This window comes from Spea bombifrons, chromosome 2 (assembly GCF_027358695.1).
Source record: "Spea bombifrons isolate aSpeBom1 chromosome 2, aSpeBom1.2.pri, whole genome shotgun sequence".
Taxonomy (NCBI): Eukaryota; Metazoa; Chordata; class Amphibia; order Anura; family Pelobatidae; genus Spea; species Spea bombifrons.
Genome location: NC_071088.1, coordinates 58,277,969 through 58,350,057, shown reverse-complemented (window position 1 = coordinate 58,350,057; position 72,089 = coordinate 58,277,969). Strand labels below are relative to the sequence as shown.

The window sequence follows — 72,089 nt, the reverse complement described above, 5'->3', positions numbered from 1 at the left end:
TCCATTTAAAGATCTCGCTCCCGCGACCCAGAGGATTCGGGTGTTGACCCAGAGAAGCGGTGCTTCACCCAGATATCTCTGTGTCAAACCTACTGGGACTGCAGCAGAAGCGTTTTAAAAATGTATTAATTGGGTAAACTGTGACGAGAACTACCCTGGGCTGGAAATAGGGGGATCCAGGTTTATGGTTGGGATTTGTGGGTGCCACAGTAAACCCCTGAGACTGAGGACATGTGGGGGTTGGTTTGAGTTTGAGGGGGCTGTGGCAGATTCATGGGGAAGCTTTCTCAGCTTTCCAGTCCCCTCTTATATCTAAGTCACCCTGTGCATATTGGGGCACAGGGTGACTTGAAAACCCAGTTTGGCCTACCTAACCCAAACTTCTACAAACCCAGCCGCTATGAGGCTCCATGCGCCTGACCAGGACAAACCTAGGAACTTGGTGGAACTACCGAGCGTATAGGAACTTTGCCACAACCCACTGGAACTTTAAAGAGATGTTGCTCGTGGCCCCATCAGCTGATTAGGACAATATTTGGACAGGAGACAGTGGGGACAGGATAGACCTTAAGGAGTACCCAGGATAACATGTTTGATGCTCCCCAGACAGGATATCTACAAGGGGTCCCAGGGTTAGGCTAATTGGATTACAAAAAGTCTATTGCATACTATCCTGAGCTAATGGGAGGACCAGATGGGGAACAGTGTTATGTTTATGTTTTCTGTGAATAAATATCTGCGTGCTCTTAATAAAAGAGTGTGTTTTTTCCATTTACACTGTCTTGGCTAGTGACTAGGGGAATTGAGCAATGATAATTGCTCCTGCTTCACTCTATTCGTCAGTGGATTATACTGTTTCTGGCTGGTTGCGTTCCTGAGTGTCGAGCTGTGCTAAGGAAGCACGGTTTAGCGGTAGTATCCGTCACATAAACCATTTGAGAACCACTACACCTTGCCCTCTGGTGGTGTAGTGTGTTTTCTTGCTACCTTGCTCCTGTGTTTGACCCTGCCTATCCTGAACTCCAGATTCCTGACCTTGGCTTGTTTTACAGCTTTCCCTGCTGAAGACCTGTTAAGCTCTACCTCTGTGGATCCTTAGAGTTAGTCGTTGGTCTTGGAAGATAAAAAAGTTGCACAGCCACTCAAATACAAAAGGCTTAATGGAGAACCTGAGCCCCCTCACTGTTGAGAGTGTCTAAGCCCCTGTCTTCTAAGCTTGGGGCTCCTTTCTAGGTGATTCAGGGCTGAAGAATTTCCGCGGTGAGTACTCATTCAGTGACGCAGTCTTGACAGGCCCCTTGTAGCCTTCCTCTTCGGTAACATACACACTGGCACTTATTTTACACATACTGTACATATACAGTCATTCTACAAACATGGGTAAACTAACACACACTCAAACACACATTTACACACTTATGTTAACAGACACATTTACACACATACACTGATGCTAATGCACATGCACACTTACACACTCATGTTAACACATTTACACATACACACGCGTTAATGCACATACCGTCACATACACACTCATGTTAATGCACTAACTTATAAATACAAACTCATGCAAACACACAATTATATATACACACTCATGCTACCACACAGACTTACATATACATACACTTCCTAATGGATACACACATACACACTCATTCTAATACACACAGGCTTACATATACAGACTCCTGCTAACACAGACTCTCTTAATAACACACACATACAGCCATGCTTACACTCCATCTAACACACACATACACAGTTATGTTAACACAAGCAGATTCACAGTTACATACATGCATCCATACATACTCACTCCCTTTCTAACTCCCTTATCAACTCTCATTCTCTCCCACCCACCCTACCTGCCTCACTCACTCCCTCACCCATTCTCTCACCCTCTTCTCATGTTACCTTCCTCCTCACCCCTTACCTTTCCGGAGGCCTTTCATCAAGGGAGTCACCTCACCCAGGCACTTTCCCACTCACGCACTGGGGCCAGTCCAAGTTGGAGCAGCACTTTTTTTTCACCATTTTGGAGCAGCCTGTCCACCTCTGCTCTCCAAGCCCCTGCTGGAGGTATGTGCCAGTATGGTACACGGCTGGTCTGTCTGCCAGTGTCTGCTCAGTGCCCTACTGCTGCTACTGCAGCTATATCACCTTCCTTACTCTGCGGGATCAATTTATACCTATTGTATAATTTCTGGAAAAATATCAGTCACATACCACGTGGCTTGGTGTGTCTGACTGTCTGCTAGTGCCTGCCTACTTCCATGCTGCTGCTGCTCAATCATCTCCCTTACTCTGAGGGCAAGGCTGGATTAAGACGTTTTGGACCCTGGAGCAAATATGCAGTAAGAAGAGTCTTCTGAGGTTCTCAAACTTTTATAAGTTTAAAAGGAAACTCCAGTCATGATATGCACTTTAATGCTTATGATAGCTGAGTGGTTCCTGTAAGTTTTTGTGGTGTAAGGGGGTAGAGTGGGTTGTCTAGCTATGCTACCTTGTCTGCCCCTCCAACCCAATTTTCTTCTATTCATATGCATCTGCCCCCCTCCAGCTTTTTGCAGTGCTGGAAATGTGTTCAGCTGCCTTCATTCTTGGTAGCATACTTTCTATAAGGTGGTGGGAACAGATTTTGGTCCATATAGACATGATGGCATCACGCAGTTGCTGCAGAGTTTTCGGCTGCAAATTCTCCTGGTGGAACAGGAGATGCCAATCTCCTGTTCCACCAGATCCTGAAGGTGCTCTATTGGATTGAGAACTGGTGACTGTGGAGGCCATTGGAGTACAGTGAACTCATTGTCATGGTCCAGAAACCAGTTTGAGATGATGTGAGCTTTGTGGCATGGTGCATTATCCTAATGGAAGTAGCCATCAGAAGATGTGTGCACTGTGGTCATAAAGGCATGGACATGGTCAGCAACAATACTCAGGCTGTCGCGTTTAAACGATGCTCAATTGGTACTAAGGGGCCCAAAGTGTGCCAAGAAAATTTTCCCCCACACCATTACACCACCACCACCACCAGCCTAAACCTTTGATACAAGGCAGGATGGATCCATGCTTTCATGTTGTTTACATCAAAGTCTGACCCTGCCATCTGAACGTTCTTGCATTCTTCCATTGTCCAATTTTGGTGAGCCTGTGCGAATTGTAGCTTCAGTTTCCTGTTCTTAGCTGACAGGAGTGGCACCTGGTGTGGTCCTCTGTTGCTGTAGCCTATCTGCTTCAAGGTTAGTGTTGTGTGTTCAGAGATGATATTCTGCATTCCTTTGTTGTAAGGAGTGGTTATTTGATTTACTGTTGCCTTTTTGTCATCTTGAACCAGTCTGCCCATTCTCCTCTGACCTCTGATATCAACAAGGCATTTTCAGCCACACAACTGCCGCTCACTGGATATTTTCTTGGACCATTCTCTGTGTCTGTGTAGTGTCTGTGTATAAATAGTCTAGTCAATGAGCTCTCACATAAAGACCTGCATAACAAGTTAATGGAACTTTATAAAGATGGAAAAGGATATAAAAAGATATCCAAATCCTTGAAAAGAAGTGGAAAATTTGTGGATCTCTTGATACCAAGCCAAGGTCAGGTAGACAAAGAAAGATTTCAGCCACAACTCCAAGAGTCATTGTTCAGAAAACAAAGAAAATCCGACGGGGAACCTTAGGAGCATACCTAGGAACTTCTTCCCCTAGGGCTTTCCCGCTGACGTCGGTGGGAGTTCCCCCCATTTAAAAGGAAAATGGGCGGGGAGGGGGGGCATGTCAAGACCCGAGAAGAACCATAGAAGTGGTGCTTCACCTGGAGATCTCCGAATCATACCTGGAGAGTTCCCAGGTATGCTTAGGAGAAATACAGGCTGCTCTGGAAAAATACGATGTGGTTGTTTCAAGGAGCACAATATGACGATACTTGAACAAAAATGAGCTTCATGGTTACAATATGCCCGACAACACCTTGACACACTTCACAGCTTCTGGCACACTGTAGTTTGACAAGACCAAAATAAAGCTTTACGGTCACAACCATCAGCGCTATGTTTGGAGAGGGGTCAACAAGGCTTGTAGCGAAAAGAATACCATCCCCACTGTGAAGCATGGTGGTGGCTCACTGTTTTTTGGGGGGTGAACTCCAAAGGCACAGGGGATCTTGTGAAAATTGATGGCAAGCTGAATTTTCAGAAAATACTGGCATATCATTCTTCTGCATGAAACCTGCGACACTCTTGGACTTTCCAGCATGACAATGGCCCTAAGCACAAGGCCAAGTTGACCCCCTGGTGGTAACAGCAGAAAAAAGGTGACGGTTCTGTAGTGGCCATCACAGTCTCCTGACTTTAAAATCATCAAGCCACTCTGGGGAGATCTCAAACGTGCAGTTCATGCAAGACGACCAAAGACTTTGCATGACCTGGAGGCATTTTGCCATTACAAATACCACCTGGAAGAATTTGAGGCCTCATAGACAACATACTTAAGGGGGGAATACACAGTATTAAGAACTAAGGGTATGCAGACTTTTGAACAGGGATCATTTCATTTTTTTCTTTGTTGCTATGTTTTGTTTTATGATTGTGCCATTCTGTGATAATCTATGGTTGAATATGAATCCCAAAAGAAATATGTGTTTATATTTTCTTTAAAAACGGTGCTCCAAGGGTATGCAAACTTCTGATCACAACTATATATATATATATATATATATATATATATATTAGTGATCAGAAGTTTGCATACCCTTGGAATACCGTATTTGCTCGATTATAAGACGAGGTTTTTTTCAGAGCAAATGCTCTGAAAAATACCCCTCGTCTTCTAATCGGGGTCGTCTTCTAATCAGACCTCAAATAGAGGTCTGATTAGGAGACTAAGATCCAGATCCCCCGCACCGCTGCAGGGGACCTGGATCCTCCTGTCTCACCCCCCCCCCATCATACACACACTTACCGGTGCTTCCTGCTGTGTTGCCGGGGCAGCGGGTTGACGTCTACGCGATCCGCGTAGACAACGTCCGCTGCAGCCGGAAGAAGGTGTGGCTAGCAGCGGGGGTTGTCTGCGTCCGTCGCGTAGACCTTCCCCGACTGTCAGAGATCAGAGTTCCCCGCACCGGTGCGGGGAACTCTGATCTCTGACAGCCGGGGAAAGTATACGTGACGGACGCATACAAACCCCCGCTGCCAACTCCACCTCCTTTCGGCTGCAGCGGAAGGCGACGTCAACCCGCTGCCCCGGCTGGAAGCACCGGTAAGAGAGGGCTGAGAGGGGAGAGAGGGGTGAGAGAGGGGGAAGGGGGGTGAGAGAGGGGGGGTGAGAGAGGGGGGGAGAGAGTGTGTGTGTGTGTGTGTGTGTTAGTTAAATGGGGGTATAGGGTGTGTGTGTGTTAAATGGGGGCATAGGGCATTTCTGGAGTGGCGTTAAGGGGGCATTTAATAGAGCACTCTGTCTCCTGAAATGCCTTATACCTCCCTATATGCCACTCTGCCCCATAATATGCCTTTTAACCCCCTAAATGCCAGAGTGGCATATAGGGGTATAAGGCATTTCTGGAGGCAGAGTGCTCTATACAATGCCTTTTAACTCCCTTAATGCCACTCTGCCTCCTGAAATGCCTTATACCTCCCTATATGCCACTCTGCCCCATAATATGCATTTTAACCCCCTAAATGCCAGAATGGGATATAGAGGTATAAGGCATTTCTGGAGGCAGAGTGGCACATAGGGGGTCAAAAGGCATACCATGGGGCACAGTGGCATATAGAGGGTTAAAAGGCATATCATGGGCCACAGTGCCATATTGGAGTGGCAAGCCTGGGGGCAGATGTGCGTAACTGGGGGACAGGTTGGAAAATACAAGAAATAAAAACAAAAAAATATTTTTCTCAATCATAGCTTTTATTAAAAAAAATAGTTTACATGAATTAACATTTACTGGTAAAACTTTTTCCCTTTGGGGTCGTCTTATATTCAGGCTTTTTCTTTTTTTCCTAAGTTAATATTCAGATTTTGGGGGGTCGTCTTATAATCAGGGTCGTCTTATAATCGAGCAAATACGGTATATACCGTATTTTCTGTTGTATAAGACAACTTTTGAACCCGAGAAAATGTTCTCAAAAGTCGGGGGTCGTCTTATACACCGGGTATACTTACTTACTGAGCCGGACTTGAGAATCACGAATCTCTAGGGGAGGGGCAGGAGGAGAAACCGCCTCCCCTGGGCCGGTCTTCAGGGCCGCGCCGAGGTAGGTGCAAGATCGTGATCTCCCCAACGCAGACGTTCACCGTCAGCGGGGTTTACGTGCATCGCCGCTGCCGGTGAACGTCTGCGTTGGGGAGATCACAAACTTCTGATCACTAATATATATATCCCATGGGGGGAGTCCTGGCAACGGAGATTGTTAAAGCACATTGTGGTAAGCTTTAACAATCCTCCTTACCAGTGCAGAACGGTATACAACTTCCAGTGCCGGAAGTTGTATACAGTTCTGCGTAGAATAGATGTCCCCTGCCGGCCCCGCAAGACACCCGGGAGTCTGCACTGGTAAGTCTAGGGGAGGGGGGCACATCTCGGGGGGGACAAAGAGTGGCAGCATATCTCGGGGGGGACACACACAGAGTGGCAGCATATCTCAGGGGGACACACACAGAGTGGCAGCATATCTTGGGGGGGCACACACAGAGTGGCAGGGTATGTGGTGAGGGCAGTGTATAAATGTGTATGTATGGACAGGCGTATGTTAAGGGCAGTGTATGTGTATATGTGTGTTTGTAAGCTGGTGTGTACGTATGTTAGGGTGAGCTGACCCACCCAATCCAAGCAGGCTTTGTATAGAACAACCAGCCAATCACCGGTAAGGTACAGTGCTTGCCGTGATTGGCTGGTTGTTGAATACTGGGTAGAGGGGTAGTCTTATACGGCGAGTATAGCCCAAACTCTATATTTTAACTGCAAAAGTTGGGGGTCGTCTTATACGCCCAGTCATCTTATATGCCGGAAAATACGGTATATATATATATTCCAGAGAACATGTCCATAATACATTCTGGTGAGGTAATTTAAATAGGCGGGAACACAGGGCTGCAGTACCCAGTACTATAGTGGTCAAAAGCATTAACAACATGCTGTAAGTATTATTTTGAAGGCATGACTTAAATGTAGATCTCTGTAAGCTGAGTTTGTGTAAAATGAGGAGTGTCTGTACTTTTAAAAGTGATAGCTGTTAGCCAGATGCCCAAACCATGTGTCTGTATTCCTAAAGGAGATCCAGTTCTGCAACAAGACACAGCATTGTTCCAGCACTTGTACTGTATGTGCCAGTCTGCAGCCTATTCTGATATTCCTATGGTGATCCATCCAGCACAAAGTGTTGCCAAATTAACCTAATTAATTAATAAAGTATTTAAGCTATTCAGAAAATAGTGAATATGATAAGCAGCTACTTTCACCAGAACAAAAGAATATAAAGAGCATTAATGGAGTATATGGGGCCTCCCTGACAACTCCCCCACTTCCCTTTGATGTGTCCCTCTTGGGACAAGAATGTGCCCCCTCCCCCACTGGTGTAGAAGGACTCAGACATTTCCTGCTGCTCCCTGTAATGGGGCTCTGTGAGCATCATATGGGCAGAGAAACAAAGGTCCTTTCTTCACCTCACCCCCTCCTTCTCACACACACAGCCATTGTTCATTGTTTTCCTGCTGGGCCTTTTGTTAATTGTTTGCTGGACACATACCCAGACATTCACTGATTCACTGAAATATTCTTCTAGACTCAGAGGAAAAAAAACTCATTCATTTTACGTGTTCATATAAATATAGGTAACTAATCTTTGTATCTACCACAGTATGCATATATATATATATATATACTAAATATTTGCAATAAAAAAATATCTTTTGTAAACACTTAAATATTTTTTACCGCTCTATTATGGACATGAATTGTTATTTACTTTGATTATTGTTTGTCCATAAATGCAGGGGTTGGGCCTGACATTGACAAAGTTTATTATTAAAGCGCGCATTTTGCCAGGTTTGTTGTGTGGTGTGTGTTGTGATGAATGGTGGCTAGAGATACACACGTACACACAGCAGGGGGCGGGCAGGAAACTGCTATTACATCCCAGGAGAGACACTCACACCCACAGGATCGGAGATCCAGAGAGGGAATAGGACGGACTTAGCGAAGGGAAACCGGGAAGAAGAAAAGAGACATACACGGGTTAGCCGAGGGAGGTACTTGTCCTTACAGAGACCTCTTACGACAGAACACAATTGGCGAGAGAGAGTCTCCCAGTGACTACGGATTTGTGGTCAAAGAGTGTCCCACTGACCAAAGGAAGAGTCCATGCTGGAGACATCCTGGTCCTAAAGAGCAGTGAGTATGGCTATACACCTAGCAGCAGGCTGGCAGTATGAATGCATTTTAAATTGGCTTTTTTTTCTATTTCTCTGGCGAGTAAACACGACTTGCTCCCCTTTCGCTTTATTATACACCGATTGGATGCACACAGCACGTGTTGGGAGTTCATCAATAACCAGCACTTATATATTGATATTAATGTTTGGAAATTATTGATGCTCTCATAGCCTTTGACATGTAGCCTTCCTAAGCTGAGCTAGCTCTAATTTCTGCGGGATCTAATTAACTCGATGTGGGTATCTGTGTGCTTATGTATCACTGTGTGCTCACTACTTGGGGAAAATAAATGGAAGGTGGGATCATGTTTATTTCATTCAGTACCTTTCCATAGGTTCTGTAAGGGAACCGAAACATTGAAGCACCTTACTTCATGTTCACATTAAGTTGTGACTCATTGCTTCATACTAACATACATAAACATGTGTATTCATAGAGCTATACATGTACTTCATAAACATACAATAGCCAACTTAAAAGGAAACCTGTCGCCATCACAGCTTTTAGCAGCAGTAAATGTATTTATGGGCAGTACATAGTTTGCGCTTCTTTGTCAGTATAATTGTTTTGAAGATGTTCAGTTTAAAAGTTCACATGCCTGTTTCTTTTTAAAGGGGTATTACTTATCATGTGTGAAAAACACAACAATGGTTTAATGGTTTTAGGATTTTGGAAAAGAGACACTGGTAGAAAGGCACCAGTGTTACTTTTTTTTTATTGTTTGTTTTGTTATTGTGTGTGCCTGGTTGTTGTGATGTATAAATGATGTACATAACCTCATTAGTGAGGTTTTGTATTAAAAGTGATTCTGGTGCCAATGAGCAAGAACAGGGCCATCTCTTGTCGTGTTGATAGAAGTTTTAAGAATTTTCGCCAGAATCTCTGTATAAATTACCACCAAAGTGGAACCACTCACAGATGCCACCCTTATTCCAGGGTTTGTTGTCTGCACCTCTGAACCCTAAAGGGGAACAGTTGGTGTCACAGCCTTTACCATCAAATACTGCAAAGGACTGATTAAGGTCTTTGCATCAGGAAAAATGAAGGATCAAATGCTACCTATAGCATATTTAGTGTAAAGGCCTCATGGAGACTGAGATCCATGGCTCAGAATGGCAGGGCTAGTATTACCTAATTTATTTTGTGTCCTGAAAGGGGAACTGTGACTAACGCCCAACTCCCACCAAATGTTTTCTTAGTAGTATCAGATTAAATACAAATAATGGAAGTCTAAGGAGGAACATACTTCATTGTCATTGTTGTGAAGACTCAGCTTAGCATGGTGATTGAGATGGGAAAGTCAAATCCCATACAATGATAACCTACAAGATCTGTACATAAAGGAAGTTTATTGGAGAAAAATACATTGCTATACTGCTATAATGCTCAAAGAAAAATGCTTCCTTTTCCACAGAATACTTACATATACTTATTATATACATAATGTGGGTTTTTATTACACATACCCTCACACATTGACACACACATGAAAAAAAATCTAGAAAATTTTAGCACTGAAAAATTTTGATAAAATAAAACCATTTTTCATTATTACTGACGGCCTCCATAATTTTTGTTTGCTGCACTCCTATACATACATTCACCCGTTTTGTGTGTAATTATCTGCCTCTGTGTGTATGTGTGTGTGTATATATATATATATATATATATATATCTCTAGCATCTGGTAGATTTTATAACATGTCCATATAGCTTCCTGCATCTCTGTGAAGGTATATGTAAATCTGTATCATCGTGCTGGTATATGAGCCGTATTCATTGATAGAGGGGTTATTTAGATTTTTACACTAAAAATAATAATATAAATGATGAATGTTACCTAACTAGAGACACTTAAAAAACTGACAGTAAGTAGGTCAGTAGGGTTGTTTCCCCGTCAGTAAATGTTTAAGTTAAATGACATGTAGCAGTTTCCCAACACTCATATGACTTGCGTGTATATTTCTGTGTGTAATTCTGGGTGGTGTTATTTTTGTTACATTGGTATGTTTGCTCTGATTGACATACTCTGATAATAGTTGCTGGATGGTAATTGCGTATAGCGCAACAATTGAGCTTACTTTAAGGCACATTCCAACATTAATAAAAAATCTACCAGGTAAACCGGGTCTCATAATGGAATGAAAACTGGTCTGATAATGGTCGTAAAAGTATCCATGCCAGGGCACCAGCATGAATAAACAGTCATACAGCATAGTAGTGAAAGAAAAAATAATGATCTACCAGTTCTTATGTGTAGCAGTACATGGCAAAAGCATTGTTGTTGAATAAATGAATATTATGTGTGCAATTTTTATAGTGATTTTGACTTGATATCTGCAAGTATTTTACATTGAGCTGATAATCAACGTGTTTTAATTTTTGTAATTAAAAACACTCCTATTCATATTTTTAAATATATTTTAGACTATTTATGATTGGTATAGGGATGTAACTCTATGTTTATTTTTTGTAAACAAAAGTTTATTAAGAATAATTAATTATTTGTAACACAACAATGGAAGAAAGGAATAAGGGGAGAAATTGATGGGTGGTAGGTAGTCAAAAATAGAATTGACATAATAGTGTATACAAAAATATTATCATAACAATCATAAGGAGCATCTAGATGGCAGTCAACATAGGAAGGTACGTAGGAAGCTGTGAAACGCAAAAAGCATAAGCCTCGGAATTTTCCAACCCATACCTATGGTCAAGAGAGAAATTTGAATAAAATCGGGGGGGGGGGCAGCGCTCTAGGAGGCATCCAAGCAGTATGTTATTTTTATGCTAATAATATAGAAATTTCATCATTCTCTTTTCTGTCTACTAAAAGACCAGTCTGGTGAAAAGCTACACTGAGAAGCCACAAGGGGAAAAGGCATAGTATGAACTAACTTGCACTGCACCAGTAAGTCTGGCACGGGATAAGTTGGGATTTGTCCCGTGTATACATAGGACAAGTGGGCATGAAGGCAACTCTGCGTTGAAGTTAGTGTGTATGACAACATTATCTTGTTGCCTCGCTATTTAGCCCAGAGGAATATTCTCTACTCTCCTAGGTTTCATGTTTAATAAAGGTTGCAGATTTTATGGGTCTGGTTGGATAACAATGCGGCCCACCACTAATATCTCTGCCAAAGTGACCCGCCTATGCATTATATCCTCTCATCAGTTGGTTGTGCCCAGGCCTGTAGTAGAAATTGTAATATCTATATCATATTTAATGTAAATAGGTAAACTTAGCATGTAGCCATCCAAATAGATATTATTATTATTATTATTATTATTATTTTCTCCAAGAATACATTTAAATACTTAATTATTTGAGTCCGGGGAAATAATAAAAGCATCTCTTTTTTGCCAATATAAAATGTTTTTCATCCAGATATATATAATATATTTGAAGTAGATAGAAGGTCTAAATGGTGTTCTGACCATTTTATGTTATTGTAAACAGATTGAAGGAGGACAAGGTTTGCTTTACAGAACAAAGAAAATGAACATGCAAAAAAAAAGTCCTTTGATCATCTAGAGGACTGCAGGCTCTGATCTAATTATAGACCCAGTTGCTTGACTCTGTCATGGCTGCTACTTTGACAGATAAAATAATTATAGAAGAACAGTTAGTTGTTCTCCTTGTTAAAGGAGTCATCTTACAGTTATTATGAGCTCTCTCTGACTCTATAATAATCATCATAATGGCCTTTGGTGTGTTATACTAAGCACAGTGTCATAAGAAACCTCTGTTGCACCCTGTGTTCAATTATTCTCTGTGATGGCCAAAGAATACAGGGCAAACCTATGGGAACATTGTAGAGGGAGTAGTAATCCCACAAACCTTTAGGCCTTCTTAAAAGAAAAAAAAGGAGCTATCGTTTTTATAATTTGTCTCGCATTATTCCCCCGTTCAGATTTCAGGGGAATTACACAAGGACATTAATGCAAAAACAAACATTAATAAACGTTCCTTTTAATGTATTCTTTTTTTTAAAACAAATACATTTAAAAACAAGCAACCAAGTGTCTTTCCATAATTGCATTTTTATACTCCTTTTACTTAATTATATTTACAGGTGGACCAACACCTTATGCTGAGTCTTAATCACATTAAACGTAAAATGTGCAGTAAATCTTTGCTGAAATAACTTTTACCAACCAGTACGCCTCTTGCACCTTGTCGATTCATCACAGCTGTCCAGTGTACTGAAACAAACATTAGCTTTAAATTACCTTACCCTTCAGATGTTTTAAAGACCAAAAAGTGTGTCCATCTTGGTCTCTGGAAATACACCTGGTTACTCTCATATTCAAAGAGGCAATGACGTTATTAGCTGAGATCTTTACTAGTTTCTGGATTAAAACCAAAGCCTCACGCGTGGATGACTATCAAAAGAGCAATCTCATGTGTTTAGTTATAAAGCAACCTAGTTTCCGTGGGTCATAGTACGGGTAGTCTATGAATAAGCACAAGCAGTAGTGTGATGACACACCGTGTTCAAAGTGTTTGTGCATAGCCTTAATCCATTATCAACATCTTACTCGTGTCTCTTAGAGATGTTCCAAAGAACTGTCCACGCAGCAGAAGTGAATGCCTTGCCTAGTAAATAGGGGGAACTATCCCTTGTTTGTTAAGTTAATTGTTGGGGGGGTTTTTAGCGTTTGTTTTTTTTTTTTTTAGGTTTGAGTAAGCCGTAGTGATGTTTTTTTGAGGCGTGCTTGTATTTGTGTATGATTACCTTTTCGATTTATAACAGATGATGTTATATAACCAGTCCCGGAGACAGCACTTTTTGTTAACCCCTGTGTTTTGCTCTGTCTTGTTCCATTAATTTATATATTTCTGAATACTATCTTCTATCTGCTCATCAGCTATAAAGTCAGTAAGTCTATTCCATTTGTTTTAAATTTGACATGGCATAAAAGATCTATTTCCTGTATGTGTGTATATGTATGTATGTGTATATATATGTGTGTGTATGTATGTATGTATGTATATATATATATATATTAGTGCAGATTTTCAAATTTGAACATACATATTACAATCCCATTGAATGTAGCTATTCCATGCAAACACTATTAATTTAATTTTAGACTTTTAAATAATTTGCATGATTTATTAACGTGAAATATGCAATGCCATATGTTTCTTATCCCGGCACTAAGTAAAAGTACTGCACTCCCAACTTAAGAGGTCTTTATATAAATAAGGTTTACTGTTAGTGATCAGTTACGATTTCCATTTTGTAAGTCGGGACTCAGTTTGTGCAAAAACATTTATATATGGTTTTAAAAGTACAAAAAGCAAAATGTCATGTTGCATAAAGGCAAGTATCGATGGGTTATTGCCCTAGAAAATGATAAAGACCTTTTGTAGTCTTGTATGTTCTTAAACCTAAGAGGAAAGGATAAAATGACAGGTCTGCTAAGGTTTAATTGCATAATATACTAAAGAGTACAATTAATGTTTTGTCTAAGCACAACAGCACCTCTTAAATCAATTCACTATTGTCAAAAATGAAACAATAAGAAATAGTGTCTAGCAACAAAAAGTAAACGTTTATAAGCAATGTTTTACAAGATCGTTGCTAAATATATGTAGTTTTATAAAAATAGTCATAATTAAAAATACAAATTTGCTTTGTGGTTTCTCTTAATATAAACTTTTTGGCATGTGTATGTTAATTATCTTTAATAAAAATTTTACAGCAGCTTATTGTGCCATTTTACTGGCATGCTGGTAAAAGTTAACAGGGTCAATGTTAACACCGTAGAAGTAATGCAGTAGCAAATGCTTTTTTGTTCCTGAAAAGACAAAGCTAATTCATCATAAAAACAGATATTTCTAGAGCGCTGTAGCCAAGCGAAATATTGCTTATTTTCATTATTTTGCTAATAATTATTTGGTGTTAGTTTTAGGAAACCGGCAGATTATCATTTTTTATCTTTTCTCAAAGTGGAGTGTGTCACTTTTCAGCTTCAAAATGTTGTAGTGATCTCATGATTAAATAATTCCCACTTCAAAGACAGTGGTTACAAATAAGGTACTGTACTCAGTTTTGCATAGCTTCAAACTAATTACGGTATTTTAATGGTTTGACTAGAAAACGACTATATATGTCGAAGAAAAAAAAAAAAAAGATAGCATCACTAAAAACTTAGAGACCCTTCACAAGCATACTCGCCACCATATGTGTACACAGATCAGGAAGGGATAACAGAGCATGCAAAACTCCTGTGTGATCTTGAATCATGCTTCTCAAAACTCTGATAATAGCAAAATATGTTAACACAGTTGATGTTTGTATGAGATAAGGGCGCTTCTGATGTGGCTTACTGGAAACAGACAAAAAAGGCAGTGCCAGATTAAAAAGTACATTGCTGGCACTAAAGTCACAGGCGTAGAATACATTTACTTCTACACGGATATGCAGGTAATATGCCCTTATAAAAGTGTTACCTCAACTGAGCGAAAGCTTGCAGAACCAGAGGACTATAAGTGCTAGAAACACATATTGGAGTTTCAGTAGAAGTGGTAAACACAAGATTGGTATGTTTAGTTCTGTTTTTGCCATATAATAAGATACTTTGGTAAAAGTGTGTGGTGCTGTGTTCAAAAACCAGAGAGTCAAAGGCTTAGATGCAAGAAGATTTTACTTGGCTGAGAGGATGGTAGATAAGAAGAACAGTCTTCCTGCCGAAGTTGTAAAGGTTAATACAGCAAGGGAATTTAAACATGTATGGGAGAGTAATATAGCTATCCAGAATCTGAGACCAGAGCAAAGGGCGATTAAGGGTTAAGTCTTTACATCAGGAATCTGATCAGACTAGATGGGCCAATTGGTTTTTATCTGCTGTCAAATTTTGTTTCCGCCACAATATACAGAGTTTTTGTCCTTGGATATCTATTCTAGAGTCATAGTCTGATACTAGAGGGTAGGAAGCTTAGACTTAATGTAAGGAAGTTTTACTAAACTTGGAGGGTAGATAAGTGGAATAGTGTCCCAGCAGAAGCAATACATGTTAATACAGTGAGGGCATTTAAATATGGATGTGATAGCTATAAGGCTATTCTCAATATAAGACAACACTAAGGACCAAATACAGTTTGACGTTTTCACAGCAGAAAAACACTGGCAGACAAAATGGGCTGAACTGTTCTTATCTTCTGTCAAATGCTGTGTTTCTATTGTTCGTTAGTGGGTAGGGCAATAAAGGCATAAGGAAAAACTGTCTGTGGGTTACTTTGTTTTATATTGGAAAATAAATTTCAAACTCCCAAATTTTAAAAAATATATAAAATGCTGTCTTGTTTAAAAATATGCTGCATAGGGATTTTCCAATATCAAGGTTACAAATCTAATTGTAATTGTTGTGTAAATGCCATTTTTCTATGGCACATAAAGATTTATCATTTAGTCTAGGATCAATCATTTCCTTCCTCCTGGACTTTTATCCAGATGTCTTCTGTAACCTCTGTATTTGAACACCTCTATTAACATGCTTGTCTTTGTGACCTTTCTGACCTTGTTGCCTTTGATGCCTGTCTTTCTTTATTCACATACCTATATCTGTTTGCAGTGTCTAATTGAATGGATTCATTGGATACAGAGGAGGAGCTGGGATGCTGCCCTGGGAATTTGCAAGAGGGAAGGTAATTCATATCTTCTCCCTCAGAAATATGGCTCCCCATCACTTTTGTGGCCAGCTGACTTTGAGCTATACATTTGGCTTGCCCATTATTCCCCTATCTTGGCCATTCCTCAGGGACATGCATTTCTTGTGTGGCATCCATATTTTTCATTCTGCACCCTCCATGCATATAGCATATATACCTTAAGGTATAAGGTATATACCTTAATGTTTGCTACATGGCCCCTTTAAATTTTTGTGCTGCCCTCTTGCTATGCTTTTTTGCCTTCCTCCATCCTATAGCTGTTTTGCGTTAAGGAGATATGTTCAGTTGAACACATCTCTCTGCGCGAGATGTACTTAGTACCTGTCACCTCCATTGCCTATTCAGGACCCTGATCACATGAGCCGCAAGCATTCCCACTGATTTCAATGGGAGCTGTTTCCTGCCACTTATTGGGTACTTCAAGAAGCCAATCAGTGGCAAGAAATGTCGGACCACAAATGAGGACGGAACTTCTAAGCCAGGTCTTATTTTTTCTTTTGAAGAATGTGCGTATTAAAGTGTTCACAGAGTACTTTAATATGCACTCTTCTTTAAAGGGGAGGGGCAGACTTAAGAAAATTGTGTTGGAACTCAAGCCGAGGAAAAAGCGGTTGATATTCAAAAAGTATGACCTTGAGGAAAAAAACGTTAGTTGCTAAGTTTTATTTATATTTAGCTCATCTATAGTTCGAATACTTCCCGTCTGATGATACAAGTTGAAATGGATTTTAGTACCTTAGGGGAAACTGTCAGTAGGGCAACTTTTAGCATAAACAAATTAATTCATTAAAACCACATCTCATTTTTTGATGTACCTGTGTGATTGTTTTGTAAATAGTTTAAAAAATTTCATGCCATGGATTCAGATTACCAGCAGTCCATGCAAATTCAGAGAACGCTAACTTTAAGATACCTTATTCAAATACAAATAAAGATGCGTTTTAATATATATTGCATATTTAATATCCGCATTGTTGCATGAGTTTATTCAGTGTAAAGAACCGATCCTTTTAAGTGCCATAGAGGTATTCCATATACTACAATGCAATGCGTGTTCTTATGTCACAAAGTCACAGCATTTACATCTATACAAAGCAGACGGGGCCTTTATTCTAGATATAATATTGATTAAAAAGTAATGTGCATGTGATTCCCAATGTTTGTGTTTTTTCCTTTTCTTCATGTATGCTTAATATAATTGTAACTTTATCTGTGCTAAAGAAAACTTAGTTTTAGGGCAGTGACAGATTGTGAGGAGCACGCATGTGTATATACTCTGCATATTTATTCTTATGAACATAAATTCTGCCCAGACGTACATGTATATTTTGCTATGTATTCTCTCTGTGTGTATCTGTCAACATCAGAATATACCAAACACATAAATAACGTGACAAAAGTAGCAGATCACTAGCAACAAACATGCTTTATTTTGCTCTTTCTGACCCCCGACAATGTTTTTTTTCTGGGCTATCAATGAATACGGGGTGCCTTGTGAAATGCTCTTATTATGAAGGGTGCTCATTAGTGTCCCCGGCACCCACCCACTTCATTCCCTGGTGACCGGCAGCTGAGTATCAGGAATGTGGGAGAGGCAGAATGAGGGTGGGGGCAGTCATTGTACTCTAACAATGCCAGGTTCAGATAAAGGCAGAGTCCCCACAGCAACCTGCAGGGCAAGAACAGGCCTGATTAGTGGAGGTGGAGGGGGGATGGAGAGAACAGAGTAAATAGAAAAAGATTATGAAATAGCAAAAGCAGTGTATGGAAGGATGATGAATGATGCACTAGGAAAATAGATGTGCTTGTTTGTGTGAGTAGTCCATTATTCTTTTTGCATGTGACATGTAGGTACGTGTGTCTTTGTGAGGGTAATTACTATGCCAAAGGTGTGTGTATGTTTTTAGTATGTGTTGTACGTATGCGACAAAGATAGGTTTGTGAGAGCTTGCAGGTTCCTGAAGCAGCGGAACATTTTCACAATGCCCTATTGTGTCCTTGTCACACTTCCTTTGTTGTTTTGTCCGCTCATTGTTCTGCTTCCTCTTATCCCTGCTGTGTGGCCTCTCCCTGCCATGCCTTCTCTGGGAGGGATCTGCGTTCCCAGTGCTTTGTGCTAAAAGGACTGTAACCTGTCAAATTCTCTGCCAAGATTAGAGCGGCAGTAAAGTGCCATGTTCTGCAGCCCCTGGACAGCAGAAATCCACGAATAACAGAGATCTATCTAATAATTCATCTTCCGAAGGCCACTGGTTTCTGATTTACTGATTTTCATGCACTTTTTTGTTTTTTCTCCCCCTTTTCAAATGACTATTTTTTCTTCATATTTCTCTACGTGTTTTGTTTGTTTTTATACCATTTGATGCTGGTGTTACTTATTTTGTTTTACTTCCTTGCTTACTTTTCTGCCTATTCAATAGAAAGAGAGACTTGGGCACTTAGTGAAGTGATTCACTCCCTCTGTTTCAACATGGGAAGTTCAAAAAATGGGTTTAGCGAGTGCAGTTAACATAAGAATGCAGTGTATGTTTTGTTTTTGTGGAGCTGTGTAAACAGACATTTTTCTTACATCGTCTCATTAACACCTCTTATTCCTTGCTGCAAATGTTGATGTAGGTAAACATTATTAGATAATGTTACATTGAAAATTAAAATAATTAATGTGTATCAATGCTATATCTGTAAAATCACATTTAATATTTTTACTTATTTTAGTACTTTATGTTTAGCCTAATTAGTGTTATGTATTGCTGTAGTGATAGTTGATAAGTTATCCACCCTATGAAGGGAAGATGACCTCAAAGGTCAGCTGACATTTCCAGTCCAAGTATAGATCTTTACCAGACAACATAGAAGTCTCCACAGTTAAATAAAATGTAGTTTTGAAGCTAAGATGACTAAACTTTACTTGGTTTAGATCAAGTCCCATGAATACACAGTGTCAGCCACCTTCCACATTCAGATAACTCAATGTACACCCTCTTTACCTTGTAATTTATGCACCTATTACCGCAATCACAGCCTATATTAATAGAATCATTGTGATTAGGATTTTCAAATGCTGTCTGAGTGAACGAGAAGCTTACTTCTTTATAGCTGAGATGATTGTTCTTGAACGTCTGGCTCCGTATATCTGGCAGTGCACCAAACATTATTTAAATTCTGTCTTACAGAATGTCTGTGAAGGCCCCAGTATCTCCGGTCAAAGGCTCTGGTGGGACATTTACCAAACTGGAAGAAAATTACAGGGAGGAAGTTGCACAGATAATGGCTAGCCAAGCAGCAATTAAACAGGACTTTGATTCGTCACCCCAGGTGATTAGGAGTTATGACTTTATTCACAAAGCGGGCCCACCAGTAATGCGCATTATTATAAGTAAGGTCCCAAGCCCATTGTATTTATTTTACTGAAACACAACCTTCCAGTGTAACTCCGGATACCTGCCGGTGTTATGAACAACTGAGACAGAGTTTTATCTGAAGATCTTATGTTACACCACAATTTAGATGGGGCGATTGTAATACTGTTTGCTAGAAATAATCTGAACAAGTTTGGACCGCACAGGTTCCCTAAAATATAAATGTGTTTACATTCTACTTCCCACAATGCTACTTGGAGGTTGAATCCAAGTAGTTAATCTGTATTTTCTAGCACCTTTTTATAAATAAGATTTACTGTCCCTTTAAGCTGTATTTTTGTGATTATTTTTTGTAAATCTGTTAGTAATAGCAGACATCTATGCTGATTAAAGATTTAAAGGAGCAGTCTAGTCTCAAAATATTTTATTTCCAATATGCAATTTAACTGAAACTAATGTGCACGTTTTAGGCTCAATTGCTAGCCTTTTGATTGCAACATGTATAACTAAGATAAAGTTGTTTTTTAATATAGTGAATATTTTTTCTGGGTTGGTTGGATACCCCATTTAATTGGTTCAGAGGGAGTTTTACAATTACCCTTTCAATAGCTGTTGTTGTTTTTCTCAGGTTTATTCTAATCAGATTGAATGTAATGGTGGCCTTCCAGGGTCTGGTAACCAGGAGGAGACTCTAGAACTAAGCAAGGCAATGAAAGAGGGTAAGACAGTCTCAATCCCATTTTGATATGCACAAGGATTCTATCTTTAGTAATGATGTAAGACCACAGTTTTATGTGTTAAAACGGCATTAAGTATAAAGGAGGGATTGGGTAAGGATTTATGAGAGAAAACTGGGCAGATGAGATGTGTAATAAGGTATGTTCACTAAACCTGACAGAGTTTATCCATACCACAGACCCCAGTGATCTCAATTTAAGGCCATTTCTGCTTCTACTACTAGTTAAACCTGCAGGACTGCATTATTTTCGTTGGGTTGATACCTGTGGAAGTCTACACACCAAGAAACATCGCTGCTGCCATGGATGTCCCAAGACTTGTTCGGAACCCCAGTAAAAAACAAAACTCGTGTGTTCCGTAATATACTTCACAAAAGGTTTTAGGAGAAGGGCAGAGTGGGGGGTAGAAATATAGGGTATGGCTGCACGGAAAACAATGTCCCAGTTCCACAACTTAAATGTAGCACAAAGAGGCAGCTGCACAATTCTATGTTTAGCTTTCAAACAATTTGGATTTTCCAGACATGCATTCACATTTTAAATAGCAAGGAGCAATAATAGATACATAAGCCTCTTGAGTGCTTGAAAGGAATCGTGTGGGTTATAATAGCAAGTTTATATTGCAATCTTTATAATAAAAGCAAAGTGTGTTTACCTAAGGGTAAATGGTTTAGGGCTAATTAGGGAAAAACCGTACTCCCAAGATGGGGCCTGAGGGATAAAGTAATAGCAAACCTATAATTTTGTCTGTTTAAATTTCGATTCAATAATTCATTAAGTATTCATTTAAGCTTTCCAATACATCATTTTGACATTGTTCTCTTTAATGTGAAGTATTATAATCATGATAAATGTTTATTGTGATAAAAGTCACCAAACAGTTGTCTCACTATTGGAATTTTAAATTTGTAATCACAAATAAGTACACAAACTTAATTTATAGTTCCCAAACACCTATCCTGGGAACGGCACATTTATATCTGAAATTCCAATTTGTCAGGAGCAAATTTTATTGATTTATTGATTGCATGGGTTTTATTGATTGCATGGGTGCTTAATTATGATTAAGTATCTATGTGTAAAATACGTTGTGTGGAGTTATGGAGCTGCTGTAAATGATGTCCAACTATGTTGTTGTAAGAATGTGTTGCTACCGTGTTATCCTTAAGTGGTTTCTCCTAGGAATTGTGGTATGCTGTATATAGCTTTGCTAGTTCGTTTTTTTCCTTGTAATTACCTTGATTATCTAGTTGATTATGTTTCATTTTCTTCACCCTTTGCAGCAATACCTGCCCTGGAGAAATTGTTAACAAGTGACTGGAAAGATAAGTTGTTGGGAAGTTATGCTACAGATACCAAAGACGTGAAAGGTGAGTGAGCTTGTGGCAATATTTGCATAAATGTGCTCACAAGATTTGCCCCAAAATGAAAATGGTGACCATAAAGAACCGCATATATCATAGCTTGTGTCTATATCCTACCTCCTTTTTCTACACAAAATACATTAGATTCATAATGTGTTTCATAAAATGCTTAGATCTCAGAAGACAGAAGTGAGGAAGCAGTGTAGAGAAAGCAGTCCTTTATATCATAACTTCCTTAATTAAAGTGGAATGTGAGAAGGACCATGCCAATTTGTTTAATGTTTGCCATCAGGCAAATAGGATGTTTTGTCTTGAGAAGACTCCAATAAATAAAAAAATAAATTGGTAGGCCTGAACTTTCCCTGCAGTGTTTATTTCATCTTATAACTCCTTAAGCCACATCTATCACTGCTCATGCACGATAGACGAGGTATAAATTATGATGTAAAAATGTTAAATCTTTTCATCTTTAGTGTCAACACTACAGTGTAACACCTATATTGCTTTTTTGCCTAAGTATAAATGTGAACTTTGTCAAAGCATTGCATGTCTTACTAGTACTATAGGTGCTATAATCCAGTAACCATTGTTATGAGAAATGTAACCAGAGCTGTGTCTTTAGGTACTCAGGAGAGTCTAGCAGAAAAGGAGTTGCAATTGTTGCTCATGATTCGCCAACTGGCTACACTGAGGGACCAGCTGCTGAGTGCACACTCGGAGCACAGGAATGTGGCAGCCATGTTGTTTGAGAAGCAGCAGCAGCAGATGGAACTGGCAAGACAACAACAAGAGCAGGTGAGGGGAAATAAGTGTGTTGCAAAGTTCACACTAAAGCGGGTACCCCACAATACCAAGCTCAGCAAATTTGTGTCTAGGAGCCAGTTTGATATTTCGTTAAGAACACAATTAGAAAATAAAGAAGGCATGGCTGGGCCCTGCCATAATGGAACCTGAACTCAAATATCCAGTTAAATGCATTGTTATTGTTTTATCTTAATTTCATTCTTTCTACAGATTGCTAAACAGCAGCAGCAACTGATTCAGCAGCAACACAAAATCAACGTGTTACAGCAGCAAATCCAGGTACTGACATGCCCTTTATTTTACTGTTATCTCCACTTTGTCTTGGCCCTTCCTTTTGTATCCTTATAAGTCATTTCTTCATGTCTCTTTCCAATTCTTTTGCAGCAAGTCAATATGCCCTACGTTATGATCCCAGCATTTTCTGCTGCCCAGGCTGTCTCATCAGACTCGCAGATGACCCTGCCTATTCAACCTATTCCTTGCAAGCCAGGTGAGGACACTGATTTGTTCTGTGCATATAGCAGAAATACTTGATGGCAAAAAATATGTGCTTTTTAATTTAATACATGTGCTGTCATGTTTTTATGGTTGCAACACTGTTTAGTTTTAGGATTGTATAGTGCTTTGTTACTCAGGTGTCTTTACCCTTCTGATTACAGTGGAATATCCCATGCAGATTCTTCACAACTCGCCCACGGGTAGAGGTCCAGCATCTGGCAAACAGCAGGTAGACTACTATGAGACAGCGACTGGGGAAGATGTTGCATTACCAACCTAACATATCCAAAACTGACACTTTAACATTGTTCCCCCTTTATTCTAGGAGCCATCCCAGCCTCTCAACTTAACAGCCAAAACAAAAGGCTCTGACACATCTCCCACCTCTCATTCCTCCTCAGAATTCAGACTGTCTCCTGGGGGCAGTCAGGGAGGGGGCAGTAGAGATGCTGTACCCAACCAACAAAGAGCAAACCTACCACTGGGTATGTATTTAACACAACATATTTACCACAGTCTCCAGTGATCATGATGTGGCATGCATTTTCTCTCCTTTTCCTGGATTGCGATTGCATGTGATCTTTTTTTGATATTTCTGTTGCCACATACACTGCTGAATTATACATTTGTTTTTATAAAACAATAGCAAAAACCCAATACTTTGTGTATTCTGCAGAGTGTTTTTGGTGTGGGAAAAACATTCTGCATGTGCCTTTAGCACCACACCTTTTTGTATCAGTGTCCCAATGGCATGGACAGGTCACACCTGTATTCAGTCATGAACACAGCTGCTGTAGGGAGGGTGAATTGACAGCCCAAAAAAACAAGCTTGCCTTTACATGTTGACGTGCAGAATCCAAAGTGAAACTACAAACACAACTTGTTTAGTTAAATTAAGGGACTCAGTGGAACAAGCCATTTTGATGTTACTTTATTCCCTTACCTAGGTTTCCTTGGTGAAGGAGATGCCATCACTAAAGCAATCCAAGAAGCTCGGCAACTTCTCAATGGGCAGAACGTAGCACCAGAACATCATGAGAATAACTACAGGAAGGTATGGTAGAATGAAAAACTGACTGTTGTAATGCGAGTAGCTAAGGATGGGCTTGTGAGCCAGCTACAGATGGCACAGCCAGGGCACAGTTTAAAGGGTTTCTGTGAATGGTGTTGCTGTGCAATGTTTCCTAGGTATTCCATTGACTTTGGGCCCTCAAACAAATACAATACATACACAGAGGGAACAGAAATTACTGCTTCTTCAGGAAAGATCTCTATAACTTGCTGTCTCACACAACAGAACTTTTGTTATGCTGTAAATCATCTCATATCCTGTAATCTGCTCAGTGCACCCATGTGAGGTCTTTTATTTACTATCAATATATTGGTTTCTTAAGGAAATTCTAGACTCTTTGTCAGAAAAGGAACTGCAAGATGAGACTTCTTTGCAACACACAGATGAATCTTTGCTTCAGTGCAACATGGATATTGATGGTAAGGACTATAATGCGGAAACATTAATGATTTTAACGCAGCAATAAATGTCCAAACATAATGGTAAGTAACCGTTATTAGCAGAGCAGCTTGCATTCATTCCCTTCACCACAGGTCTAGTGGAGTATATAATTTAGAGATTCATCTATAGCAATTATAAGGTGTCGTATACCAAGCTATCCACACACATATTTGTAGTCTGTAAAGTGCCTGACCCACCTTATCTAAAGTAATCTAAACCGATAGGACATATGACTAGTACTGTCTGCTTTTCTGTTTGTAGACTGTATTCCCCACAGGGAGAGTTTGCAGAAAAGTTGTGTTTCAGTTTCTTGACTTCACTATACATTAGGTCCAGTCCCAGTGAACTTTTGCTGTAAGAAGAGCATGGCTGTGTTTGTGTAATGCATATTTAAATTAGCAAGATTTATATAGTGTCCTTACACAAATTGAATTGTGAGTTATGCAGGGCCAGCTCAGCCTTTTACTCTAGAGAAGCTTGCTAGTTGCGTCCCTCCATAATGAATAATAAAGATAGTTACAACAACATTCCTGCAAACTATTCTATCATGACAACACTCCCTTTAGTGAATAAACCTTAGAGAGATGTATCTGTGAATATATCTCTACGGCATACAGTGATGGTTATGTATAAAGAGCAATTCTAGTGATGTACATGAGCATTATTTTGGATGCTATAGTTATTTCTCCACTTTTGAACATTTGCATCAGAATCGGTTTTTTGGAAATGTGGACAATGCACTGCATTGTGATCAATCTGAATTTCCTGCCCACATTATTGATAGCAATTTAAATTGCATATAGCTTGGTGTGCCATGGGGTCTTATTTATTGTCCTGTTTTTGTTTTTCTGCAGGATCACGTCAGTTTCCAGAGGGACGTGGAAATCATATTAAACGTCCAATGAATGCCTTTATGGTATGGGCAAAGGATGAACGGAGAAAGATTTTACAGGCATTCCCTGACATGCACAACTCCAGCATAAGTAAAATATTGGGTAAGGCCACTTTTCAGCTTGTCGGTCATTAAATAAATGAGCATGATTTAACAACATGGGTCGTTGGTGTGCCTTAAGGGCTAGGTTGGGCAGTGTCATCTTACGCAGTAGTTTGTCACTATAATTTTTATTAAGCAAACATCACTGATACCAATGTATAGTGCTTGTAACACTTCTATGAGAAAGGCCTTAGTGCATGAGGTCCCAAGATTTTACTAGGTTTGTTTATCTCTCAAAATCACTTTGCGTTTTTGCGTAACGCTCTCAATAGTAATACATTAAACCCTTATTTTATAAATAAAAATAAAACGTCCCTTAATGAGGAAAAATGTTCTCCTTCTCTCACAGGTTCCCGTTGGAAATCCATGAGTAACACAGAGAAGCAGCCGTACTATGAGGAGCAGGCACGGCTCAGCCGTCAGCACCTGGAGAAATATCCAGATTATAAATACAAGCCACGTCCAAAACGCACATGCATTGTGGAGGGGAAGAGACTTCGTGTAGGCGAGTATAAAGCTCTGATGAAGAATCGCAGACAAGACACAAGACATGGATATGTCCTAACGTAAGTATCTAAAAGATGTACAGCCCTTAATCTGTCCTTGGTCTTATCTAGAGTCAGGAAAGCTTTATATCCCCTTCATTTTTAAATTCCCTTACTTTTTAGCCCCTTCTACATCTGCTGTGAGGCTGTTCCCCTTATCTTACCCTCTCAGTAAAATAAAGCTTACTGACCAGTAAGTTAATAATGATGCAATTGCTGTTACAGATAGTCACGGGACTACTGCTATGGTGGATTTGCTAAATAGGTAACAATCACAATTACTCTGGATCTACTGTATGACTATTTCTGGCTCCAGGTCTAGAAAATAAGTAGAAAAGGGATGCCAATAGAATTTAGTGCACCTCATAGGTGCTGATGATGATATCTCACCAAATGAATAACAACATGATGAACAGTTATATATTGGCACTTAATGTGTTAATATATAACACATTAATGTTTTTTTCTGAAATGATGCATGGTCACATCATTTACCATTTAATTAAAGTCTCTTTTGTGGTACAATGGATTTGCCACGTAGGTGTAATTGCATTAGATAATACACAATAGGCGTGCAAATCTATTGTGTTTGCTCTAAGCTAGAGCGTTATTTGTTGAAAGAGAACAATCTGTATAGGGAAACCAGGTGTTGCTTATTGTCCATAATAGCAAACCTGCCTGCAGGGTTGCAAGTAGCCTTTGTGTTGGATACAAAGGCATTTGTATCCTGCCTGTTAGGCCAAGGTCCACAGGCATAACTGCTTGTCTAGCAACAATGGCGATTCTACACTAATTGGTGAGTAGCAGATACGATAAGGAGTTTCATCTTACTTTATTAATTACGCATTCTGAAGGAACAACTCAGATATTACTGAAGAAACTTACTGGGATCATTTGTACCGCGTCGTTAAAAATATCCCCCGTCACTATGTTCCCTGCAGAGTTGTCCATAAAGAAAACTTTAAATCCAGTAGAAAGAGAAAATACCTTGGGGTGCTTATAATTATTATGTAAATACCATTATTTCCACTTAAAGGGCATGGTTGCACCTCTTTATTGATTCCTTGCATGTTCACTTCAATCTAAAACATGTTGGCAAGCAGTGCTTCATTTTTGCATATTTGCCCCCTAGCACTTTTTGATAAAATAGATGAATTTCTCCACCTACTTTAATTTACCATTTTTCCATTTGCAGGTCTCCAGGATCTCTACAAAGTCCTCCCTCACCAGCTGCATTGCAGACGCATCATATGGCAGGTAACCTGAACCATCAGGTCTCCTCTGATCTTCATCAGCCTCATGATGTTAACATACCAGTCCTCCTCAACACACAAAGCTTGCAATCTCAGGAGCCGAGGAGGCTAGTGCCAAGAGGCGCTGAACTTTACAGTGACTCTGAGGAGTCTGGGAAAAGTGACGGGGAATTGGTGGTAATCACAGACTAAAGGAAATCAAAGGACAGAACTCATCCTCCTTGGCAGCTTGTGAAATACTATCAGAAATCAAAATAGTACCCCCTTCAGTTAATTTGGTAAAATGTTCATCTGTTGTTGGTTCATTTGTTTTACCGGATATTAGAGTGACCATCCATATAACTTGTCTTACTATGGAAACACTGGAGCCTGCTCGGTAGTAAGTTCATGAACAAAATATAACACCATAATTTATTAGGAATTAATGCTGATTATTAGTTGGAAATATTCTTGATAGAGGTGCAAACAATAACATCTTGCATGAACTACTCTAGTGGGCCTTGCACTTATATAATGCTTTGTATACATAAATGAATTCTATAAATCTCCCAATGGATGTACATGCTGTATGTACAGGACGTTATCTCATGAAGATTATACCATTTTTTAAGGGGAGGGGGTGCAATCATCTTATTTACACCCTCAAAGTGCCTTACTGAATGAACTAGGGAGATAGAGACAAATGCCTCCACATACATATATGTGTATATTTTTTATACATCTGTAAATATAGTTTATAGAGATGTTTTTTGTTAAATAGAGTAACTTAAATATTTCTCAATACCGCAGCCCATTGTTACCCAAGAAAGAAAAAAAGCTCTGTGATGCCTACATATATATTGTATATAAATAAACAGTTACATGATTCAATACATAAATACACCTGTGTTTCTTTGTGTCAGTAGATAAGTAATTACATTTTGACTGGATAAATCAAATTTTATGGCAGACAGGAGGCTCATATTATGCAATAGTTCTTTACTACTGGACAGCAGCAAGGGTTAACCAAACAATATATGTTAAGAAAAAACAAAGAATCAATCAAACATGCTAGGTAGAGCATATCACATGTAATATAACGGGTAACTTCCTTAGACTCCTTCTCTTTCTCGCTGCTGCGACAGTTAAGTATACACCTATATATTTTTCTCTCTCAAAGTAGATTTATTGTTGCTTATCTTTAATATATACCTTTTTACATATACTGCATACTTACATACACCTTTGTGTGTTCACTTCTTTCACCTTCCTACCCCTTTCCAGGGGTTTCATTAACTCATTTTGCCTACATTTTATTTTATCTCTGCGGCCGCATTTTCAACGTTTGGACCGCTTTCCTTTCGGATATTTGTTTCTAGGGCTGTGGTTTCGCTCACCTGAAACCTTCTTCAGCCCTCCTGTGCACTCCGTTGTTCGTTTATTTGCTTCAAACGGACACCGGAGTCGCTCGTGCATTTTGCACGGCGGACATTTTGAGAGGTCTCCCTTTGCGGACATTTTGAGAGGTCTCCCTTTGTGGATATTTCAGTCTGAGGATTTACCTCAGAATTGAAACACTGTTTGCCGTGCATCCTGCATTCCGTTACTGTAACTATATATATTTCTACATATTTATATTTGTTTGCCTGGTAGCCTTCCAACCCTCTGAACCCTCAGCATTTTATTCATATTTAAAGTGCTTGTTACTTATTTCCTACTATGTCTTCTAAGGACCGTTCTAAGAAGGCTATCACAGACGCTAGCCTTATGGGGCCGGCCGGTGAGGCGGATTCCTTTAAATGAGGACCGTTATAAGAGGGTTCAGGAAGACTCTACTAATTAGTCCATTTCTTAGGCAATTATCATGGCCATGACTTTGATGCAATAGTCATCTGCCCAATCTGTGGCCGCTGGCATTGCTCACAATACACATGAGCATAAAACTCAAGGTCCATCTACTCCTTCAGACCTATTCTGGTCCACTGAAAAGTCCACTAGACGCCTATCAAAGGCAGTCAAAAATTCTGGTAAAGTGTCCCGCAAAAGACACTTCTGTATTGACGATCCAACCTCTATGCAGAGGGAAATGGATCAAGACTCTCATGACACTCTGCGCTTGCACTGCAATTCAAAACATGGTGTATCCAAAAGACACCACATACCCTCCACCCGAGAGGACAACATATCAAAACGGTACACTGGTTGACACTGAAAATCTTAGGGCAGGGGTGTCCAACTTGCGGTCCTCCAGCTGCTGCAGGACTACATCTCCCATACGCCTCAGCCAGCCCCTTAGCTGAAAGAGCATTGTGGGAGATGTAGTCCTGCAGCAGCTGGAGGGCCGCATGTTGGATGCCCCTGTCTTAGGGGTTGGATTCAGAGATCTATATGCCTTTACGGCAATGTTAATTCCGCCCTGAATAGTGAGCGGCGGAGATCAGTCCTTATGAAAATGGACTCTCAACTGGCTACCCAGGAACCTGGCTCTTCTGCTGAAGGCTTACTATTCGGGGAACCCTTCATTAAGGAGATAGGGCTATTCTCTATGCTCAACAAGGCAGAGAATTCACTTAAAAAGGTGTTTACTCCGAAGGTTTCCGGCAGGGCTGGGAAAGGCAGGGCTGCTTTCCCATCTGCAAATATCAACCTAGACAACACCAACAAGGCCCTTCACAATATGACAGAATTCAATACTCTGGTTCATAGATGAGTATCTAACCGTGTCTATACACCGTTCTCACCAACAATACCTCCAATTCCTTTGGAATCAGACATTATGGCAGTTCACCTGTCCCCCCTTTGGCCTCTCATCAGCACCATGGTGCTTTACAAAAATTCTCAAACCTGTGATGGCCCTCCTCAGGAGCCGGGGTGTTCGTCTAATCATCTATCTAGACGACATCTTGGTCATGTCTCAATCCCTAGAATCTATCCACACTCATACCTATTGGACCTTATCTTTGTTGTTCAATCTTGGATTCATTATAAACTCCAAGAAATCTATTCTGACCCCTTTTCATGGTATAGAGTTCCTGGGTTTCCCAGTGAATTCCCTGGATGCCACGCTCAGCCTACCCTCACGGAAATTGAAAACTATTCGGAGGGAAATCTATTTGATCCTCAACAAGAATCTAATATCCTTACGCTCCCTTGCTAGGGTAGTAGGTCTTCTCTCGGCAGAAACCAGGGAAGAACTTCTATGGTGGCTTCACCATGTCCTGGAATGGGAAGACTATCTTCGCATCCTTCCCAGATATTACCATAGAATCTGATCCGAGTCTAGCTGGCTGGGGCGCGAGATGCGGCCCCCGTTCCATGGGAGGGAAATGGTCCCCTCAAGAATCTCTCTTGCACATAAATAGTTTGGAGCTTTTGGCAGGTTCTTTCGCTCTAAAGAGTTTTGTGAAAGACATAACCCATTGCTGCGGATGGGCAACATATCTGCAGTCCAGTATGTCAACAAGTTGGGGGGCACCAAATCAAAAGAACTGACCAACCTTGTCAAGGGATTTTGGCACTTTTGTCTAGACAGACATATTGTCCTAAAGGCAGAGTACCTTCCTGGCATCTCAAACACAATTGCAGACTGGAACTCCCGTTACCTGGCCGACTCCAGCGATTGGATGCTAGATCTAGCTGCCTTCCATCAATTGAACCATCTGTGGGGACCTCTAACGCTAGACCTGTTTGCGTCACGTCTCAATCAGCAAGTCACCGATTTCCAGATCCGGACGCTTTGGGTTCAGACACACTCACCCAGATATGGCTATCAGGGACCCTACATGCGTTCCCTCCATTCATGATGATTCCCAGGGTTCTACTCCAGACACTTTCACAAAAGGCCACTGTAGCCATCATAACCTCCTGGTGGCCTACCCAGTCATGGTTTCCCCAAATCCTGGGAATGCTGACAGAGTTCCTGATAATTTTTCCCTTGTCTCAGGATTTATTAACCAATCCGTCAGGGGAACCTCATCCTCTGATCCTGTTGGGGAATCTCTTTCTAGTAGCTTGGCTGATCTCGGGGCTCCCGAACCAGATGTCCCGCTTTCTCAATCTACTAGAGACATCCTCTCAGAAGCGTGGGCTCCAGGTACCAGATCTTATTACAGATCTGCCTGGAAAATTTGGCTTAATTGGTGCACACAAAGGGACCTGGATCCCATTCATGCACCTGTAGCCTGCATCCTTAATTACTTGTCCTCTGAATTCGATTCTGGTAAAGCTTTCCATACTATTATTATTAAAAAAAATGCATGTTAAAGTACTCAAATACTTTAATATGCATTCTTTTTTTGGTGAGACTATCTGGGACATCATACCATCCATTTAATTACCACTAAAGATTTTTTTTAATCCCAAGAAAACACTTTTTACTCTGCTGCATTATTTTGTATGTTTCAGATGACTTGCCTAAACTGCCTTCTTCCTATGAAATGCATCCAGGCTGTTTGCATTGTAGGTCAGTCTCACCAGTGTTTTTCTTCGGTGAGATGAGACAAATACAAGGTTATCATTTTTTCACATGACAGAAAGTTAAGAGAACTTACTTTAGGGGTTAAATCAGAAGTATAATTGTCAAGACTCTTGTATTTGTTGAGTGTAGTATATTATCTAGATAATGGTTACTGAGCAAATGGCTCATCACCATTTTCTCCTTTCCTTCTCTCATTAATCTCTTTCATGAGATTAATCTGCCTGCCTTATGTTTCCAACATAAAATGTATAAATATCTTTTTCCTCCAGAACAATTCAAAGGAGTTCTCAAAACATTCATATTTCTCTGTTTGCAGCTCCGGGGAATAAATGACGCAATACAAAAAGGACATAAATTTCTATTACATGTGTGATAAAATAATGTTTATTTTTTAAATAATTTTAAATTTTAAAAATAATGTTAAAATGGTAGATCATACAAATATTTTGTCACAGTTCCACTGCAATGAGGACACAAAAAACCTTTTGATTGGATGTAACAAACCATATATTTGCATAATATTTTTAGGCGAGTTTAGTGTTTGCCAATTACTACTTTTTTTTAACTTTCAGGTCCTTTTATTAGCAGTTAAATTAGTATTTAATCTTCAAGTATTAGTTTGCAAATTGCAGGCACTCTTAAAATTATGTGAATTGTATGATTCGATACCAACAGTGATATTATCTGCTATTAAAATAGCCAGTTTATCTTCCTCTAGTTTTCTGCACTGTTGTGTTTCACATGGCCAGTGGTCTTCTGAAGGTACATAGTAATAATGGTGGGTATAATTTTTCCAGTGTTTCTATATTTTTGGTTTTTTTTTCTATGAACCCTAATTCAATTAAATTGTAAATTCAGATGAAATTGCTCTTTAGCAGCATAGGTGATATTAAGTAGCTTCAGTGGCTGTATAATACTTTTTAGTATTCAGCAAGCGTTCTTGTAGAAACCCGGAGTAAGCAGCACCCATCTTGTTCCACTTGGACTAATGGCTCATCATTTCATAGCCTGTGGAGGTATCACTTCTGGCTTCACTTCAAAGTATCGGTTAAACCTTAATACTGCATACCTGAGAAGGAAACCAATAACATTTAATAAAATATATATCAGGGGGTTAAAAAAACAGGTTAGACTCACAAAAAGCCAAGAAGAAGAGATCACAATTAAATTTTCTCCGGTCTACCTTACAGTTAAATGTGAATTTCTATCAGATTAAAAATAACATTAGTTATTTGTATGTGTACCAGTGCTATTTTCTTAGGCCAGTCTATAAGACAAACACCCTGATTCCTTACCATTGTCCTTTTTTAAACGATGGGTTACTCGTTATCACCCAGACCCTAATACTCTATGGTGGGAATGGTTTATCCGAATAAGCAGGACTTCATTAGCATTGCCATAAAGGATAGGCTCAGTGTGGTGTTTCAGCAGGGAAAGCTATCCAAAATTTTGCATGACCGACAACAATGGCTCTAGGTCTGTAGATACAGGAAGTATGATGTAAAAAGAACTAAAAGCCATTTGTATGCTAAGCTACAGCACTGTATGTCCACAGAGAAAAATATTTCTTCCGTGTGGCCTTTTAAGACCAACATTATGGAACTGGTGGAAAAGTTACGTGAGAGTTGATTCAACCACTTAAAAAAAATTTTCAACAGAAGGGGTGGAAAGAGATAAGGGAGGGAGAAGGGGTAGAAAGTGATAAGGGAGGCAGAAGGGGTGGAAAGAGATAAGGGAGGGAGAAGGGGTAGAAAGTGATAAGGGAGGGAGAAGGGGTAGAAAGTAATAAGGGAGGGAGAAGGGGTAGAAAGTGATAAGGGAGGGATAAATGTGGATGAATTGTCTGAATGAGGGAGAGCATGAGTTAATATGTGGATGAGTTGTCTGAATGTGGGAGAGCATGAGTTAATATGTGGATGTCTGAATGAGGGAGAGCATGAGTTAATATGTGGACGTCTGAATGAGGGAGAGCATGAGTTATGTGGATGTCTGGAGATGTGTGTGGGAAAGCATGAGTTAATATATGGATGAATTGTCTGAATGAGGGAGAGCATGAGTTAATATGTGGATGAATTGTCTGAATGAGGGAAAGCATGAGTTAATATGTGGATTAATTGTCTGAATGCGGGAGAGCATGCGTTAATATGTGGATGCGTTGTCTGAATGAGAGGGAGAGCATGAGTTAATATGTGGATGAATTGTCTGAATGAAGGAGAGCATGAGTTAATGTGTGGATGAATTGTCTGAATGAGGGAGAGCATGAGTTAATATGTGGATTAATTGTCTGAATGCGGGAGAGCATGCGTTAATATGTGGATGCGTTGTCTGAATGAGAGGGAGAGCATGAGTTAATATGTGGATGAATTGTCTGAATGAAGGAGAGCATGAGTTAATGTGTGGATGAATTGTCTGAATGAGGGAGAGCATGAGTTAATGAGTATGTGTGTATCATAGATGTATAATTGTGGAAGGGCAAAGATGGCACTAGCAGGATGTTTGAGCCTTGGGGACAAAGATGGCACAGGCCAGGCTGTTTGGGGACAAAGTTGCCTTGTGCTGGGCTATTTGGGGACTAAGATGGCAAATCTTATGTGGGTTATCTGGGTGCTGGCCAGGATCTATGTGGGCAGTGAGGATGCCAGGGCTGACTTTGGGGTGTGGGGTAAATATACCTTTAATGCTGTGTTTTTATGTGAATTCCAATTGATCTACACCTGCAAAGCTGGGTTTGTGTTATTCTGTAGATCCATATCTGCTATGCTATGTTTCCATACATTATTTATGTATACCTGCAAATACAGGGTTTGTATGTCTTTCTTCAGTTGATTAATATCTGCAATGCTCTTTCCATGTATTTATTTGATCTATACCTGCAATGCTACGTTTCATATATTATTATTGTATCCCTGCAAATACAGGATTTGTATGTCTGATTCTGTTTATTGGATATATACCTTCAGTGCTGAGATCACAAGTGAATTTCAATTGATCTATATATGCAAAGCTGGGTTTGTGTGTTAATGTGTTGATCTATACCTGTTATTGGCGGCAGGGTCTAATATGTATATAAATATATTTATATATATATCGTCAGCAGGGACTAATATTAATATATATCGGCAACTGGGGCTAATATTAATATATATGGGCAGCAGGGGCTAATATATATATATATATATATATATCAGCAGCAGGTTCTAATATTTATATGTATCGGCAGCAGGGTCTAATATTAACCAAACTGCCAGTTCAGCTGTAATTTAGAAATAATGTTTCAACCATAGTCTTTACTTCAAAGAGATAAGAACTCATTATGTAGTTAAAAATGCATGTCTAACGCATATATGCGATGGGGCCATCACATAAATCAATAGTAAAGGGAGGGGCTTGCTGGGGGCATTAATACACAAGGGGCAAAAACACTAAGGGGGTATAAACGACAATGCAGTGTGAAAAATCCATTCTGATGTAGATGTCTGTGACGTAGATTGTGTCCTGCTGTTTGTGTGTTTTTGGTTATCAGTGTAGCAGAGCCTGTCCTGGGGTGTGTGTTTGGGTGTCGGTGTGGCAGAGCCTGACCTGTTGTGTGTGTGTTTGTGTGGCAGAGCCTGACCTGTTGTGTGTGTTTGTGTGTCGGTGTGGCAGAGCCTGTCCTGGTGTGTGTGTCTGGGTGTCGGTGTAACAGAGCCTGTGTTGGTGGAACAAAACGTTCATGGCCCTGAAATCATTTAGTGGAAAAGTTAAGGTATTGTGTTATTTACTCCATAATATTTATTTCAAGGATTAGTCGTACTAAATTGTGGCTTCAGGCTTCCCATGTTGAATGATCAAGTATTATGTTAGTCCAATAACAAAAGTATCATTCCATAGCACATTACTTTTGGCAGTGTATATATATATATTTTTTTTATTATTATTATTTTCCAGTGGTATGATTTAATGGTGGAAATTATTAATGCCCCCCAGTTTGACTGTGGTATCTTGTGTGCCCCCCCCCTATATATTGTTTCTAGAGTCACCACTGCATACAAACTGTAAACCCGTAGGAACAGTGCCCAATATTTTAATTAGGTCTTATTATTGTTATTTTCCTAAAATCTGTACTGGATTATTATCACGTGCTATATTCTACATATATTAACATACTGGAAACAATACCATTTCTGGACAGTAGGTGTCACCCATGCAATGTTTTAGCCACGTTTATTGTAACTGAGCTTGGGTAGAAGGACTTACCGTGCAAAGTTAAAGTTGATGTCCGAAAATCTATGCTGAATAAGTGCCCAAAGACCCCAGAAGATGTGAGATGCCTACAAGAAAAGCGCATTTAACAAATTATTGAATACAAGTTTTTTTAATACAAGTGTTTTTTTAATACAAAAGATTTTTGACTCTAAGACACAGTGTATAATTTGAGTTTTGTATTGATTTCTCGTTTTGCTTCGCTGAGACATACTGGCCAACTGTACCAAAACAAAAATATTCCGCCATTCTCTACGAGATGTGTAGTTGCTAATTTCATACTGGCAGGTAAACCCGACATATTTTTATATGATGCTCCACTTATGTATTCACATTACACTTCTAAGGCTTAAAGTGTAACATACTCCTCCCTCTTAGTTCTGGAGTGAGAGTTCCAATGCCATTAACCTATGGGAGGATGATAGGGTCATTGACTGAACCTTCTCTATGTACAGAGTCCAAAATGCTGTAGAACCTTTGTAACCCATAAGGCAGGAACAAGCCAAACAAACAGTTCTATCCTTGAAACTTTTACATTCCTTACTGTGTACCGCCTTGGAGAGCCATTCTTAAAGTGTCAATTGGACTTTAATAGGACTGCAGTAAGAATGATGACATACATCAAAGAATGTTGAGAATCTGAACAGCAGGAATTAAATTGTTTTACTTTATAACACTCTTAATATATAAAAACTGAAGATGTTGCATCATGCATGTGCCTTGAGTGTTTATATTGTGTATTTTTTGTATGAAACAATAAATAATAATAAAAGGAAGAATCATTCTGTAGGGCGGATTGACTTTTTTTCATAACCTGTCCATGTAGATGACAGTACACAATATTATGCAGTTTAAGCACACAAACTAAGAGGTTAAATGCTATGATTAACAAAATACAGATACAAAATACACATATCCACATGTATGCTGACGTTTTTAAACCTGTGGTGCACCACCATTTTTGGTTCGCATCTCCCAAACCAGAGCCTCACATTTAAGAGCAAAAAAAGAGGCATCCTTCTTTATCCGAAGATATAACAGATAGACAGGAGAACAGGCCCTCTACACTGCATAAAAGTTTTTAGCAATCTATCAGAACAGGGCTCAGAGTGCCATTACATAGTTAAGATGTAGGTGGCTATCAGAGCCCAGTTTGCCAGCTACATAGCTGCCATCCAGGAGGTTATTTGTCTTGCTGGGCTTCATTTTCTTTTAAACCTCGTTTGCGCTGAGTGATGTACATACATATGACATAATAATAGCACATAGTAATGAGCAAGTGATCATTGACTGATTAATTCAATATGAGCACTGACAATTTATCAAATTGTGAGTCTGGGTTTGGCAGATGCCAGGATAATGTTACCTGTCTGACTGCATTGTGCCAACTGTAAAGTTTGGTGGAGGAGGGATAATGGTGTGAGGCTGTTTTTCAGGGGATGGGCTAGACCCTTTACTTCCAGCGAAGGGAAATCTTACCAAGACATTTCGGACAATGCTATGCTTTAAACTTACAAAACTTCGGGGAAGGCGCTTTTCTATTCCAGCACGACTATGCCCCAGTGCACAAAGCAAGGTCCATAAAGACATGGTGTGGAAGAACTTGACTGGCCTGCACAAAGTCCTGACCTCAACTTCATCTAATACCTTTTTGATGAGCGGGAATCGAGATTGTGCCAGGACTTCTAGTCCAACATCAGTGCCTGACTTCACAAATGGCCAAAAATTCCCATAGAAACACAAAATCTTGTGGAAAGCATTCCCAGAAGAGTGGAAGCTCTTATACAGGGCCGGCCCAAGGCAAAATGCCGCCTGGGGCGAATTTTAAAATGCCGCCCCCCCCCCTTATCTACCCTTCCTCTCCCTCCGTCCCTGCCCCCCCCATTATCTACCTTCCCCCCCCTCCCTATTATCTAACCTTACCCCCCCCCCCCCCTTGTACTTACCTTTCAGCAGTCCTGCGGCGAGTCTCCGTTCGGTCTCGGTGCCAGCTTGTAAGGCTGAGCGCCGAAAATGAGCGCCGGCGCTCAGCATTACAAGCCGGCACCGAGACCGAACAGGGAGACTCGCCGCAGAGGAGAGAGAGAGGGGCGCCGAGCGGGTACCGACAGCTTGGTAAGCGAAAACCACTCGGCGCCCCTTTCTCTGTCTTTCGATTAAAAAAAAAAAAAGGGGCACTTTGCCGCCCCTTCAAAAGTGCCGCCTGGAGCGGTTGCCCCACTCGGCTCCATTGTCGGGCCGGCCCTGCTCTTATAACTGCAAAAGGGGGACCCAGATACATAAATGAGAGAGAGGAAAACTACTCTTGAACAAAGACACAGGGGTTTTCCACAGGAGTTGTAGTTTCAACTCACCATAATTCAATGAATTATGAAGTTCTAACTCCTTTAAGTGTGTAAGCACAACTTACATAGCTTCCTGTAAAGCAAAATTAAACATTTTTAAAAAAATATTTTTGCAATATAGCCGAACTTCGATTCTACTAACAACTTTCTGGCAAGTGCCACCCTGCAGGATATACAATTGCCAAACAATTAAAAAAAAAGCTAATGTAGTAGAAAAAACACAAAGGGTGGGTGGGGTTACAACTTACCAGCACAAACTGATTAACTTGGATGTACAGAGCCTCCACCTCCCTATCATGCAGATCCCCCACTTCTTGCCTCATCCTTCTGTATCCTTCCAGGTAATGTCGAAGCCAATGTAACTGAGTCTGTTTGCTGGGGAATAACCGGTAATCTGGTTCACTGACCCCTAGGAATACAGGCATGTAAACATGTAAAAGGCTGTGAATCAGTAATACGCACTATGATGAGTGTAGGAGATACCAGCTGTGCAAGGAACTGTAGTAAAAGCACACAAAAAAGGTATTTCCATTTTTTTTACTAGTATCACATTCAAATGAATTTACAGCTGCACATTAGTCAATTGTATATGTTTAGCTGCATTATTTTAGCCCAATCTACTAGACATATAGACACCTTATCATAAAATAATTTCGTATTTGTACTACATATATATATCATACATGTGGGTATATATCTAGGTACATAGAAAATGTATGCCAAAGTATATCTTTAGAAAACAGTAATGATTATATAACAAACGTATCAAAAGTATTCTTGAATGCCTAATAAATCCAGATATCGTGCACATAATGTATGGTAATAAAAACAAAGGCTGATATAGAAAACCATGTTGTAAGAATATCATCACGACTTAGTAATTGTTGTTTTAGTGTGCCGGATAAGATAGTATACAGAATAACAGCCAACTTCAAAGAGGCCCACTGGAGCAGTAGCAGGGGAGGGAGAAACAGTAGGCTGTTTAGAGTAGATTAACTAGACATAGTGAGCAGAAAAGAAAACACCTGGTAGTGAGGAGGATGCAGCAAAATAACTTTTATTTTATTCTATCCACTCTTGCTGTCAGTTGTTCTGCTCTCCTGCCCTTCACTCTAGCAGCTGCTCCTTCACACAAGGCACAGTTTGCATGCTGCAGACACAAGGTAGTTTATTTCAAACATCTATTGCAGTTAGGGTTAGTTAATACTTTAGCTGTTGAGACTACATTTCCCATGACTCTCAGCCAGTTTGGAATATTAAACCTCATGGGAAAGTGACTAACAGGAATGCAAAAGGTTAGCTTTTATACCATTATGGATTGGTACTGCAGCTGCATTCTCAACAATCTATTTGGATGTCTGAACATCATGAGAAATGTCATAACAGCATTTTGAGGTCCAAATGCTAACCAAAACGGCTGCAAAACTTCCAAGTGTCCTATTTGGTTCCGAGTCTTTATGTCCCCTTTTTACCACACTCCCATGATGTTGAGCAAGCAACATCGCTAATTGATTATTATGCCAATAGTAGCTAATAACAGTATATTGAGCTTTGGGGGATAACAAAGTCTACAGTACAAACACTAACTTTTGTTGACTGCATCTACAATACCAGTCATAATGGTAGCAAAGCCTAATGAGAACTGCAGTTATAGATTGGGTTTGTGGTGGCTTACACAAACTTTTTTGTTGTCCCATGAAATGAAATCAGCCATTACTGGCGCAACACCATAGGAATTATTGACTGGGGTAGTTGTGGCTAATCTTTACCACTCCAGCTATTATAAACTAAAGTCTTGTTGTGCAGGTACTGTTAGCTAGTACTGTTATGGTCATATAATTTTTTCCTACTAATTGGTAACTAACGTTGGCCTTTCAACAAGAAACATCTCTCCTATGCCAACAAAGAAAGGCAATGGAGAAGACTTAGGAGGTATTGGGTGTGAGAGGAGAAAGGTGGGGAGGATATTTTGCCCCCTTGGAAAAAATCCTGCGGACACCCATGCCCATGCATAGGAGTTCCTAGAGCTTGATCCAGAGTCTCAGGGTTTTAATTTCAGTCTTAGGGTGACTGAGCCCATTCTCAGGGTCACATAGTGTGGTACTGGATGATTTATACTACACTCAAATGCAGTGGCATCTGAATGTTTATCGCAGTAAGAAAAAAACTTAAATATCTGCTTGAAAGATTATTCCGTTGAGAATAAGTTAGGCCATGTTTACATAGAGCTAATTGTTGCGCAATTATCAAAAACATTCAAGTTGTTTCCATGGGGATTGCTCTGCATGGAGCAGTTTGTCCTAGCATTGATTTTACTATATAAATTGACTGTATATGGTATGGTTTGTTGTATTAATTATTTTTTTTAGTTACAGAACCACAACTCACATAATGTTCTATACCTTCCCACTGTCCAATGACAGCCCAGTCTTCCCTCTGTCAGCAAGAGGATCACTGGCTCTCAGTTGAGAGATACAGTCTAATCACACCTGGTACAGATGCAGAAAGCCTTTGTTCCTGATCAGTACCAAAAAATCCCCCTTTAAAATTGTAAAAACTTTAAAAAAATAAAAAAACAAACAAACATGTATTTAGATTGAACATTGTGTGTTTTAAGACATCATCAGGGGTACTCTTTACTTATAAGGGATCTGTGGTTATGTCACACTGCTCCATAATGAGAAGTTGTACAAATAAAAAGATTTTAAAACTTTTTAAAAGGTAGCACAAAAGGGGCATCCAAAACATTACTAACGTTTCATATCCATCCCAGAATTATGCAATGTGTTTTTTTTTGTCTATGATATATATCAATACGATTTCCCATGGGCTGCTCTGTGTCTTCTGGCATGAGCAAGGGGACTGTGGCAGGGCCCTTTAGGCATGATTGCACTGAAGTAAATAGGTTAGAGCTGGCGATTTTGTAGTAATATATATTTTTTAATTACACTAATTTTAAAGAAACTGAATTTCATCTATAGACAATCTGTTCCTGTGGTGAATTCACAAAACTCACTATTTAGTAAATTAACTCCCTCTGTTTTATTGTATGTTGGGGAGTACACAAAAAATCCCTAGCTGGGCTGCAGAGAAAGACAATAATGCTGTTCCACATATTTTATGCTGAAGTATACTTACTTACATACTTATATCACTAGATAGTTTTACACCAATACTATGGAATCTGCTGGCACTATATAAATAAATGTAATGTAATATACTAATGAAAAGCAACTTGTTTCACTGAAAAAAAGGCCCAACTGCGTCATAATTACTGTGTGAACAATATGTACTTACCTGCGAACTCATTGAAATGGTTAGCAATGTCATAGGCTTGATAATTGTGGCCAGCGTATTCATAATCAATAAACCGTACATAACCTGTGAAGAAAGTCAAAATTTGTAGTTTGTGTAAAATGTTGCCTTGAGTTTACAGAAATCCAATTATACTTACCCTCTTCTTCATTGTAGATGACGTTTTTACAGAGCAAATCATTGTGACAAAGGACTATGGGGGATTCGAGGGTTGGGAGGTACCTTTGCAACCACAAAAGCTCTTCATGCAAAACCTTTAAGCTAGGAGTCCCTGCAGGCAGTCTGGAATAGGGAGATGAGTGTTAAGAGGAGACAAGAATCAAATAAAAAAGCGCCACAGTTTCCTATGGTATTTGGTGATCAGAAAGTAGAGTTCTGGGTAAAGAATGTTGCAAAAATGTGTGATTCCATATTATTATTCTCACGTTACCAGCCTGTAAAGCAGATAGAGCCGTATGGGGTATATTCATTTAAGAGTTTGCAGGGTTTTGCAAAAGTGATTAAAAAAAATAAAATACCAGTTAACTTCTCTTATGCCTATACATAGTTATACATAGTTAAGTTAGTGAGATGGTTTTCGAGATATTCTACTGCCAATGTTTGTCTATTGAGATGGCTGCCTATGTGCTTGATTTTATACACCTGTTAGCAATGGGTATAGGGGGGGGTTGTACCAATACTTTTGTCCATATAGTGTATTAAGTGTTAAGGTATGTGTGGTGGGTTATTTATGTTTAGACTGTTCTTCTAACTATGGTCGTGGTTGATTAGCTTAGGCTTTCCTGTAGAAGAGCTTACAAAGGTTGGCCTCTATCGGAGCTGAAATGTTTACCAGTCTGCTCCAGCCTTTGTGAAAACCCATGGGGTTCATTGTATTACATGATTCATTTGGTGGGAGTCTGGCCTCAATCTGTGTTTACCCTGATATGTAACTCTCCACAAGACTCATCATATATTTACAATTACATATCCAACCTCTTAAAAATCATTTGATTGTATTACGTATTTAGAGCTGCATATTTATTTTGTGTATCCGTTTAATGGCAAATAGCACATGGCTACCGACTATAGACAAGCTTCATGATGGCAACTAATAAAAGGTTTAATAAAGTAGTCACATTGGGGTCTACACTTTACAATATGAAGATCCAAACAACGTTAGTGTCTGGTGCAGAAAAAGCATTACTAGCCTTATATAACATACAGTTAAATCAGCGAGATGCCTGGTCTAATGTATAGTTATTTCAGCGAGCTGGCCCTGTATAATAGTTAAATCAATGAGGTTTTTAAGGCTTCTCACTAGACTTCAGATTTATCCAAATTTCAGTTTTAACTACATTTGACAATTTTGTCAATTCATACAAATCTCTGAAAAAGAAGCACTTCTCTTTCTCAGCGAATCTGTCTTCATTATTCTGGCCTCCCAATGAACTCCTTCAAAATGGTGGAGCCTCTGAGCGCATCCTCTCCCAGTGCAAATTCACCGGTAGACAGATTCAATGAGAAAGAGAAGTGTTTCTTTAACATTAACTGCATTATTCTGGCCTCTCTGTGCACTTCCGCAAAAGGATGGAACCAGAGGGACAGGCTCTCCCTCATTCCACCAATCGGTGGAGAGGGTGTGTCTGGAGGCTCGGCACCTTGACAGAAGTTCACCAGGAGTCTGTGCCCACGGAGAAGCAGACAAAGAAGACACAAGAAACGGCAGAGGAAGACAGAAGAAGGAAGGAGATTGGGACACGGAAGTGGTAGGCAGATAAGCGCGAGAGAGTGAGAAAAAGTATTAGAGAGTGAATGAGGGTGAGTGACAACAAATTTAGTTTCGCAATGTAAAATGCCCTCTGATTTTTGTCTGAACCGAAACTGCAGGAAACAAAAATTATTGCCTGAAAATGAGTGGACCAAAAATGAAAACACAATTTTTGTCTGAATTGTTTTTGATTCATTTACACAAGTCTACTTCTCACACACATGTAATGACGCAGCCCTTCTTGCTGGAGAAACTTGCCAGAACCGGCTCATTCATAATGCTTAGTGAGGTGAAGGAGGTAAAACACAACTCTCCCTTTAGTGAATAAACTCCAATGTGTTTGACACAGCTCTTCCCAATTTAAATTTAACACTACTTGCCTCCCCTACTTTGCAGAGTGTTTTTATTTGAATGCTTCACAATTTGTATTCACTTGCTTACTTCTCTGGTTGTCCCTCATCATTGTGCAGGATGGATAAATACTTGTTGAGCTTCTGCCATAGTCCAGATTTTGGTAAGCAGCCATTATGGGCTGGGATGCAATGATACTTCGCCATTTCATGTGCAATTAACCTGTGAAAGAAACATCTCTATGTAGAGGCATTGCACAAAAAGCAAGACATTATTATGAGGGCCTTCCCTGAGTTGACCCTTCATAATGTGATGTTCATTGAGATAAATTGTTATGACATAACACAACTCACTAGAGAATGTTTAAGTAAAAAAAATGATATCATCAAAAAGCATCAAAGAATCACCAAAACAACACAAAGTGTATCAGTAATACATAATGTTTTGGTTTTTTCCCCACAGTTCCCCTTTAAAATTCAGCTTAAGTATTGAGTCTTGCAGGTCTTGATGTTAAAGCCGTACTGTCTGGACAAATTCAGCACCTCTCAAGATATTTTGGCAGCAGCAGAATAGAGACTATGAAATGTCCAATACAAAAGTATGAACAAAAAGGTGGCCGTATACCAACAAGCAGCACAATGTGCTTGCTTTTTACAGTAACATATTTATTCCAAGGCCATCCGATTTTTAGACCTTTCCATTCTCCCTTCTCAGTATATTCCTGTTGCTGCTCATTGATCAATATGCTTTATATATAAAGCATTGCTAGAAAGCTAAAACTGCATTTTCTCACTCTCTCACTTACTCATGCTCTCTTACACTCTCTCTCTCTCTCTCTCTCATTCTCTCTTAATGTCTCCCTACCTTATTTGCTGTCTTTCACTTGTCCTCATGTGTTCAGTCTTGACTCCGAACTCCCGCAAAAGGTCGGAGCTTTAGAGCACAGACATTCCCCAATATTGCAGATTTGCAGAGAAAGAGGTTTCTCTGATAATCTGTATTGATATATCAACATAGAGTGCTAAAATGCCAAATTTATTTTTATGTCTGAAAGTGTTGCTGCTGATCACACAAAACTACGTAGGAAATCGTGTAGTACTACACTCTTGTGGGGCAGAGTTGAGGATGCATTGCCTAATTATAGGTGAAAGGTATCTCACTTTCTCCAGTCCTCTATGCATTAATTTTTAACAAATGAGATGGCCACAGGTTAGGTTTTCTGTGTAACTAAATTACTATTAAAGATAAAATGCATATGATGGCCAGAGTGGCTTTTAAATATTACCTGTAACATGCCAGAACAGTTTTTAGGACACCAATACATACTTATATACAGTAATATGAAGAGCTACTCATTAGTGAGTGGGGGGTGGGGGGGGACAGAGTGGCAGCATATCTCGGGGGTGGGGGGGACAGAGTGGCAGCATATCTGGGGGGGGGAGGGCAGAGTGGCAGCATATCTATTACAAAACTTTTTCTTTTAAAAAGCACCTAACATTTAGGGTGCGGCCTATAACCGAGCCAATACGGTAATTGAAGGTTTATGCCACAACTGTTTGTGTAGAACTTTGTCCTTTGTCTTTAATTAGTCTTTAAAGCCTTTCTACCTATTGCCTTTGCAGACACACAGCAATGTTACCGTAGTATGTCAGGTTCGCGCACATGTTCTGGCCCCAGTGCCAGACCACGTATAAACTGATAGCAGAGTCCATTTTGAAAGGTGCAGTAGAGTGCAGGGGCACAATCATGAGCTTGAAGAAGCTGGAAGCTAGTCACCTCATCTTCTCTGTCCACAAAAAGCTCTGTGCGTTTTCCATATATTCGCACTAGCACAGCATCTTTCATCTCTGTATCCACATAACATGCCAGAAGTTTGTTGGTGATTCCATCTGTGAAGAGCTGTAAAATCAATTGGGAAGATAAAAGAGTCAAGAGTCTTTATAGTGGTTGGTAAAGTTTTAATCGCTTAATTTCACATTGCCATTACAAAAATAGTGTGTCATGCAAGCTCTATTTGAACAGCATTACAAAAGTTGGACTTTTAGCTTACATTTAGCCTCTATAGACTATAGCTCTGATAGCTTAAATGTAATTCTATTATAAATGGAATCCCCCATAATGCAAAATTAAAGAGAGAGATAGACAAGCAAGAATTTTATGAGATACTGGTAGTGAAAATTGCTAATCTAAAATTCCACCCTTAGAAGGTCCAAGACACAAAAATTAGCTGCAACAAATAGTCATTTTTGGCAAGGAGTAAACTAGAAGTTTGTTCTCCCCATTGATTAGAATCACTTTAAATCTCTACTTCTATAACATTTACTTAAACTCCCGCATTTTGTTTTCTATGTGTGGTATATTTATCAGTCATGTTTTTCAGGACACGTACAATGTTCACATTTTGCTGACAAGTCTGATTTTACAGCTATTTGGGCTGGTCCAGCAGGTCCACAATCCCCACAGCCCGCAAAAATGAGACAGTGGAGAAGCTCAGCGGGACAGCAGGAAAGTTCAGCAAGACAGAAATCGGGACTGTAGAAAACAGTACGGTTGGAAGTTCTGTAACAGTATGTGTAGTACGTTGAAAAAGTATTTTATTTCTTTATAAATGTTTCAGGCCATCAAACTCATTTTAATATTCAGCAATAATATCTCAAGTATACAAAAAAATGTAGTTTTTAAGTGATGATTTCATGTGTAGAAGAGAAAAAGCCATCCAACCCTATGTGAAAAAGTTTAATTTGATAAAATATAATTGATAATTGGGTTCAATTTCACAAGACACACACACAGGCATGATTACTGCCAGCCATGTTGAATCTAAACATCAACTAAATAGAACCTGTCTTGCAAAGTGAAGTAGGATAAAAGGTCTCAAAAAAGCAGAACATGATACCCCGATCTAAAGAAATTCAAGAACAGATGATAAAGTCATTAACAGATATGGAGAAAACTTGGAACAATGATGAACCTTTCCAGGAGTGCATCAACTCATCCAGGAGGTCTCAAAAGAACCCAGACTAAAAACATCTTGATGGCCCCCAAGACTAAAGATAATATTCTGTGGACTGAAGAGTCAAAAGTGGGACTTTTTGGACGGGGTGGGTACCGTTACATCTGGCGTGAGACAGCATTCGACAATAAGAACATCATACCAATAGTCATGGGGGCAGTGTGATGGTCTGAGGCGGCTTGATGGAGCCATGAAATCTGTTGACGTAAGGCTCAAACACAGTTGGGTTATGCAGCAGGACAATGATCTGAAGCACACAAGCCAAGTCCACCTCTTAACGGCTCAAAGGAAACAAATTAAACTTCTGGAGCGGCCTAGTCAAAGTTCTGACGAATTCGATTGAGAAGCTGGGGTCTGACCTTAAAAGGGCAGTTAGTGTCTGAAACCTTCCAATGTGGCTGAATTAAAAGAATTCTGCCAAGAAGAGTGGGGCAACATTCCTCCACAGCAATTAAAAAAGACTCATTGCCAGTTATCGCAAACATTTTATTGAAGTTGTAGCCACCAAAAATGGCACAGCCAATTATTAAGTTTAGAGGGGGAATTATTTTTTCACGTGGTGATGTAGGTTTTCATTAACTGTTTACTTTCAATAAATTAAGTGAGCTCCTAAAAGTGCCTTTTGTGGTTACTCATGTTGTCTTTGTCTTATATTAAAATTAGTGGGTTAATCTGAAACATCTAAATCTGACAAATAAGCTAAAATAGAAGAAATTGAGAGGGGGCAAATACTTTTTCAGCACGGTATGATATAATAGTATAGTATAGTCTTTATGATCTGTTTTTTTTTAAACTATGAGGTGTAAAAGTGTTCAGTGAATCTACTGAAGCAAAACAAATGTGCAAAGTCAATTTGTTTTGACATTTCAAGTCACATTTCTTGCCACTGATGTGTGTTTGGCAGAAAAAGTGAAAAATAATATGATCCATTGGATTCAAATAGCACTGCTTTGCTCTTCTCATATTTTGAGTTAGGTTGTATCATTCTCCTAATCCCTATGTTTATCCCTCATCAGAGCATCTCCCTTTATGTATTGAGAAAACTCCCCATTGCCTTGCCTGTTGATTGGCTGCAATATTCCCACCTCCTCAAGTCGGGCTAGCAGGTCATTTAAGCTCTGTTTGCCCCTATAAATTATCCTTGGGAGTTTGCGTATAGGCACTTGAATGTGACTGTGAGTAGTCATTTTGGTATGGTGCCAAGAAAGGGAGTTCTAAAGACAACATATTGAATGACGGTAATATAGGAATGTTGTGACTTGCAAGAGATACTCTAGAGGACAGCCAGTGTTCATGGCTTTTCCTTAAGTTACACGATAAGCTATTAATTAATGTATAACTATTTGGGGTAGGCTGTGCATCATACCATGGTAAAAATGTAAAAGAATCCCCCCCCCCACACCAAACCAAATAAACATTTTTTAACATTTTTTTTTTTTTTTTTAATCAGGGAATGCCTTTAAAAGGGGAAACTAGCCACCGGATCCCTGATCCCAGCATGGTAAAAGGAACCAGACTTTTTTATTTTTACCAGCATCCCACAATAGATCAGCTGGTACCATGCTGGCATTTTATATATGTCACCAAGCTGACACAACATCATCTAAAAAACTTCAATATTATTGTTTTAAATTGATGAAGAAAATGCTGATCCATCTAGGGGTCTAAAGATTGTATAAACGACTGTGCTAATTTGCTCCAAGATACACTAAACATGAAAACAGGACTGGAGTGACCATGTAGAATAAACAATGCGGTGTTAATACTCTTGCCTTTGATTCTTTTTAGTAAAATGATATTCTGTCATAGACCACAAAGGTCCACAGTAATAGGATAAGATTCACACAGCATCCTCTTTCACAAGGAAATTGCTTTAAAAATTAAAAATGGAAATTGCAATATAAAGCACAAAATGTGAAAGTGAAGTTGACAAAAGTCATACAAAAAGCATTAATGTTGTTATCGCTTATCTTTCGTGACCTTTATTTTAAAAGCAATTTCTTAGCATTTCTAGTATGTAGCCATCATGTACAGTACTTTATGTGTATAATGTTGCCTGTTGTATATAGTGTGATTTGGTTTCCATAATGAATAAAGTTTATTTTCACTATTTGGTTCGTCAATTAGCCACTACCTTGTACCCATAGCTTTTTAGTTACTCTGTGCCATTAATATTCATTGCTTCCTTACACTTACCTGTTGGCACAATCTGAAATGTGACAGCTTATGTTTAAGGATGGAAAACCATAAGGTCATAAGTACCATGTTTTTATCATTGGCTCCTGAATTCCACAGATCAGTTAACAGGTGGCAAAATATGTTTCACCGTATCTCATGAGATAATGTTAGTTAAACATTAGAAAATACCTGACTTATGTCCTAACCTGGGCCTTGAGAAAACATATACTAATCTAACCTGACAAAGGTATTAAAGGATTGGTTCCAGTTTCAGAAGAAATATATCAGAGCACATCAGGGAATGGCAAAGGTATTGGGTCCACGTTGTCTTTCTTTCTTTAAGACATCTGAAATAATGCCTTCATCTTCTATGGTCCTCCATGCTAGTAAGTTCAGCAGGCTAACATGCCAGTGACATAAATGGTATTCTAGCTTCAACTAAGATGCTTGTAGAGAATACATTAAGAGCACACAAACACATAGTCAAAACTGCTGCCAAGTAAAGTAAACAATAAATGTTTCTTAGTGACTACAATTAGTGTTAAGAAACACTAGATAAGCATAACTGAAGCACACCCGTCAACTTTTTCTCACCACTTATATACCACCCTCTCTGTTCTAACATTATATCTAACCCAATGGTCCTCTAGTTTTAGTCGTTGACATTTATACTAAGATTTTTCCTTGAAATATACTTCCCTAATGTACTTTTGTCAAATGCCTTACATGGCCTCTGCTTCTGTTTTCTTCTTTTGTCCAAGCTATACACATTGAGTTCATTTAAGATTCCTGGATTGCAGGGTCCACAGTGTAGCTGGGTACCTAAATACTGCTTTTTTGGTAGGGGAGGTGGGTTGACCTTTTGGTAGCCATGACTAGCCATGCATAGGGGTGGAGCTAACCCCAGACAGTCTTTAGTGGGAGGGAACTGGGGAGTGGACAGATTATCAGCAGTAAGTAGGCATGGCCAGAGTAAGAAGAAAATGACGAGGAGACCCAGAGAATCAGGGCTTTATCTGGAGACTTCCCAGGTATGGTCATATGTTTTAATCCACCAGGAGACTCAGATAAGCAGGGTTTAACCTGGAGACTTCCCAGCCATTTGTATTATTACACAAGGACTCTCTACCTTGTGGTTGACCTGTGTACACTGGTGAGAAGACATACCTTACCTTTTGTAATACCACTAATAAAATATTAAAAATGAATGGATTTCTGTAGGTCCTCACTAGATACCCAACTAGTAACAAGACCATCATTTCATTATTCACAACAAAAACTTTCTGTCTTCTGTAAATATGCCATTCCATTTGAAATGGAAATATTTATAAAGTCTTTATAGGCAAAACAAGAAATAAAAGCATGTGTGTTACTGATGTAATACAATTATAAAAGGGCTGACCCCATGTTTTGGAATAGCAGGGGCTACCGTTTAAATTTGGCAGTTATTCTGTGTTACAGGTGTAAACTGAAGATTGAACGTTCTAGATTAACAATATAGGACAGTTGTGGCAAAACAAGCAATCAACATCATTTGTTCATGTTAAACTATTTAACTGAAAGGATTAAAAATGTACTTGGATGTACATTTTCCATTCATAAACTGAATTTTGCTCTCGCACTGTGAAGTAATTCTCCCTAAATAACTGTATGTAATGTGATTACCCAATTTGCCCCCTGATGAAACAGGATTTCGATCTTATTGCCGTGCAGACTGGCAGGAACCTATTTGCATTTCTGAATGAATGGGCTTGCTGATAATGGCAATCACAGCCTGTTTTACTCTGTAAGCCAAACTACCCATAGTAAGTTTTAGCTGGGCTAAAATTACAACACGGGTGGCACGTCTCTTACTATAAGGGGTCCGTCCATTTATTGTATTCTTAACCCTTAATGACATAACCCAAAAAGTTACACAAATGTGGTTTTTCATAGTTTGAGACCTTTTTTATTTACTAGCGATCCCCTTAATGTGTCTTACTGTTCATGTCTTTCCAAACACTTTGGAAACTAAGTATGAGATAACAACGGAGTTAAAAAGAAACTAAATAAATAAATAAATACATCTTTGCAGATTTAATGTGTCCAAATTGTGTTTTACTTTTGTGGTGTAGCCTAGTTATTCCCCTTAACATATAGTAATATCATTTTCTTGTTCTTGCTGGACATTGCCCACCTGGTGTTTCTGACATGGTAGCTGTGGGTTACATTTTAACTGTGCTGTGACCCACAGTGCATTATTGCACGGCGGTAACTACTGGTTATGCGTGTACAGTGCACAAAACATGTACAAGGGGCAGGTAAAAAGAGATCCTGTTGTTTCTGTAAGTCAAATCATGATGTTATATGCTACTTGTTATGTCCTGTCTACCCATTGTACAGCGCTATGGAATATGGTGGCGCTATATACAACAAAAAGTAATAATAATTATCATGTCAATTAGGTAAAAGGTGGCACTAATAGCTATGGAAGGAAAAAGCGACAGAAAATAATGACAAGCATGCAACAGTTTTTGCCCACCTTGTACTCTATGAGACACATAAAAATCCAGACCGCTAAATTAATATAATGAGCAATTAGTGTTAAGGCTTTGCTGGAAATAAAAATCCTTGAAACCTGTGAATTACCATACCTAGAAAGACTGTAGAATGGGAAAGGTTACCATAGAGGGGAGGGAGAACAGAGGGGGTGTGACTCAAAGGAGGAGGGACACAGAGTGGAGAGAGGCTGAGGGCTCAGCGGCTGTCATTTCATTTGACATTTCTGTGACAGCTAAGTGGAAATGTCAGGACCCGGAGCGCTTCTGTTGGTATCTGCATTCAATTGCGAATGCTTGGTCTTGACGTCATTTTCGCGTGTCATTACTACATAACATGCAAGTTTGCCAAATAAAAACCAGGGGGTTGCTAGGAATGTATTACGAAATACTGGGGCACAATACTGACGCATACATCACTGACAAGTACTCTACACTGCACTCAGTCTGGTTATGTATAAAAAAGCATAAATGTCTCTTATTGGTGTCACCTGTGTGACCCCCCCCCAGCTTTGCAGACGTCACCGTGCGTGTCACTTTGTCACTGTACCTTCGTCCGTATATCACGGGGGTTCCACTCAGGTCTCAGTTCCTTCATGAGACACAAAGCTCCAGGAATGACATTCTGTTCATCCACAGAAATGCCGAGAGCACGCACTGTGGTGCTGTCGCTGCGAGAGTGCGGCATTAGGCTGTTACTGTAATACTGTTCCTCACACATGCCCAACTTGCTCTGAGACCTAGGCCCCCTCCTCAGGTGGGAAATACCCACTGGAGGGGTGGGAGTGAGAGCAGGGACTTGACACCCAGCGCTTTGCCCCCTCCCTGCAGAGGGAGAAATAGGATCCTACCTCCCTCCTACAGTCTGATGTCATAAGGGCCGGCCTGGTATGCCTCAGTAATTCTACAGTTACAAACGGCGTGACCGTGACTTGGAGTGCATTCGCTCGCGGAGCCTCTGTGTGTTAATTGCTCTGTTTTAAGCGGGAGGTTAATTTGTTTGCTCAGCAGATACCAAGCACTCTAACCTTCCTAGTGAAAGAAGCCTTGGTAGATCTCATAAATGGAATGTGATATTTTTTTACTTTGTTAATAATTTACCTATTTAACCCCCTTAAGGAATAGGACTGTTTTTTTTCTATTTGTACACATATGGACTGAAGGTTTTTTTGCACTTTTGCCATCTTGTTTTCAGTCATAATTTTCTCCCCTCTCATTTAATTGAACCACATAAATCATATACTGTTTTTCTGTCAGGATAAAAATATATATTTACACACATACACCAAAAAAAACTAAAAAAACCTTGTATTTATATGAATTAAAATTTTAACAAAATTTGCCTATTTTCTCAATTCGTACGGATCTCTGACAACGAGGAAGGTCCCCCACTGAAACAAATGAAAATGAAGCAATGAGTTAAGAATTTTAGCTGTAACTTTTTCACTCTCACTCTCATTCACTCATGCTCTCACTACTTTCTCTGCCAATGGCCAAAGAGCAAAGCCTCCAGGCACACCCTCTCTCCTGATTGGCAGCATGGGGGAGAAGCTGTCCTTGTGACTCCACCCTTTTACAGAAGTGCACAGAGAGGTCCAGAAAAATGCGGATAGATTGTAAAGTAGTGCATGTCTTTGTCAGCAATTCTGTCTTCGTTATTCTGGCCTCCCTGTGAACTTCTGCAAAATGGTGGAGCCCCTGGGCACACCCTCCCCCCTGATTGGACATTCTGGCCTCTCTATGCACTTCCACAGATAGTGTAGGGAGATTCACGGAGAACGTGAGTGTAAGAAACCGAAAGGGCTAACAAATTTTGTTGTCAGAAAACAAATGCACCAAAACAAATAAAAAAAATTGTCATATGGTTTTTGCTCCTTTTGCACAAGTCTAATATTTAGGTCTATGCAACACGGGCACTGTCTATTTACGGAATCTTGCCCTGGGAGTCAACCCTGCATTTTAAGGGCCTACCCACACCCATCAACTCATGAACAATAGCACCACATGGAGGAGACGGACATTAGGCTGAGGCACATGGCTACACAAAAATAGCACTCTGACTTTGATTGCTGTACACCCATAACCTTGCTATAGATCCTGAAGGAATGCTTGATATCACGGTGTTTAACAGGCCAGGATTCTTGGGGGTAATTTTTAATACAGTCTAGATAATTTTACAGTCTAGATATGGCAGTACGGTCTAGATATGACATACAAACGCCCCAGACACATACCCACCAAAGCTATTCATACTGTTTGCCACGATTTGAATTAACTCGCAGAGAATATAACCATGATTCTAGAGCCTACAACTCCTCGGCTCAGTAGCGTACCTAGCGGAGGGGGGGGCGGTCCGCCCCCTCCAGAGACGGACAGTAATGTCAGCCGCTGGAGGAGAAGGCTCGCAAGGGAGCGGTATCGGAGGTCTTTAACAGACCTTGAACCGGCTTAAAATCACTCAAGGGAGCCGGATGTCTGATATATGTGCAGGATTTTGCAAATTTTAAAACACGCAATGAAGAAACAGTAGCTTTATAATTATACACATTGTAACTTTAAAATCAAATGCACTCTTCTCAAAACAAACTTCTACTTACAAAGCTTTATATATAATACAATACTACTCATAGCATAAAAACAATTAAGAAATTAATTTTTCAAATTTTTATTTTGATTTTAAAGAAATCTGATTTGCATGAAAAACCACATTATTTTGCAGTTACAAAAGTCTAACTTTGCCTCACTACAATGCAACATTACATTAAGTTATATTTTTCTGTTTACTTTGTGAACATTTGTAATGGTTTAACATTTTGTCCAAAAAAGACACCAAACACTGTATAGACAAAAGTATTAGGACTCCTGACCTTTACACCAATAGGGACTTTGATGATATCACATTCTAAATAAATAGACATTAATATGAAGTTGGTCCCCCCCTTGCAGTCATAGCAGCTTCCACTCTTCTGTGATTGCTTTCCACAAGATTTAAGAGTGTTTCTGTGGGAATTTTTGCCCATTCATCCAGTAGAGAATCAGGTCAGGCACTTGAGCGAGAAGGCCTGGCTCGCGATTTCTGTTCCAGTTCATCCCAAGGGTGTTCGATGAGGTTAAGCTCAGGGCTTTGTGAGGGCCAGTCAAGTTCTACCACACGAAACACATCCAACCATGTCTTTATGGACCTTGCTTTGTGGACTACTATAAGGGCAAAAGCATTGGGACACACCTTATAATTATTGAAATCAGGGTTTGGGCTAGGCCCAGTGAAGGAAAATCTTATTGCTTCAGCCTACCAAGACCAAGAACAGTTTGGCAAAGACCCTTTTCTATTCCATCATGACTGTGCCCCAGTCCACAAAGCAAGGTCCATAAAGACATGGTTGGATGAGTTTGGTGTGGAAAAACTTGACTTACCCTGATCTCAACCCCATCAAACACCTTTGTCATGAACTGGAAGGGAGACTGCGAGACAAGCCTTCTCGTCCAACATTAGTGCCTGTAGTCAGAAATGCTCTATTGTATGAACGGGCAAAAATTCCAACAGGAACACTCCAAAATCTTTGAAAGCCTTCCTAGAAGAGTGGAAGCTGTTCTAGCTGCAAAGGGGGGACCAACGTCATATTAATGTCTATGTATTGTAGATACAATTTCATCAAAGTTCTTGTTGATGTAATGGTCAGGTTTCCAAAAACTTTATAGTGTCTCTATGTGCCAACAAAGTGAACAGCTTCTTTTTCTTCCACGCTTCGTGATGTAGCAAATCCAATGCGATTGTTGCGTCGGTCAAATTCAGTATAATACTGGCCTATAAATGTGGCCCCAAGGATCCAAATGGGTCCCGTTGGAGGGGGAATATCCAGGGCAGTGAATGTTACAGAACATACCTCTTCTCCAAACTGTGACTGCTGCAATAAGGAAAAGAAAGGTAAGTATATATTTTTTTTTCATCCATAAAGCCTGATTCCATGACCTGTCTAAACCTTAACTTGTTTTAACAGAGGTGAATAATGCATGGTTTACGATTGAAGGCTTCAAGCATTTACATGTATTTACATATTGCACATATAAATAAATATGATGATAATGTGTTGGATTTCAAATGTATATGTAAAAGTTATATTTCTCTCACGAGTTACAGTTCCTTATCAAGGGCATCTGGACTATTTTTTACGGCTAGTGTAGCTTCATTGTTCAATTACTATCATCTGAATTGGCTGCCTGGCGGTTCGCTTTGTTCTGCTTTGACAAGTGGTGATTGTTACTTCAAAGTAGCATTTGAAGTTTAATGGTTAGTGCACATTACTTGACAATGTGACCTGGGAGTTGAATCACTGACCAATGAGTAAAAATTAAGAGCTAGATGGGTTATTGAATTTTGCACACAGGAACACACAAATGTTCCTTGTTAATGTGACAATTTAGCGTATGAAAGCTTCATGGTCCCTTTAAACTTTCATGATCTCCCCAAACCTTTTTGCTGGAGCAACTTGCCAGTGTTTGCCCTTCACAGTGAATAGTGAGGTGAGGGAGTTTAAAGGTGTGTACAACATGTATGTGCTGTATAAAAAAGTTATCACAGGAATTAAATATTCCTTTTTTTTGATTTCCAAATAAAGTTGAATGTAAATTTTCTTTGGACAGAAAATTTTAAATCAAAAATTGTCCACAGGCTTGTTGGCAAGCATTCCCTCCACTGTCTCCAAAATGGATCCCCAGAAGTAGTCCAGAATGGGCATATAAAAGAGAAGACTCATCTAATTACTGTCCTCTCTGGCAAAATTGTGCATTGGCGACTTCCATACTACATATTCAGTCATACAATGCAGTTTTAAAGTTGGTTTCCTTTCAAAAATATACACTATGCTGTGGTTTGCATTAATTGCTGCAGTCAATACATGGGCTGATGAAGCAAAAGGGGAAGGTTTGGGGGGGGCACATAACCTGCAGAAAATCTAAAGCAAGAATACTGGCATGTTCTGGTGGGTGCCCCGTAACATCCAAATATCATAATCTGGGGATGCAGGTGAACATGTTTTGTTGTATGTCTCTGTTGTTGCACTTAACCTGTACAAGAAATCCTAAGCAACACGCAAGCATTTGAAAATTAATATTATGGCAACTTTTGGCAGAAATTTGTGGCAAAATGGTTGCATGACAAATTGCTCCTAGGGAAATACACTGGGTTGTCTGCTTTCAAGAAATATATACTTTTGTGGGGTTAATTTGAACTGGTGGGCACCTAAACCTTTACAAATGTGACAAAGGCACAGGAGAAAACTGGACATTTCAAATTTGGAACCTGCAATAGACATTTTGTGATTTGTGGCTCTTATGGACCAAATAATACAAAATAATAAAATGTTAACATGGACAAGAAGAATCAGAATTGAATAAAGATATGGTAAAAATGGCTAAAAGGCTCTGATCACATAGGGGGGTAAACCCCTCTGTCATGAAGGGGTTAAAAAGCTATTGTAAAATGTGCTCTAATATGGTACTGAGCAATATCTGTGCTTTCATGTAGAACTGTAGAATTAATATTAAAAGAGAAAATGGCTGCCCATTTTTTTTTGTCTAGCCGCTCTAGCGCATATGTCTTCAACACATATCTGTACATACACTGATCTATATGCAGTCAAATACATTAATGTCTAGGAAAAATGGATTCCAATGTGCTTTTAAAATGAAAATAGGACTCCGTTGTACCTCTACCACACTCTCGATGAAGACTACTCGACAGTCTAAAGGAGGACTATTCTTACATCCCTCCCAGCCCACTCAGTTTTCAAACCCTTTTGTCTTTTCCTGAAGTGTCAAACTATATTGTATGCACTTCATCAGGAAATGCTGTTGTCATCTATTGTTAACATTACATTGACTTCACTGAACAACTGAGGTTTAAAGTAAGCATTAGTAAGCACTGCTCTGCATCAATATTAATATTTATTGATATTGTGTTTTTCATTTCATATTGTATTTTTTATTTAAATAAATTTGTCATCAATCAAAACATATATAGAATGCATGTTTGCATATTTGAAAGTTTAACAAAACATCTTTATGCACACCTACCTGCAACACATATGCTTGTCCTTTAAGTGTGTACTTATTACCTCCCATATGAAATGAGATGTCAGGGAGTTTAGAAATTTTATCACAGTCCACAATATACTGAGGAAAACAACAAGGTAGTGATTAAAATAGTAAATAATTTGAATTGTACAAATGCTGGGAAATGAAAGCGAGATGAAAACTCAGATGAAGTATAGTTATTGCCTTGAATAGTTAGTTATGTGTAATGTTGCTCCTTATTTGCTCTATCAACATTGTTAAGCATACAACTCACACACTCAACAGTGTACTCACATGACACACAGGTGGTTGTGTCTTTTGAACAGATCCCCTTTTGTCTGTGCAAACTACTTTTATGTGATGACAACTTGTGCTGCTGGGGGATACTTTTGGGTGGATCAAGAGAAATCCTGCTCCATGCTAGGGTAATGAGACCCTTCCCATTTAACAGGTGTGTTGATGAAGCATTTCAGATTCATGCATGTATACTAACCGGTTAGCAAGTAGATACAGAAAAATAACAAGTAATACAAATAAGCATATTGCTACAGGTACATTTTTTATATTATCTATGACGCAAAACAATAAATTGTTCTGAAGGTCATATGCAGTGAGAATAGTGACACCAACTGGTTGTCTTCAGAACTGCTATGTATATACAACAGGCTTAACCAGTCTTTAATTACCTGTCCTTCTGCTAACTCTGTGGCCCCAATAGCTTTCATGAGTACAGAGACTGAGGCCGCTGGGCCTGTAATGTAAGATGCTCCTGTGTCTATTGCTGCTGAGCAGCCTTCCTTGCAGAATAGGATCTCTGCCCCAACAGATACCCTGCAAAACATAAAACAAGGTAACTAAACAGTGTCAAAGAAATGTGTGATTTGGGTTACCTGTTCATATTGTTATACTTTGTTCAAAGTGTACAAATAAGTATTATGTTGAACTGTATATTGGAAAATAGAGATGGATTCCTTGCTTGTAAAGGTAATACAGAGTATGATTATTAGATGACAGGGCTATATTATTGGTTGCAGGTCAGCTATTATGCATAGCCAGCAACTTAAAAGATATAGTATGTGACTGTTTATTACCATGGATGTTGTAGTCCTACAAGATTTGTAAATCTATCTTGCCTACCTCAGCTTTGCACAATCATAAACACAGATGGCTCATCTGGTCATGCTTACAGCATGCATGTTATTATAGAAAAGGTACAGCAAAGCAATTCTCACCGCACCATATATAACCATATAACACATATTAACTATAACCAGAATAAAACCTGTATCAATACAAAAAGTTCTCATTTTATGCCACTAGACCTTAATTCTAAGACTTCAAATCCAAGCTTTGTATCATGTATAGTAAAGTGGTATCTGCAATCCTGGTTTGTCTGTGTAATTATTTTTGCCTAGTACTACAGCTCACCCTTTCATATTGATTTGCCAATATCCTTTTTTCTTGAGACTGAGGTACTGGAAGCTTCCTGTGTAGTAGTTGGGATCGGAACCACCCAGTATGATCTCCCCTCCTTTCTTCAAGTGGATATCCCTGTTGTTCAACAAATGGAAAACACATTGTGGAAGAAAGTCATGCCATGAATTAGTTGCGCATAACCCTAAATGTATCATAGATGACTACTTTTGAATATATTCTTCAGGCCAACATATTCATTACTTTCTTACTTACTTCATTACTTACTTGCGTAAACATGAAATTCTTCTTTAACAATGATTTTAAAAAGTTTAAAAGCTAGCAATTAATTTCTCTCAGCTCTACTAAATCCATGAGGCCAAACCTGCATAACTATTAAATTATTTCTCATTCTCAATCATAAAGCTATGTGCCCACAGGTATGGACACATATTATAATATTAAAACAAATTTATGGCTGCTGTTATTGGCATGCAGACCAGGTGGGTTTAAGTTTGTAAATTAGTTAACTGTAGTATACTGGAAAGTATATTTAGGTAGGGTGCAGCTCTAGGTCTGACTTATGGTAGTGCACCATGAGCCCCTCACAATCTACTTATACAGGTCCCATTGCCTCTGTCAGAAGATGCCCAGGAAAGGACTGTCAACCTGTCCAAGTTCAGCCTAATGGCCCAATCATTAAACAGCCCAAAACGTATTTGGCAGCAATCATGCACAGCATGCACTATCCAGTAATTCTAAGACATTTACACAAAGGGAATGCATGGAAACCCCAAGAAAGGAACACAGAATGAACCAATTATCATATAATTTGTTTAAGGCCCTTATTACACTACAACTCCTGGTGGCTGTGTGTGGAACTGCAGGTAAAACAACCCAAATATTGAAATTAGATTGGCCAAGATGGCACTTGCCCCCTTTGCCAACCGTCCCCGGAAGACCTCAAAAGGATACACAGCATAGGCAGATCCAGAGCCTGGCCTCAGGAGGGGCACTCACAGTAACACACATCCAGACACTCACACAACTAGATATTCAACAGACAGTAACATACATACCCAGATATTCACACTGTGACACATACTAACACTCACACAACCAGACACTTAACACCAACATACAATAACATAACACTAATACACACATCCAGACACACTAGAACAACTAGACATTCAACACTAATGCACGCACATCCAGACACTCACTAACATGCCCAGGCAGTCACACTAACACAACTAGATATTCAGCACTAACATATACTAACACATACACAACCAAACATTCACACTAATGTGCCCAGACAGACACACACAATAACACACACATCCAGACACTAACACAACTAGATGCACTAACACACACATATAGACACTTACATCAACATAACCTGGCACTCAAATTAACACAACCACTCAGACTAACGCAACAACTCAGACGGACATACACAGAAACAAAAACAAACTTACCCAGAGACACACGCTATGCCACCCAGATGCACACATGCAAAGGCTTACATCTCCAGATACAAACACTAACATACCCAGACACACACACATACCCAGATACACCCAGACACACATATCCAGACACACATGCTAACATACCACGACACACATGTTAACATACCCAGACGCACATGCTAACATACCCCAACACACATGTTAGCATAACCAGACACACATACACAAACCCAGACACAAACAACTACACACATGTACCCACACACACAAATCCGGCAGATACACACTCAGACAGACACACACATAGCCAGACAAACATGCTAACAAACCCAGACACACAAGGTTATATGAAAATATGTTTATGAGTGTATTAAGGAAAAATGTTGCCTCAAACAAACAGACTGAGCACCTGTGAGGAGTGTATATTCACAAAATATTGTGTGATGTTTAATGAGAATCTATAGTAATGATGTTTCTAATCTCCTAGGTGGGAAGTGTCTGTCGTCAGGTTAAGAGTTTGTTACCGCATGGGGCACCATGTTAATGGGAGTGACATCAGTGGGGAGGGGCAGGGGACTTATCTTCTCACTTGTAAAGTCTGCAAAGAAAGGAGATCCTGGTTATCTAAGCAGTTGTGGCATTTACACTGAGGGGCAATAAGTTGTGGTATGAGCAGGTAGTGGGTTGTCACAGGGGTCTGTTACTTATATAAAAACGAACTAGGACATATTTAAAGGTTCTAGATAATTAGTCCTATTATTAATATTTGCTATAGGACTTGTACCCAACTAATTATGTATCTAACTACGAATAATGAGTGTAGAAACTAAACCCCTGACTTGTGTCAGCTTTCATATTAGGGACATTTTCCTATGCTTTTTATCCCATCCCCTCACCGGTTGTAATACACAGAGAAGACATCCTCTTGCAGGACTCCCTCAGACAGGATTCGGTCAAAGACTGGGGTAATGCCATCGATAGCTTGGTTTGGGAAGCCCATACCCAATACCCCATCGAAGCGTGCAAAAATAAAGGGCAGGGCAGGAAGTGCTGTGGCTTCTGCAAAAACCTGAATGACTGGAATACCAGCAACCTGTAATAGAGAAAAGTCTTAAAAAGTTGTGATGAGAGAGCAAGAAAGAGAATGCTGAAAGGGAGTGAGGTGGTACAGAACCTAAGAGATGGTAGGAACAGAGTAGGTATAAACCTGCAGAAAGTCGAAAGTAGTAATTTCAGCAAAATTAAACCAGATTGACTACTCATTACCCACTTTTGCTGTCAATTAGTAAGGCCAGCTGATTCCGACTATTTGTGCATACTTTCTTATTTTCCAATTTAAAAAAAGTTTTTCTCCTTAAGCATAGACACAGTAATGTAGGTGACCATTAAGAAAAACCTGGTTTTATGTCACTTAGTTTGAGTAGACTTTTATCTGTAGGAGGCTGCCATTGTCATGTAATATTTTGGGTGACTTCCCCTGCTCAGGCACCACACTGAGATGATTTTTTATGGAAATGCTAATAAAGTCTGTTCCTCTATAGACGTTTACTGTCAGAGTGGCCAGGTTTTTGGCATCTAAATATCTGTACGATTATTATTTTAGCATTATAAATTAGCTTATTCTGTTTATGTTTATTCTGCTCCTAAAACATGTTTCTGATGTTTCAAATTACTTACTTTATGCCTTCATGCACACCTATTTTCAACTTTCTACAGGAGTTTCAAGAGAAGACAAGACAGCGTGAGATATACTGTAAGGTGGAAGTATGAGCATTTTGTGTCTAAAGTGCTGCTGTATAAGAAAGTACGGGGAAATGCGATGTAAAGTAGTCAAGTACAATTTTTGAAACATTTGGGGCAAAAAAAAAGGTAGATGAAAAATATCAATGAGACTAGAAATAAGTAAGGAAAAGAGTAGTCATTTTTGTATTTTATAATTTCTAATTCAAGAGTCAAACATTGATAAGAATATATTTTAAGGGATATATTCACAAAATACTGAGAAATATCCAAAGCAAATGTTATAATTATATATTATACATTGAAAGTTTTGAAAAGTATATAGATATATACAGCTTACATTAGTGGCTGTCCCATACAGCTTAAACTAAGCTCCACATATCAAGATTGAAACCAATTTTATTTGAAACCCGCAGTCTAATATAATTTAGGAAAAATCTCTCTGGTAGACGCACAGTTTGGTTTGAGGAATGGACTGTTAAAAGGGGTAATAATGACTATAGAAAATTTACACTTACAACAACAAGGTCCTGGCTCAGAAATCCTTTCACTCCTCCAGATCCATACTGTATGGAGAATCCTGTTCCATTCTTGATGTAGGTTTGTGATTTAGAAGAATCATATTGGCTGTGTGACACTGCCAAAGAAGGACATTTGACTGTTATGCTGCATAAATTATATTTCTAGAATGTCTATCTTAATTTTTGAAGAACCGCACACATACGTATTTATTTCATTTGTAATTAATATTTGTATTCACACAGTGAATTGCAAATTAATGTGTGTAAAGGCAATTATTATTTCCTTTAAAGGCATAATGGTATATAAAATGCAATGCATGTACCTTGTCACTTACCACAAGCACTGTAGAGTGGAGAGCAACTACGTGATGGAATCCATAAGTTTGCAGATCCTGTATCAAATACCACTTTGAATGTCTGTGGAGGAGACCCAATGCTGATCTCTCCAAAATACTGGGTCTACAGAAAACAGGACACAGTGAGAAAATCAGGAACCCAGGTCAAGGATGTATTATTGTATGAGGGTTCTAATTAAGGGATTGAAAATAAGCCAGATCTTGTAAAGCAAATGTCATCTGAACACAGAATACAGTCCAAGAAACAATGGCAAAATTACTGAAAAATGTAAGTATTTTGCAATCGTGATTATGTTTAAAGTAGTTTGTGACATATGTGCCAATGAATGGAAAAGCGCAGGAGCACATATAGGCCATCTTTTTGTTGAACAACAATTCTTTTTTTCAGATCTTTGCCATAAGGTGCCATGTTGAACTTCCAGTGACTGGTATGAGAGAGTGTGAGAGCGATAACACCAAATTTAACACACCTGCCCCCCATTCATACCTGAGATCTTGTAACACTAATGAGTCACATGACACCGGAGAGGGGTAATGGCTAATTGGGCCCAATTTGGACATTTCCACTTTTGTTCCCAATGTGTTAGACATTAATGGCTGAGTGTTGAGTTATTTTGAAGGGACAGAAAATTTACACTGTTATACAGGCTGTACAATCACTACTTTACATTGTAGCAGAGTGTCATTTCTTCAGTGTTGTCACATGAAAAGATATAATAAAATATTTACAAAAATGTGAGGTGTGTACTCACTTTTGTGAGATACTGTAATTAAATAAGGGGCTGTTTAAATTATGAATGGTCAAATTAGCCCTTCTTATAGGAGATGTGTCAGGGTTGGTTCTTCATAATGCATAATGAAGTTATTTAGTTGAAAGTAATTTCTGCAAAGTCCCTGTTTAGTAACTACGCCCAAAGTCAATAATTTTAAGGTCAATAATTTTTAGAGTTATTCACTTCTGTTGACACATCTCTTATTGCTGCTTTGTAGGTATCCCATAATGAGCCATGCATTTCTTACAAAAGGAAGCTAAGGCCGGATGTAAGTTCATATCCCTTTGCACACCATTACAAGGACATTCAGCACTGCAAGGCAGCAGAGAGAGAAATCCAGATTGGCACACTCTTGCTCCTGCTGAAGTGGGGCTAGTGAAGCCTGGTGAAAATTATTGAATGTAACAAAACTTTAGGCTGACGTAATATATTTTTAAAGATATTAAATTAGTCCTAAAAATTTTATTTTTCTGTTTCGCACAGACCAGAGAAGGGATAAATGGGTTTGGTAAGTAGATACAGGTACAGCAGTATATAACTCAGAGCCGGGCCACCTATAGGTAAGGTAGGCGCCGGCCTAGAGCACAGATCTGCCAGGGGCACCTCCTCTGCGAGGGAGTGGACTGCCTACCGCTGGAGGAGCAGGGCCAGTTGGGGAGATCATGGATCTCCTGTTAATTCTGTATAAACAAGTAGTTCAAGAAGCTTGGGGATGGACGGTGATTGGACGGCTCAGTCGGGTCAAGGGAGGGCTTTTTCAAGACTGGAGTAAAGGTAGCATGTTTAAAGGAGGATGGAACAGATCCAGTAGTGAGGGAGAGGTTAACCTTAAAATGTGGTACTGAAGTTAAAATTATCTTTTGTGAGACAGAAAGTGTTTGAAGTTACAAGATCCATAAATACAAGAATCAAGGAGTCATAGAATCATGGGACAGGCTAACTCAGCAGACAGGTAAAAATGTACTATGTACTCTATTTATAGGTAGGTTTGTTAACGGCTTTATTTCATTGGGTTGAACAGCTTGTATCATTTACAACAAAATTTACTTAGGCTACAACAGTCATTCAATGCAATTACATTGATTTACAGTTTTGGTACATGAAATATTTAAGTGTGTTATTTTTTAATAAATAGTAGTACAAGATGAAGAGATGAGATCATAAGAACAATAAGTCTTTATTTGTTTTTCTATGAATCTTATTATTTATGAAATCTCATTACAACTGGGGTTTATTCACTAAAGTGCTGGAGTTGTGTTTCAGCTCATTCAATTCACTATTGAATATAAGGAACCAACCTTAGTAAAGTACAAGAAGAGCTTGGCTGAGCCTGAATAAAGTGTGGTTAAATCACCATTATACCGGACCAGCTCTGCTGGAAAAAACTTGCTAGTGTTGGCCCTTCATAATAGAGAGTACAGTAAGGGAGCTAAAAGCACAAATCTCCTTGCAGCTCTCTCTTTAGTGAATAAACCCTAAAGTGTGCAAATAGCTCATACAAATATATAAAAATGTCTTAGTATAAAAAGGCTTAGCTTTGTTGAAATTGTATTTATTATATTGGATCATTGAAGCAATATTTTATATAATGTTTAGTGACTAATGAAATATTTTTGTGGATCGACTTACATCCAGGTAGTTGGTTAACACTGTTGGGGCAGTCCCATTATTGGGAGTTTCATATCCAGACTCCTTCAACATCAATTCGGGGAAAACATCAGTTAATTTCACCCTCATGTCTCTGAGAGTCTCTCGGATTGAAGGCATTCTCTTAAGTGGTATCCTATGACAGGAAAAAAGGACATTTGCATCACCACCTGTACTATAGTGTTTTGGTGACAATCCAACAATTTTTTTTCATAACATAACAATGTTTAATTTTTTATTAAAAGTAATAGCATGTTGATACATGAAAGCATTCATAAATGGATTTCCTGCATGACTTGAGAAGATGAAGGCAACGTCCATCGTTAGGGGCAGAGGGGGCCATGCCCCCATGAAAATGATCATGCCCCCTATATACCCTTATAACTGAAACACCACCAGCGACACTGGAGTGGCAGGACTCAATGGAGATATCATAAATCTCCCACTAACCAGCCCGAAATAAAAGAAGGGCAAGGTCTGATTATGCCTTTGTCTCCCCACTACGTCTTGAACGCTCACCGGCTATTAAGAGCGCAGGGATATGGCATCATATCCTGATGCTCAGCACTAAAGCTGTGTGCAGTTCTACAGAGCAGGGAGGAACAAATAGACCTCACACTCACACCTAAAGAAGTGGAGATAGAAAAGGGAGGCATACAGAGGGAGAGATAGAGAGAAGGGAAAAATAATGAGGCAAGAAGATGAAAATGGGGAGAGATAATGAAAAAGTGGGCAAGGTAACAAGAAAAGTTGGAGAGAGATAATGAAAAAAGGGATGATAGTAAGAAAGGGGAGAGATAGGTAAGAAAATGGAAAGATAAAGAGATGGGATGGAGGGGAGAGGTAGTCAGAAAAAGAAGAGATAAAGATGAGAAGAGAGAAAGGGAAAAGGGTGAGGTTAAGAGAAGGAGGAGATTAAGAGATAAGGGGGGAGATAAAAGAGACAGATGAGAGATAAAGATAAAAGGTGGAAAGCTAAAGAGAACAAATGTAGATAAAAAAAGGGAAGACATAGAAATAAGAGATAAAGAAAAAGAGGAGATAAGGGAGAGATAAAGATAAAAGATGGGAAGCTAATGAGACAAGGAGATAACAAGAAAAGGGAACAATAATGAGGAAGGGGATGGATAGAAAGGATAGATAAAGGGAAAGAGGAGGAAAGATAAACAGGAGAGGGTTCAGTAGAAGGCGTGATGAAAGAAAGAGGACAGCTAAAATGAAAGAGAGAGCTAAACTACAATGGAGGGAGATAAGAAGAGAAACGAGGAAAGATAAAGAATAAATACGAAATAAAAGAGAAAGGGGGGGATAAAAAAAAAGAAGAGATAAGATAAAGAGAAAAGGGAGAAATAAGAGGAGGTAAACTGAAAGGGGAGATAGTGAGAAAGAGGATGAGAGATAATGAAAAGTAAACAGAACAAGAATAAGAGAATGGAGGACAGATAAAGAATAAATAAGATAAATAAACAGAAAGCAGGAGGGATAAAGAGAGAAGGAAGAGATGAGATAAAGAGAAAAGGGAGAGATAAAGAGAAAAATGAGAGGAGATAACAGAAAGTGGATAGATAGGGAAAACAGTGAGATAAAGAAAAAGAGAAGGAGAGATAAAGAGAAAGGGTGGGAAATAAACAGAACAAAGAGAGCTACAAAGAAATTGTAGAAATAAAGATAAAGGAAATATATAGGAAAGGGTTATAGGAGGAGAGAAAATGAGAACGGAATAAAAGAGAATGGGAAGAAAGAAAGAGAAAGAAGAGAGATAAAGATGGAGAGGTAAAGAGAAAGGAGAGAGCTGAGATAAAGAGAAATGAGAGAGATAAGATTAAGGCGGTAATGAGAAAGGGGCCATAGAAAGTAGAAGAGGTAATGAAATAGGGAATTATAAGGAAGGGGAGAGACCGTGTGTATGTTTTAAAAATGTTTGTGTGCTAGATGAAGTATGTCAAAGGCCAAGCAAGTGTGGATGCAAGGCCAAGCCAGGATGTTTTTGTGTAAGGGCAATTGTGAATCTGCGTGTATATGTATATGTGCATGGGCAAACGTGTGTTTATGGACAGACATTTGTAAGAGTAGAGTATTTGTGTATATCCGGACAGTCTATCCATTACTTTTACTGTTTTGGGCCTAAACGGTATAGAATGAGAGGAGAACTGAGACCCTGGGAGGAGACCACTGTGTGTTTAATATGAATGCTGGGCAAGTCCCGAGTCAGTGTGTAATCTAGGTGCAGGGGCAAGTCCCATGAGTGCAATCTGGGTGCTAGGGCAAGTATGTACATATTATACTGTTAACCTGGGTAGATAGACAGGCACATTTCACAGAGCTTGTTAATTTATAAATATCTTGGAAATATAGCGTTTTATAACTGCCCCCCATACTTTTCTCCCTGTCCCCAATGTGCCCCCTACATATGATTGCTAGAGACGTCACTACTTCCCGATCTACACATCACTTCTAGTTTATAGCTTACATTAGCCCCATGAAAGTCATCTGAGCAGCGGAATAAAAGTAAACGGAAACCCAACCTATAAGATTTGTTAGTCGTGAGAGTACATCAGACAGTTTCCCACCAGTTCAGGTATTACTGGTGACTTTAAAATGTGATCAAGCTTATTCACCTTCTTTTTTCAAAATTATGTTAAAGCAACTGATACACAGAAGGCAGTTTCAAAACATTAGAAAGATAAACTTAAGCAAATAGCTAATATTAACACCATTATAGTGGTATACAGTTTACGGAATGGTAAGTAAACCAATTCAAAAGTTTAAAAGATTCAGTCCTATTCTTTATCCACCAATGACAATAAGTGATAACACCTAGACGGGCAACCACTTATTTCATACATGATGGCACTTCCCCTACCCTAAATGGATCAGGGAAGAATGCCATTTGAGTGTGTAGTGGCCAACTAGTCACTTTCCCAATTAGTATCAAGTCCTCCCTCCTTCCACAGTGGTCTCATATTATTTGATGGTAAAAAATGCTGGTGTTTACTGTCAACAGTGATAAAAAAGCAAAATAAATGATCCTTGACTATATGAAGTTATTTGTATATAGCAGCTTAGTGTATACACATAGTATTTATATGTGTATGTATATGTATGTATGTATATGTATGTGTACAGTGTTTATACTGTATGTGTTTATACAAATAATTATATTTTTTGAGGGGATCCCACTGCATGATAGCAATTTCGTAATTATATGTTTTCATATAGATATGGTAATAGAAGGCTTGTTGTAACTAAAATGGCATTTTAAAGGGTTACTACTTTGATTTTGATACTACACTTGCAGCATAGAGAAACAGTACTATAATATTGGGATGCTTAACTTTATTCCGCAGCACCCCTAAAGCTAGTAGCTACATTTAATGATGTCAAGGTAAAGCAGAGAAGGCACTGTATATTAGAGTGCACATATCTGAAACAGTTTTGACAGTTCTGTTCACTAAGTAAACAAAATATTGTTCACAGATTGATATAAAACATAACATATATTTATAGATGGATCTCAGCTTCTAAATTGTAGGCAGTTTCAATAAAGCAATGACAATGGCATTTCCCATTTGGCGGTAGTCAAAATAATTTTGAAGTCACAAGTGGCTATAACCAATTGACTGGCATTGCTGATATTGTCAGTGCTTGTGCAGTGAGCAACTGTGGTTTTCCCTAGATCCACAGATGAGAGCTTAACTGGAACTACTACTGAAGTTGTGTGAAAACTCCTCCAACAGATAGAGAAGATTACCATCACTATGTTGATTAGCCGGGTGCACACTTACAACATCAGTGTGGCATTTGCGTATGACAGCTGAGAAGTCCGTTTACGTGGTGTCCTCCTTACAAATGCATGGGGATGTTCTGTAGAATCCATCATATGCATTTGCCCCTTTTGCCCACTCGCCAGATGTTTTCCATACAGTTGTGTTAAGCCAAACACATTTTCTTACATGTGATATAGTAACTGCCATTCAGTTTTGGCTTGGCAATCATTACAGGCTATTGAGAATCCTGTGCACTTGCATGGAAAGCATTTGCATTGTTTTCAATGGGAATGCTTTGGCTACTTCAAATGGCAAATCAATAGCAAGAATCGCCAGACCATGACGAGGGCAGATGTAGTTTCTACCTTATTTAAATGCCTTTTTGTTTTCTAAAATAATGCATATTGAAGCGTTTATGAAGTACTTTATTATGCATTCTTCTTTACTGGGGCTGGCAGGGACTGTTAACTGTCCCTTTAAGCACCTTTGAAAACAGAATGTGTTTCATTTTTTGGGGAGAATTCAATTGTGCCCATTGAGGTTGAAATTAACTTTGGATTCCATTAATAAACATTTACATTCTAAACATTTTATTCAATATTAGCTCATTGTGACTACTATGGATAACTTTCTCAAATACCATATAGCAATAAACACAATGCTAATTATACTATTTCACTCATTGCAGTGACCACAAACATGGAAAAAGACAACTTATATAATTACTTTAAACTATATAATAAAATAAATGTATCATGTCTATGACTCTTACCTCCTAATGCCATCACAAGATAGAATGAAAAAGCAGAGTAAAAGTAGATGTTGCATGTTAGGATCGATCGAGACAAGTCTGGAAGCCACTGACTTTCCCAGCAATTTGGATTCCCTCACTCCTGTGTTCTCTTATAACTGCCCTGCTGGACTCTGGCCAGCTTTCTGCGATTGGTGGAGTCTGAGTAGGTCACTACATCCTTTAGAATAGACATTTCAGTACTGGGTATGACCCTTTTTTCTTCTTGAGAAAATACAAAAACAGTAATAAACCATACATCAAATGTCACTCGTGGGAAGTTTGAGATAAAGTTTAAAACTCATAGAAAAATTTGTGGTGTACCAGAATTAATAAGGTTCATCAGAAACATCTTAACAATGAACCTGGTTAAAGAAAGTACCCCACACTTTTATTTGAGGGCATTATAAAGGCATGCTAAACAGAAGAAAGATGGACATACATCCACTGAATAATTTTGATTACATGTGATGTATTTACTTTTGGCGCTGCCCTGGGCCTCACTTAGGGTTCTCCCTCCATGGCCGCATCCTCGCCAGAATGTGCCACTGCATGTCTTAAGGCTTGCAGCACCTTTCAAAGTAGTCTATGAAGGCTATGCAGGCTCAGCCCAGTACTCCATAGTACAAATGGGTCAGATGAGGAGATCACCCTAGGCCAGAATACATTGTTGTATGTATACACACTACTTAACACTACACACACAAAACAACATATATTTCATGTTTCCAATGTTTTATTGTTCAAGACTTATGGCATACATTTCTACAGAAGAGTTATCAAATCACATTATATATTGTTAAATGTGTTGTTTTAGCAGTAGTTTAGAACAATATACATGAGAAAAAAACTACTACAGCACAAAGCTGATCATAGTCAGGCATCTATTCCCACATTATTAAAATTTGCCCCATTTAAATTTCTATATATATATTATAGGTGCTTGTCAGAATGATGGAACCACAACTTTAACAGGGCCTTAAGGATTTCAGGATTAAAGTGATTGTAGAACACGGGGTATCTTTACATATCAACAGGCAGTGCAAATCAATAAAAATCCAAAGAAAAAAAAAACAGTCAAGGTGCAAAAAGGTATGAGGCAAAAAGGGCTGACTGCACCAATAACAAAGGCTCCTTTTTGCATGAGTGGGACTCCCCCATTAACGTTTGAACAAATTCAAAAGACACCCAGCAATCAGATAAAAGACGTGGTGACGTTTCAACCCGCTCAGGGGTTTTTAATCAAGCCATCAGATAAAAACCCCTGAGCGGGTTGAAACGTTGCCACACATTTGGAATAAAACTTCACTCATTTATTCTATTGCTGAGTGTCTTTTAAATGTGTTCAAACAAAAAGGTATAGGAGACCTTCAAAGATTCCTAAAGGGTCATATAAGTATAGGCAATATAAATACTATGCACACTTAAGATTAAATATAAAAAATCAAGTATTTAATTAGTTTGCCAATATTTCGGCCACACAGGGCCTTCGTCAGGGCCTTGATTTTTTTTGTCTTTGCCCTGACGAAGGCCCTAAGTAAGGCCTTGATTTTTGGGGTCTTTGCCCTGACAAGGGCCTTAGTAAGGCCTTGATTTTTTGTCTTTGCCCCAACTAAGGCCCTGTTGTGAAGGCCCTAAGTAAGGGCACATGCTATGTCCCATGTGCCCTAAATTTTGAAGAATACTGGCAAGCACACACAATCTTCTGAGGGGTTACCAACTGCATTCCTTGCCAGGTTACCATGAAACAAAACCATGTTACCAGCCTGGTGTTCATGCTGAAGATAACCACAATATGGTGGGAAAACAAAAGCAAGCAATTCTATGTTTAATTGACTGAATGTTGAATGTACAATACATATTATAACATGAGCATATTAACACTGTAGACTGGGAGCAATACATGTTTCATATGTGCCATGCATATATTTATTTTGGGGGTTTAATAAATGTCCACCAAAATATAATTCATCAATATAACACTATTAGAAAGAATATGGCTAGTTCAGTGCCTGTGCGCAATTATGGCTCTAATATAATAGGATAGCAAGTTGATCCATCTAGAGCAGTGCTCCTATGGGTGTTTAATATGGCATTATATATTATATATATAAGTGTATTTTCCTTTTAGCAATTAAAGTCATGAATATGTATTAACAGAAATGTT

At 39.2% G+C, this 72,089-nt stretch overlaps 3 protein-coding genes across 6 annotated transcripts; 1 reads left to right on the top strand and 2 right to left on the bottom strand.

Annotated features, from left to right (window-relative positions):
- The first annotated feature begins 8,065 nt into the window (after positions 1–8,065).
- On the top strand, positions 8,066–28,053 carry SOX13 (SRY-box transcription factor 13). Of its 4 annotated transcripts, none has more exons than XM_053454355.1 (15): positions 8,067–8,385; positions 16,012–16,084; positions 19,282–19,423; positions 20,096–20,186; positions 21,488–21,574; positions 22,191–22,363; positions 22,583–22,651; positions 22,757–22,862; positions 23,032–23,099; positions 23,196–23,355; positions 23,818–23,924; positions 24,265–24,361; positions 25,238–25,378; positions 25,727–25,943; positions 27,118–28,053. In XM_053454355.1, exons 2-15 carry the CDS (start codon positions 16,023–16,025, stop codon positions 27,365–27,367), a joined length of 1,770 nt encoding a protein of 589 aa, XP_053310330.1. In that variant the 5' UTR covers positions 8,067–8,385; positions 16,012–16,022; the 3' UTR covers positions 27,368–28,053. The 4 variants fall into 4 exon arrangements, with proteins under 4 accessions (XP_053310333.1, XP_053310330.1, XP_053310331.1 ...); XM_053454356.1 differs by lacking the exon at positions 8,067–8,385 and adding an exon at positions 14,851–14,980; XM_053454358.1 differs by lacking the exon at positions 16,012–16,084 and having other exon boundaries at positions 8,066–8,385.
- A 3,983-nt stretch (positions 28,054–32,036) lies between these two features.
- ETNK2 (ethanolamine kinase 2) lies at positions 32,037–52,174 on the bottom strand. Its single transcript, XM_053454362.1, has 8 exons — positions 51,913–52,174; positions 45,274–45,533; positions 43,725–43,856; positions 41,673–41,815; positions 41,516–41,599; positions 38,467–38,627; positions 35,868–35,941; positions 32,037–32,700 (listed from the first exon to the last, which is right to left on the bottom strand). The coding sequence occupies exons 1-8, from the start codon at positions 52,081–52,083 to the stop codon at positions 32,628–32,630; spliced, it is 1,098 nt and encodes a 365-aa protein (XP_053310337.1). The 5' UTR covers positions 52,084–52,174; the 3' UTR covers positions 32,037–32,627.
- A 2,776-nt stretch (positions 52,175–54,950) lies between these two features.
- REN (renin) lies at positions 54,951–70,006 on the bottom strand. The gene is made up of 9 exons (XM_053454361.1): positions 69,905–70,006; positions 65,348–65,501; positions 62,925–63,048; positions 62,587–62,705; positions 61,225–61,421; positions 58,863–58,985; positions 58,121–58,265; positions 57,435–57,533; positions 54,951–55,267 (listed from the first exon to the last, which is right to left on the bottom strand). Exons 1-9 carry the CDS (start codon positions 69,958–69,960, stop codon positions 55,067–55,069), a joined length of 1,218 nt encoding a protein of 405 aa, XP_053310336.1. The 5' UTR covers positions 69,961–70,006; the 3' UTR covers positions 54,951–55,066.
- Positions 70,007–72,089: the final 2,083 nt, after the last annotated feature.

What these genes read in the sequence shown, in the direction of transcription:
- REN (XM_053454361.1), bottom strand. Translation starts at nt 69,960, where the DNA reads ATGCAACATCTACTTTTACTCTGCTTTTTCATTCTATCTTGTGATGGC. An exon ending in TGTTAACCAACTACCTGGAT is followed by an intron (nt 63,049 to 65,347) that starts GTAAGTCGATCC and finishes TGTTTTCTGTAG; the next exon opens with ACCCAGTATTTTGGAGAGAT. An exon ending in TGGCAAATCAATATGAAAGG is followed by an intron (nt 58,266 to 58,862) that starts GTGAGCTGTAGT and finishes TATGTTTTGCAG; the next exon opens with GGTATCTGTTGGGGCAGAGA.
- ETNK2 (XM_053454362.1), bottom strand. Translation starts at nt 52,083, where the DNA reads ATGTGTGAGGAACAGTATTACAGTAACAGCCTAATGCCGCACTCTCGC. An exon ending in GATGAGGGACAACCAGAGAA is followed by an intron (nt 41,816 to 43,724) that starts GTAAGCAAGTGA and finishes TCCCTATTCCAG; the next exon opens with ACTGCCTGCAGGGACTCCTA. An exon ending in CATCTACAATGAAGAAGAGG is followed by an intron (nt 41,600 to 41,672) that starts GTAAGTATAATT and finishes CTTTCTTCACAG; the next exon opens with GTTATGTACGGTTTATTGAT.
- SOX13 (XM_053454355.1), top strand. Translation starts at nt 16,023, where the DNA reads ATGGATTCATTGGATACAGAGGAGGAGCTGGGATGCTGCCCTGGGAAT. An exon ending in ACTTTGATTCGTCACCCCAG is followed by an intron (nt 19,424 to 20,095) that starts GTGATTAGGAGT and finishes TGTTTTTCTCAG; the next exon opens with GTTTATTCTAATCAGATTGA. An exon ending in AAGCAAGGCAATGAAAGAGG is followed by an intron (nt 20,187 to 21,487) that starts GTAAGACAGTCT and finishes CACCCTTTGCAG; the next exon opens with CAATACCTGCCCTGGAGAAA.